Source organism: Paroedura picta, chromosome 5 (assembly GCF_049243985.1).
Source record: "Paroedura picta isolate Pp20150507F chromosome 5, Ppicta_v3.0, whole genome shotgun sequence".
In the NCBI taxonomy this organism is placed as follows: Eukaryota; Metazoa; Chordata; class Lepidosauria; order Squamata; family Gekkonidae; genus Paroedura; species Paroedura picta.
Window position 1 is genome coordinate 28,420,376 of NC_135373.1, and position 52,664 is coordinate 28,473,039.

Below are 52,664 nucleotides of genomic sequence, written 5' to 3' on the forward strand. Positions count from 1 at the left end.
TTTCTCTCTTTACAAAGTTGTGTCTCTTCTCAACAAAACAACTATTCTTTAAGTATCAGATGCTTTGCCCTTTTGCATATTTAAACTCTGTCAACATTTTTATCTAAAACATGTGTTACTTAACACCTTTGCATGGTGTAGTGGTTAGTGTCACATTAGGATCTGGGAGACCTGAGTTTGGGTCCCTGTTGTGCCATGGAAGCTTGCTGAGTGTCCCTGGCTCAGTCAAACACACACACACAAAGAGAGAGAGAGAGAGAGAGAGAGAGAGAGAGAGTCCAACTATCCCAAAATCACCTGGTTAATTTCATGACCAAGTGAAGATTTGAATCACCCAAGTCCCCCGCATCCTAATCCATCCCATTAACCACCACACCACACCGGTGTTCCTAATTAAATCAGAACGTGGGAAGAGTAGAATCCAGGACCGAATGAAATACAGGAGCTGAACTGGGCAAATCTCTTCGTCCTTAACGGTTGCCTGACAGACTGGTATAATATCGGCTGTCTGGTAACAGTAATGACTTGGTATGACAGGAGCACATGTGAGGCCCTGGCAACCATCTAGCACCAAGAATGGGCCCAGACCACAGCAAAATGGAGAGAGTGTAGAACCCCAGAGAGGCTTCTGATTGGTCCAAAGAGCCTCCTGTGAACTCAGTGCATCCTTTCCCCCAGCCAGATGCCCTCTTCGACCCAGGCAGGCGCTCCTGTGCCAATATTTGTGCATCTTTTCCTTGGCCACTGTTCCCATTATGTCCAATCTCTTCCCCAATAAAAAACCCTTTGTTCCAGACTCCAAGCAACCTTTTGACTCCGCATCAACCACTATCTCTGCCCTCCCCCCTGTTTTATAGTGTGTTCCTTATGGAATTAATAACTTCTCATAAACAGGGAAGGAGACATAAGAGAGTCACAACGTAACATCGCCTTGACTTCCTCGCACACCATACAAGAAGAATGGGAAGTGGCCACCGGGCTGTTGAGCTCTCTGACTAATGCCTTTTCTCCCACCGTGCCGGCTGATTTGTCTCCAGGTGGCAGCTGACTGGCATTTCATAGCAACCGAATGCTGGCACACAGTTGGCATTTCTTAGGGTCAGAGCTTGGATGGATGCGGACTCCCTGCAGCAAGTTTCCTAAATTCTTAAAGATGATTATTCTCCATGCAACAGATGAGGGGTGCGATCATCTTCAGTTAACCGGGTCAGAGAGGGAGATGGAGCGGGGGTCCAAAACTCCCTTGCCCCAGGGAGCTCTGGGAAAGCCTGAGACATCAGCCTCATCTTCTTCTCATGAACATCAGAGGAGCCCTGTTGGCTCAGGCTGGGGGTCCATCTAGTCCAGCATTCTGTTTGGTTCAGTGGCCATCCAGTTGCCCTGGAGAAAACCCACAGGGCATAAAGACCTTTCTCTGATGCTTCCTCCCGCTTGTGGGCCTTCAGAATTTAACTCCTTTTGAGCATAGAGGTTCCCTTTGGTCGTCATGGTGGTAGCCACATGTGGACTGCATGAATCTGTAGTGTCCTTTTAACACTGGGGTTAAACTACCCCTGGCCTGGGCCACCTTGGAGATCTCTGAAGCCTCAGAGCTATCCAAGGTGGTGCTTTGGAGCCCATTAAAATAAAGGACCATGGGGGAGAGTGACTAAAAGCAAGCCACCTGCAGTGGGAGGCCTCGGCTGTCCCTGTGGGGGTGACACGAGAAGGCAATGGAGGTGCTGCCAGAGCCGGCGTGAGGAGAGCAGGGGTGGTGGCAGCACCTGGCAGGCCAAGTGAGGATTAGAACCCGAGACTCCCAGATCTAAGACCAAGGGTCACACTCACTACACCACCTTGCTTCTGCAGCTTTCCCTTTATGAACAAAGGCCCGCCATCCGGTTCTGCCAGCAGTCATTCTTTTAAGTTTTTGCAAGGCCAGTCCACTTCTGCTATCCATCCATCTTGTTCTTTGTCTGCCTCTTCTTCTGCTCCCCTCACTGTTACCAAGCATAACCTATTTTTCTAATCCATCATTTGCATGCACTATGTGACTAAAGTATAAGAGTTGTTTATGGATCATTGCTTCAAGAGAGCAGTTTGGTTTCATTTGGTCCAGGACAGATCGATCTGTTCCTGCAGTCCAAGGTCTTTTCAGTAATCATCCCCAGGTCCATCACCCTAAGGCAGGGGTAGTCAACCTGTGGTCCTCCAGATGTCCATGGACTACAATTCCCATGAGCCCCTGCCAGCATTTGCTGGAAGGGGCTCATGGGAATTGTAGGCCATGGACATCTGGAGGACCACAGTTTGACTACTCCTGCCCTAAGGCATCTGTCTTCTTCCTGTCATGGCTCTCTAGGGCCCAACTCTCACATCCATAGCATTGCTTTGACCTCTTCTGATCTCTGTTGCCAGTGAAATAGCTTTGCCCTTCAAAATCTTTCCCAAGTGTGTAAAAGCCTTCCTTCCTATAATTAACCTTCTCTTCACTTCTTCAGCACACTGTCTGTTTTTGTTTCTTCTGGATTCCAAGAACATAAATTTTCTATTTCCAGTCCTTCTCCATCAACTGTAAAGTCCCCCAAAGGCAAATCTGACATTACTTTTGTCTTCTTAATAGTGGGCCAGATTTTGCACATTCCAATTTTAATTTCCTTTTGAGTCCCAACAAATCTTTTCCATCCTCTGCTAACAGATTTGTATCATCAGTTAATAGTCTCAGTTAATTTCTGATTATTGTTCAATCCTGACATAGTTGTTTCCTTCACTGTTTCTCCCCCCCCCCTACCCTCCCGGGGAATTGAACTCAGATAAATGATAACCGTATAAATTTAACTTGTTTCTGTGTGGCACTTGCATCTGTTAAATGTCTCAATTATGCAGTGTATTTTTGTATGGGTTGATGGAGTTGATACAGTTGATGGAGAACTTATTGATGTGAGCCACTCTGAGACCATCTGGAGCGGAGCGGCATATGAATGAATGAATGAATGTGTGTGCACACAAAAGCTTATTCCTTGAAGAAAACTTTGTTGCTCTTAAAGGTGCCACTGGACTCAAACTTTGTTGTTCTAGGCTGAATCTGCACTTACTTTATTTAGTCCTGTTGAATTCAGATCGATTTGAGCTTGGGACTTCCTGATTATTTTCCCCCGATTGGAAACAGAAAGTGCTCTGCACTTGATTCGGGGAGGGCGGAGGTTTTCTCCTCCGTTTGACTGCCAGTGGAGAATCAGCTGGGGGCTCTGTGACTATGCTGCGTGGGGGGGAGCCCGGAGCCGGCTCCTTGTGTTTTCTTTTTCATTATGCTAATACCAGCCTCCCACTCTGGGACTTAAAGGGAATTTGATCTATCTCACAGGGAAAGCTTGCAGCCGTCCTTTTGAAATAGGAGGCTTGTCTAAATTGCAGGCACTGGAAGGTAAACGCTACCCCCGAGCTTGCAATAACGTTCATTAAAAAAGAAAAACGAAAGCCAGCTAGCCAGCAGCTTCTCAGAGAAGAGGCAAATCCAGAGGGAAACAAAGAGAAACAATACATCTTGGGAGGAAAGTTTCGTAACCAGAAGCATTTGAATGGACTCCCTTACCAATTGGAGGCTCGGCAGCTTTTAGTTCGGGGAAATGCAAACAGCTGCACATTTTAGGAATACAATTTTTAATTTATCCAGGGTTAAAAGCACTCCAGGAAATCGCGAAGAAAAGGTAGGGTCACTCCGGATCAATCATTTCTGTTGCAGAGGGAATATTTAAATCGCCCCAATTCAAAACGGAAATCGCATTCCGTGTAGAAGGCAGGGACTGAATCGACCTGGAAGTGCAATAAAAGCTCCGTTCAGCATACACCCTACTCTCAGTTTCAGAAGAGAGCAGTTGGGTTCCTTTCAACATCCTTTCCCTTCCATGAGGAATTGCATATTTTGTCACTGCTCAGGAACAAAGATTCTCACTCCTTATGTAGATGTTTCACATTAGGGGTGAGAATCTTTGTCGGTAGATTATTTTTTGGCTCAACTTCTTTCTGTTCTGTTCTTTTCTTTCTTTCTTTTTTGAGAAGGTGTTCTTAGGTCACAGCTGATTTCTGGCAACCCTTGGGGTTTTCAAGGCAAGAAGAGAAGCGAGAAGAGCTGGGGGTTTATTACCCCATTTTTCACTACCCGAAGGAATCTCAAAGCGGCTTACATTCGCCTTCCCTTCCGTCACCCCACCACAGTCACCCTGTGAGGTAGGTGGGGCTTAGAGATCTCTGAGAGAACTGCTCTGCAATAACAGCCTTAAGAAAACTGTGACTAGCCTAAAGTCATGCAACCAGCTGTGTGTTGATGGAAGAGACGTGCAGAGGTCATTTGCCATGGCCTGCCTCTGTGGCACCACCCCTGTCTTTGCTGGACATCCAAACCATAAACAGGGCTGGCCGTGCTTATCTTCCACTGATGAGATCCGGCTAGCCTGGGTGAGGGTATGTGGATGGCCAAATCAGTTTTGATTGGTGAAGAATTTCTGTTAGTCCGTGAATATTCCCCTGCCAACCCAGAGAACCCTAGGCCCCTTACCCAGACAGCTGCCCTCCTTTGCCCCTCCTCTTCCACAGAACAGCCAAAGAAGAATACCTATGTAATAATAAATAGGTTACTTTATTTATGAACCTGTCGGGTAAGGCAGAGCTCACCTCAACAGGCTCAGCATTTTACAGTGCAATCCGAAATACACTTCGAACTCCTACTGAAGAACTCTGCATGGGATTCAGAGTCCATCTGTTTAGAACAGCTCACTTAGGAGGGGGAATGGCAAAATTCCCAATCTCCCAGTTGTCCTTGGTGGTCCAGTGAGGGACGGCAAGCAGGCTCTCCTTAATAGAGTCCATATATCACCAGCCCATCCCACTCATCTTAGGAAGAAGCCAGGGAGATGCACAGCCTGCAGCTTTTTAAAATAAACAGCAAAAGTAGCTAGGGGAGCGAACACACTTGGAATTCCCACCTTCCAATCTGATAATCATGGTGTTGGTGGGCAAAAGGGATAGGCATCTGAACTCTTGCAGAGATGATGCTGTGCTCCGTCCCTGGGCACTGAATGGTCATCATTGTCTGTTTGATCCTGGACTTCCTCCAGAGAATTCAAGGCTGCAAGACCTGAGGTTCATTTTTTCACTGTGTTCCTCTGCGAGGTAGATGAGGCTGAGAGCAAGTGACTACCTGCCCATAGCCACCCAGTACGTTTCCGTGGATGAATGGGGATTTGAACCTGAATCTCCCAGTCCCAATCCAGCACTCTAAATGCTACACCTCAGTGGTCCTTTTGACTGCAGGATGATTATGTGTTTAATCACAGCCCTGCAGTAATTCTGGCAACTGCATACAGAGTTGAAAACGGGACACTCGTTACGAATGGTCGTGAAGGTCTTTGGGTAATGAACAATTCCAACTTGACCCAGGAGATGGCGTTGTTGCAATAGTTTTGGACCCAATGTGGTGCATAAAGGATTCTGGGAAAGTTGCCTTCAGGCCATCCACTTATGGCTGTTTTTCACTGGGATTTTCTTTCTTAAACAGAAGACCGATCTGGGGAGACACTTTCCATATGAAGTGACCTGGCTCCCAAGCTCCTCAAGGCCAATTATGCACAGCCGCTGAAACAGTGGCATGGAGAACGCGGAGGAGGAAGAAGCGAAGCAAACCACTTACGCACGGGACGGAATGCAATGGCAGCAAAACCCAGAGCAGCCGATTATGAACGCGGCCCATCCGGAGCCACTTCTGGTTGCGCCCTGGTAGCCCGGGAAGCTTCACTTTCTTCTGCATTTTGCTAACGCAGCTTTTTAGGCGGCATACGTTGACTCTGCGCCTGGTTGCTGCCTGCAGCGTGCATAATTGGTGATTTTAGCCACTGCCATTCCACCCCAAATGTGGACCTTCGTGCATAATAGGCCCAAGTGCGTCTGTCAAAGTGGGAGCAAGTGGTGACCCTACTCTTTTCTACAAGCTATCGAATCCGGACTGCCAATTCCTGTTGGGAGTATTCTTGGAGATTTGGGGATGGATCCCTGGAAGGATGGAATTTGGGAAAGGGAGGTGAAGCCTAGAGACAGCAGGGCTCAGGAAGGGAAAGGGCTTCTGCAGGTATAATGCCACAGACCTCACATCCCAAAGCTGCCATTTTTCTCCATCGGAATTTGTCTCTGTGGTCCACAGCTCCACTGTTCAGTTCCTGTTCTTATTGTTGCGGTCCTCGACAAGTACAGGAGACACACTGCAATTCTGGGAAATCTCCAGGCTCCATCTGAAAACTGGTAATCCTATTGGTCAGAGGAGATGGAGGGGAATCCTTTGTAAACCTCACCTGGCTTTTTGCAGAGCGGTCCTCAATCATGCAATGAAGGGCAATCAAACGGTTGTTAATCTATGGAATGCTATACAATCAGTCACCTTTGACATTAAGACGACAGACAAGAATCCCTTTTTGATAGATCCAATAGGATGTTTTTTTTTTCCTTAAAAAAAATCTATAATTGTGTTAATTGATCCCAGGTTTCTATAGTCTGTATTCAGGGTAACAGCTCCTCTGTTCGTTCAGATAAGCTCCAGGTTCTCTGTCAAAAGTTATATAGGAAATCCCGCGACTGACCTTCCCTGAGGGTGCCATCAGAAAAGTCTAACCAACACCGCCAGCAAAACGGCATGATCCATAGTTGTCCAGAGTCCAGTTCCCAGAATGCTTTGTGCTGGCTTGAGAACAATGTGACAACAACAGTAACAGACAGAAGCTAAAGTGCAAGTAGTCGACCTGCAGAGGGCCGTGGCTTGATGGTGGAGCATCTGCGTGGCACGGAGGAAGTCCTAGGTTCAATCCCAAGCAGCTCCAGTTGAAAAAGACCCAGCAGTGGGTAACGTAAAAGCCTGAGATCCTGGAGAACCAAAAAGGAAGGAAAGACCCCTGGAGAAAACCACAAAAGGTCTGAAGTACCAGAGACCACAAAAAGGGGTGGGTGGGAGGGACTGATATGCTTAACTGTGTACACAACAAATATTAATATATACAGTGCAAACAGTACCGTGCAATTAACGAAGGGTCCCTGTATACAGTATGTGTTCATGAGTTATGGCTATTAATTATAACATTTCAGTATGTGATACAGTGAAATATGAGATCTGGTAAAGTACAAGTACACAGTACTTGTAAGGAGGATTCCCTCCCTTATACTTTCTCATAAAGCCCATGCCCAGTGCAACACATGGCCTAGGGCTGATCCTCAGCTCCATGCCCACTGCTGGATGACTCCTGGGCTGCACAGCTGTTGCCGGACTCAGAGCAGAGTCTCCAGTGGACACAGCATGGCTTCCCTGCACCACCACTGCTGACCACAAGGGGGAAGTACATCCCCCAGTTTGCTGACAAATCTTTTTAGCATCCATATGGCCCCCATCTGTGGATTTAAGTATCGACCGCTGGGGCAGGGCACATGTCACTGATAGTATACAGATAACAACTGATCATCTTTTAGCTCAGGGGTAGCAAACGCTGGCAGGGGCTCATGGGAATTGTAATCCATGAACATCTGGAGGACCACAGGTTGACTACCCCTGTTCTAGCTAATTAAGACACTGCTTCGGTATGTTCTTCAAAGTTGCTTCTGTTATAGTCTCATTGCAGAATGGCCTTGTACAATTGTTGGGGACTGATAAAACCCAAGAGTCAAGGTATTTTCATGTATGGTGCTGCATCTAAGTGGACTTATTTACAGCAGAAAAAAATGACACTGTTTCTATCAACCAATCATAGAGTGGGGAAGGGAGCATTCTGCAATACATAATGTATAAATGAATCAGTAGAAACAAACGTTCATTGAAGACAGGAAAGATGCAACAAAAAGAAGTTAAAGAGCTTACACTTTGAATTCTAAAAATACCAGTGTTTTGATCCCTCTTATACAGATCAGGTCATTCTTCATGGACAGCTCTGGTAACAAAGAGGGCAAGAGGAATGAAAAATCACATCAGCCCCGCTTATATCTGGGCTGAGGAGCTAAATTTTTAAAGGGACAGCCGCCATGTAATATTGTTTTACATTTTACAATGTAATGTTTTAAAATCTATAAATGGGTTAACTGCTCTAAGATTTCTGCAGCCTGTATCCGAAATCACGGCTCAGTCGTTGATTCAAATAAGTCCCTCGCTGTCTGTCAAATGTTAAACAAGAAATACGCAAGACAGAAACAAAAAGAAAGAAAGATACGTCACACAAAGGCAGTTGAACCCATTACTGAGGATATAATGTGTCTAATGTGAAAATCCCCAAAAAAGCTCCCTCTGAAACATGAGACTAATAAGGCCTTTAACTGAATGTCCTCAATAACAAAAAGTTTACACTCATGGATGCTTCTGTACTGTTTGCACTGTATATATTAACATTTGGTCTGTAGACAGTTAAGTATATCAGTCTTCCCGCCTTTCTTGTGGCCTCCAGTATTGAGACACCTCGATGGACCAATGGCGTGCTTCAGCATAAGGCAGGTTCATATGTACTAATCAAGGGTGAGATTCCCACTGCAGGCAGTAAGGTAGTTGGGGCTTGCTGAGGATTAGTTCCTAAGGAACCTGTCTTAGATCTCATTGTGGCTGCTTTATATTGTCCATCTGAAGCTGTAGGCTGGTTCCACAGCTTTAGTTGACTGTCCTTATTCTCAAGTGGTATGTTCAGCTCAGTTGATGCTCATCCCATGGTATGACCATACAAGAAGTCCCATAAGCTCTGAAGGCTTTCCTGGTGAGGTAGGTTGGAGCTTGGAGGAGGCTACAAGAAGTCTGATCTGAGAGCAATGGGGAAGCAGGCCCTTCAGTTCTCAGTCCCTTTAAGAAGGTATTTAAAGAGACTAAGAGCTCCTTAAATGTATTTGCAGTTCACAGGCAGCACTGATGCAATTTGCATAAAACATTTAAATTTTAAAGGGACCATGTTCCCTTTAAAATTAAAATGCCTTTCCCCTCTCAATTGGACCCATAGAACTGGGCCCTCTGGTCCAATCCTTTTCAAACCTGGGGGTGTTGTGAGGAGAGGCACCAGAAGCTATGCTACAAATCTAACCTGAAAAAACAGCCCCTCCCCCCAAGCTCCAGACACTCCCAGATTGACAATAACGGTCCCCACAGGCCAGAAATTCCCAACCAGGGGTCTGTGGGAACTCCAGAGGGGTACCACAGCATTTCCCCTCCTTTTTAAATAGACTTTGCCACAAGTTAGAGAACTGAGCACTTTGCTCCCCCTCCCCCATCCTGATTGAGTTCTCTTATGGTTTCTGTGCCAGGGAGGGGGCGGAGTTTGTATACCTATTCCCGCCTTAAACCATGTCCTCTTTCCCCCTCCTCAGTCCTTCTCAAAACTATCTGTTAACACAGGTGGTGATGTCACTTCCAGTGAAATGCAACTTATGGGGGCATGGTTGGGAGGCGTGGCCAGCTGACATCACTTCTGGGGCTCCTCAAAATCGGAAAGTTTATTCCAAGGGCTCCTCCATGGTCAAAAGGTTGAAAAAAGCTGCCATAGGCTATAATGGAGCAAAAAAAAAATGGCCTCCCTGAATATTTACCAAATCTGACTATCATACCAGTTTGGGGATTCAGGAATATACTGGACATATCAATATTTCTTCAGGTTCCATATATCTGAACCCCAAAACTCCCAGGTTGTTGTTGTTTTTTTTTGCACACCCTTGGCTCTGATGCACATTTAATGAATGTCCCTCAAGGGCTACCTCCTTGTGCCAATCCTTTCAGCTGCCAATTCCCCCAGATTTGAGAGGGATGATTTTTCAGTCCTGTGGTTTTCTCCCTCACTGTCACAACAGGCAAAACACAGCCGGTAGCACCGAGGCACAAGGTTCTGGAGTTTGCGGCCCATGTTGGCAAAACACTTGGCGAAAGTCTGCCGGATGGCAGTGGAGGAAAAATAGAAGATTGCTGGGTCCAGGGAGGCATTGAGGGTGCTCAGGAGCAAAGCGTACACTCTCCAAGGTGGGCTCTGATTCCGGATGAAGCCCACAATGTGTGAGATGTTGTAAGGAGCGAAGCAGATGGCAAAATTGAGCAGAGTGGCCACTGCCAGACCCACGGCCCGCTGCTTCCTGCGGGCCTGGATGTTGGGCAAGGAGGTCAGGATGCGAATCAAGTTGACGTAGCAGAAGAGGGTGATGAGGAACGGGAGGCAGAAGAGGGAGAGGCAGAGCTCCAGCCGGACTGGGAGGAGGATACGGAGCTGGCTGGAGGAAAACTTCTCGTAGCATTTTGAGATGTTGTCGGGAGCAGAACCGGTCTCGTTGAGGCCGACCACCTGGTATTGGACAATGTAGACAATGCTGCAGTGGGAGCAGGCCAAGAGCCAAAAAAAGATGCTAGCGACAACTGCGTAAGCCGGCCTGCGGTTCAGCTTGTATTTGATGGGGTAGGCCACGCCCAAGTAGCGCTCCACGCTGACCGCGGTCAGAAAGAGGGTGCTGATGTAGATGCTGCTGTAGTAGCAGAAGCCGGTGAGGGGGCAGAGGAAATCAGGGAGTGGCCAAGTCATGCCCGAGGCGGCTTCTACCATCTTGAAGGGCAGGAAAAGCAGGAGGATAATGTCAGAAATGGTCAGGTTGAGCAAGAGGATGTCGATAGGGGTCGGCTTCTGGCGGACTTTCGGCAGGAACGTGTAGATAGCCAGGAGGTTGGAAGGGAGGCCGGTCAGGAATGCAAAAATGTAGACAGTGAGGACTAGGGTATTGTTGGGCAACAGGTCCATCCTTTTGGATTCTAAAACAGAAACAAGGGATAATTACAATTTATTTTATTTTTAAAATTTATTATATTTATATACCGCCCTCCCTGGAGGCTCAGGGAGGTTTACATGGAACATATGAACAATACATGAAACAATCTGTAACATATGAATCTGTGGCAATTCAGGATGGATGGATGGATGGATGGATTAGATGGATAGATTAGATGGATAGATGGATAGATGGATGGATGGATGGATGGATGGATGGATGGATGGATGGATGGATGGATAGATGGATGGATGGATAGATGGATAGATGGATAGATGGATAGATGGATAGATGGATAGATGGATAGATGGATAGATAGATAGATAGATAGATAGATAGATAGATAGATAGATAGATAGATAGATAGATAGATAGATAGATAGATAGATAGATAGATAGATAGATAATCAAGTCACAGCTGAGGTCTCCCAAAGTGATCCTGCTTAGCTTCTAACTCAGGGCTCAACAAACTCTAAACCAGGGGTAGTCAAACTGCGGCCCTCCAGATGTCCATGGAATACAATTCCCAGAAGCCCCTGCCAGCATTCGCTGGCAGGGGCTCCTGGGAATTGCAGTCTATGGACATCTGGAGGGCCGCAGTTTGACTACCCCTGCTCTAAACCCTGACCTCATTTCTCTCTGACCTGCAAGTGAGCATTCACCGATTTGCCTCTAGGTGGTGATCTTCCCTTTCCAGTTCATACTTCTAGGTAGGTGGTTGTCTTTGTATAAGTTAAGAAGTCTCCGGATAAGGTACAAGAATAGTTGAACTCTGTAGCTAAACATACACCCTTGCAAGTTAGTCTTTGTGGTAGCAGTCCCCTAGTGAGGGCACTGAGGGTCAGGGACCATGAGACATGATGCTGGAGATCCAGGATCAATTCTGAGGTGTTTTGTTTTGTTTTTTCCAAATTGCCTTTATTTCAAAATATTTCTGGTTACATTGAATTCTATACCAATCAAGAAACAAACCGATATAAATTTTGATTACAAAATCCAATCATATACAAATATGAGTGGCAAAGAAGAAATTTATATAATGTTGAGAACCTAGTTAATACCTCCCCCTCCCAAGTCTTCAAAGTTTCACCATTGATAAACATTGTTAGTGCTTCAGTCTCTAAGAAAGAATAACAGCTCCTTAAGTCTATGCAGACTGGCATAAAAGAAGAAGAAGAAATTGTCCTGACAGTCTGACTCTCAAAGGGTTTCTGAGACACATACTTGCTCTGGAATGACGTTGTCAGGGTCCCTTCCCTCCCTCGCAAACACACACATGTACAGAGACTCCCCTCCCTTCCCCCAGTTTCTCCCTTACCAGATGGTCTCCCAACCACATCCCTGCATCCTCTCCCTTCCCTCACTCACAAAGACACACAGAGAGAGATCCTCCCCTTCCCTCCTGCCATTTCCCCCTTTTCCTATGGGCTTCTCTCCCTCCCTCCAAGCAAGCAAATACAAACACACACTTACTCCCTTCCCCCCTCCAGCTTACCTGCTCGTACGCTGCTGCCTCGACCCCCATGGGTCATGAGTACGTGTGCACAGACATGAGTATGCATACACGTAAATGCGCACATGCGCGAGTATATGCACATTCACACTCACTCACTTCCCCCTCTCCTTCCCACTTACCTGCTCCTTCTCCACTGCCTTGACCTCATGGGTTGTGCAGCAGCTGCCCATGGGCCAGGGCAGCCGTTCTGAATGCTTTGGGGGTTGGGTAGCTGTTGCCTTGGTCCCTTGCACTTCATGCAGAGACTGCTTCCACCCCCACGAATCATGGGTTCACACGTGCGCACACTCATGAGTATATACATGCACAAATGCTCGCACACATGCACACTCACTCAGTCCCTTCCTCCCTCCCACTCCCCCTCCCCCTTATCTGCTCCTCTTCCACTGCCTCGACCCCAGTGGGTTGTGCAACAGCTGCCCAGGGTCCAGTGCACCGCTGGCAGGGCTCTCCATCTTCTGGCACGATTTGTGGGTGGGATGATGAATGTCACGCCCATCTACATTTCCGTTTGACAAGGCATGCCAGAAGATGTGTCCCACATCAATAACACGGTATTCTTTCACATTTATCTTTGCCATGTCTTAACCTATAATCTAAAAGCTGCCGAGGCTGTTCCAGGCATAGCTAGTTCCATAAACTTTAGTAAAGTGTTCCAAGTCTGTAAAAAAGAGTCTGTATTTTGATCCTTCATAATATTTGACAATTTATCCAGTTCTTCCATTGAAATTACTTCTAGGAGCCAATCGTTTATAGAAGGGATATCCTGTCCTTCCATGTTTGCGCAAAAGATAACCTAGTGGCTGATATCATGCCCTATATCATGCCCGGGAGGAGGTGGGATATAAATAGTAATAATAATAATAATAATAATAATAATAATAATAATAATAATAATAATAATAATAATAATAATAATGTATAGAATCAGTTAATCTGTATTTGGGTTGTTTTTGCCATATTCGATAGAAATAATATTGGGTAAGAAGAATCTCTATTTTAGTTATGCAAAGTATCTTAGTGTGTATTTTTGGCCAAAATGATTTAAGAAACTACAGACCGATATTCATTAGTTTCAATTATTTACATCTCTTTAGGAAACTAATAGAATACTCCCATGATGCACAGGGAGGGAGCTAGTTGATCTAGGGGGAGGGGGGATAGGTTTTTGCCTCCAGGATATATAATTTTAATGAGGGGATTAATAATATTATTGTATTTTATGTGGGGTTTTATTACAGTGTAACCCACCACGAGACAGCTCTGCTGATATCAGCGGGAAATAAATATTACAATTATAATAATAAATGTGAGTTCAGTTTATTGCATAAAGCAAGGGCCATTGCAGGCCTTACTTTAAGCAACTAAAACTATACAAAGGACATAAAAGGAAGCTAATAGAAAAACAATAACCATTTTGACCTTCCACATAAACTCAGGGCAGGTAACATCAACATTCACCAATACATTCAAATAAGTTATAATAGTAACATTAATAAATTTTGATTAAGTTTTAAAATTAAATTAGGTTACAAAGCCATCACTTTATTACAGTTAAAAATATCTAAGGGAGGACTCAATGTTTGGCAAATTTCTTTAAGATGGTATTTCAGGTAGGGAGGCCAACATTTTGTTGATGTTAGTTACCTGGCCCCAGTCATAGGCCTGGCAGACAGCCCCGTCTTACAGGCTCTCTGGAATTGTTTAAAATCCCGCAGGGCCCTGATCTCATGAGGCAGAGCTTTCCACTACGCCGGGGCCAAGGTTGAAAAGTCTCTGGCCCAGATCAAAGCCAGTTTTACTTCCTTGATGCTGGGGACCCTGAGCAAATTTTGGTTGTATGATCTTAATGCCTCCGGGAATGTAATGGAAGAGGCAGTCCCATAGATACAGGGGTCCCAAATCATATAGAGCAGGGGTAGTCAACCTGTGGTCCTCCAGATGTTCATGGACTACAATTCCCACAAGCCCCTGCCAGCAAATGCTGGCAGGGGCTCGTGGGAATTGTAGTCCATGAACATCTGGAAGACCACAGGTTGACTACCCCTGATATAGAGCTTTGAATGTAAAGCCCAAAATGTTGAACTTTCGCGGTTCCACAGGGCCTGTAAGATAGAGCTCTTCCACCAAGTCTTGGGTTGAGGCCAGGGCATGGCAGATCTGGGAGCCCCTTCACACATTTTATGATAGTTACAATCTCCAACTGGTATGTCAAACACCCCTAGACCCTCCCCTGAAGCACTGGCTAGGGGGCTTGGAGTGAGGGCGGAGTGTGGGTTTTATTTTGCCGCCAGGTTACTGGTTATTGTGGGCTTTTAATTTTTTTCATCTTTATGTGGGGATTTTACGGTTGTAACCTGCCGTGAGACAGTTCTCCAACAGCAGTGAGAAATAAATCCCAATAATCAATCAATAAATAAATTGGTTGCCAGTCTGGAGCCAGGGCAGCTGAGAGAGCACTGACCCTGGAGGAAAGACTACAGCCATTGTAAGGCTTGGCCTTGGATCCCCACGTTGGCTAGGTGATGGCTTGGTAGCATTGAATGCTACTGTCCGATCTAGTAGGAACAGCAGTGTCAACCCACCTAGATCCAGCTGTCTCTGGAGGTCATCTGTGAGGGTGACCAGGCCTTTCTCCACCCCGTGGCCAGATCAGAAGCTGGACTGCAATGGATCAGGAGCCAAAGCTTCACCCAGGAAATTCTGTAGCAGTCCCGCATGCTCAACCATTTTGCCCAGAATGGCAGATGTGAGACTGGGTGGTCACCAGCTGCATAGGAAGGGTCCAGCCCCAGTTTTCTCAAAAGTGGGTCCCTGGGGGCCATCAGCTCCCACAGAGTATTCTGAAACCAATTGGATCTACAGGTCTCCTAGGGTGAGCCTAAATCTGTTCTATGCCTGTACAGGGAGGGATCAGGGTATCGATCTGAGCCTTAAGGACAAAATGCTCTGGCCACGGCACCCTAATCAACCGCACCAGACCAATATGTATCCCCATCCCAAAGAACCAGTTGAAAGGACACCAAAATAACCCAAAAGTTCATCAGCAAGATAAAAACACTCAGCAGGTTAAAAAAATGTAGCGAGATTTTGTGCCACCAAATGAAATAAATCATCTTACTAGTGTTGCCAGCTCTGGGTTGGGAAATACCTGCAGACTTGCCATAGAGTCTAGCCTCTAAAGCAGTGGTCCCCAACCTTTCTGAGGCTGGGGACCGGCAGGGCAGCGGGCCCCACTAAAGCAGTGGTCCCCAACCTTTCTGAGGCTGGGGACCAGCAGGGCCCGCACATCGTGCACGCGCATGCGCACATGCATCATGCGCAGCCAAAATCTACTTTCTTCTGTTAAGCCCTCCTGCTGGCCGGCTGATTGGCAAGGGGGAGGAAGACCCCCACTTCCACGGGGGAGGCTGGCAATGCTAGGAGGAATGGAAGACACACACACACACACAGAGAAATCTCTTGCTTTTTAAAAAAGTGTCTCAGTTTGCTATGCGCCACATGCATAGAAAGCTAGCTTTTCAGTGAAACAACTGAACCCTTCTCCTTGACTTATCCATTTTCTAGATGCAGGGTGGTTTGTGAGAAGTGTTCAATGGCGTGAGCTGCCTTCTCAGCGTAGAGGAAGGTTGAACTTTTAATCTTCTGGTCGGAGAGCCCTAGGACGTCATACTCCCTGACTTCAAGTCCTCCGTTGTGATCAAAGGGGTGGCCCTGCATTTATCTGTATTTATTTAGCTCTGCTTCCTGTTCAGATAAAGGGAGGCTGTTTGGGGGTGGGGGATAGGGTGGAACTGGAGCAGGGAAATGGGCCTAAGCTGTGAGCAAATATATTAGACAAATAGGAACCCAGGGGCCAAACCTGGCAGGGTGGAAGGGAAGGGAAAGCAGACTTCTTAGATGAAAAAATGCATAAACAAAGGGATAAGCAATTTGCAGTGAGGAGAACAAAGAGACAACATTTTGGAGTCAATAGCCAGGATCCAAAGAACAGTGAAACTACATCCGTGGGCCCAAAATGTTGAGACTTTGTTTTCTTGGAATACTAGCCCCCAAAAGTACATCATGGATGGCTTTTGAAACTGAGGCAGGGATTCGATATGAGAAGTCAGCTCTTTGAAGAAATGTCATCAAAATGTCCGTGGTGTGAGATGTTTGGATTACCCAAGAAGAGAAGAAGAATATCGGGGGGGGGGGGGGTTGTACACCACTTTTTACTACCAAAAGGAATCCCAAAAGCATAATCCCAAAAGCATTGTTGTTGTGGTTAAGAGCAGCAGCTTCTAATCTGGCAAGATGGGTTTGATTCCCTGCTCCTCCACATGCAGCCAGTTGGGTGACCTTGGATTCACCACAGCACTGATCAAGCTGTTGTGACCAAGCAGGAATATCAGGGCTCTCTCAGCCTCACCTCCCTCACAGGGTGTCTGTTGTGGGGAGAGGAACGGGAAGGTGATTAGAAGCCACTGAGACTCCTTCAGGTAAAGAAAAGCGGCATATAAGAACCAACTCTTCTTCTTCCAATCGTCTACCCATCCTTCTCCCCACCACGGACATCCTGTGAGGAAGTTGGGGCTGAGAGAGCTCTAAGAGAACTGCTCTGTGAGAACAGTTGTAAGAGAACTATGACTAGCCCACTCTTAACCACTATGCCTTGGTGGCTCTCGAATACATGAATACATGAACCTGCCTTATACACAAACACATGACCCTGGCTAATACTTTGTTGGACTCTTAATCTATCAGGGTCACCAGCATTCTCACTGATGGTCATGGCTTTACAAGATCTCGGGCCTTTTGCATCACTTACAGCCGGATCTTTTGAACTGCACCTTCCAGGGACTGGTCATGGGACCCTGTGGATGCTATGGAAATGCTCTCCCATTGGGTAGGCTTCTTATTTGACCACCCGTGCTGGTTAAACCCCTGCCCTTAGCTTCAATCCCCTGCTCTTGAGCCATGGGGGGGTGTGGGGGGTAGGGAAAAATGGAGGTCTCCCTAGTGACCGGTTATTGGTTGCCTTACACATGCTTACTGCTGCCAGGTTGGCCTAAATTTCAAGACTGGTTATTGGAAAGAAAAGAAAACTATCACGTCATGAAATTAGCAGCATGCCAGAACAGCAGAGACATGCTCAGGTTAGTCCTCCTCTGGTCACAGACATCTGTTATGTGCATAGAGCAATGATGGTATTAATTCAGTCCATTCTGTTGTTGGGTCTGACTATACAAAGGATGGACGTGACAATAGAATGGACTGAATTAATATCGCCATTGCCCTGTGCTGATAAAAGACGTCCGTGACCATAGCTGTAAAGTAGAAAGGGATGGATATGTATTCAATGTGTCTTTGTCTTTAATCTTTCCTTTTGTTGCCCGTTTGCTGAAAATATGAATTATTCAATTTCCCTGGGTTCTTCCCAGATAGATTAGGGGAATTTCCAAAAGCGTCACCTGGAAGTGACATCACCTTCTCCCCAAATTCTGCATCGGTCAGCATCACTGAGTTTAGCTGCATCGGTCTCCATTGAGCTGTTTTCAGGAAATCGATTGGAATAGTCCCCAGAGAAGAACTGAATTCTGTGCTTCATTACTTGATTGCACCAGTTAACATTTTGAGCTGGATTCTCTGGACGGCTTTGGTAAATCAATAGTTCCTGCTTCGAACACCTAGGTAGCTTGTGTTGCATATGCTATATCTACAATGCAACAGAAGGTGACCAAAGATACCTTCCTCACAGGGTATATATAATACTTGTGGATTTTGCCCATTAATCTGTAACATTGTCAATGATTATTGTCCCCTAGGCAAACATTTTTTTAAAGGGGGAGGGTTTTCTAGGAGGAATAACATTGGGAGGCTCTGAGAACTTATCTTCTTGCCAATACATGCAAATAACGTGACTCATGCTACTTTTGCATTAGTTACACGGAACAGATTAGAAATACATTTGCCGCGCAAATTCTGGGAACGGTCGGATCTAATGGTTTGTGTAGCCCAGCCTATCGTCTGTTGATTCTATTATTAACTCGTTTGCATTGTATTGTAACACTTTTAGCTGGTTTTATCTTACCATCTAGACCTTGTATTTATTTGAGTTGCAAGGGTCAGCTTTGGTTCCGTGTTTTGTGGTTTAAGTTATTCTAGCAGGATTTTTTTCTCGAGCATCTTTCGACCATAGCTGATCCCCAAGACCATTTTAACATGAAATCCAAAACCTTAAAAATGGTACATCGTATATGAGAATGAAGCCAATTTCCCCTAGAACTGTGCTGCTTTTAATGTTTTATGGTTTTACTAGGGCCAAGCCTGTTGCATTCAGGAATACAACAGGGTGCTAGATTGGGGTGTTGGTGGTGGAAGAACTCTGTGGACAGCTTACCTCTCCCCCCAGGACCTGGAAAGGCTGTACGCAGCTGTTATGGAACTTACGGGCAGGGGCAGCTCTCACGCGGCAGGGATCTGCAGCCTCCAAGCCTCGGAGGGAAGTGGAAGGAGGAGGGGGTGGTCAGGGGTGGCGGATGGAAGGTGATCGGTTGGCCACTGGACACACAGGTAAGCCGGTTGGAGGAGGAGGCACTCAGGGGAGGGGCATCCACCCTGAGTGAGAGTTAAGCGCTGAGTAGCACTTAAGCCATGAGACCATGCTCCTCCTCCAAGTCCTTGCCAGAAATATATTATGTGGAACAGATATAGTAAACTGTTTTAAGGGGCCTTTTATTTTTTTATCATATATATATCTTGTAAAGGTGTTGTTTATATTGTTGTTTTGTAAAGGCCTCTGGACTTATCCAAACGAATTCCTTCCTTCCTTCCTTCCTTCCTTCCTTCCTTCCTTCCTTCCTTCCTTCCTTCCTTCCTTCCTTCCTTCCTTCCTTCCTTCCTTCCTTCCTTCCCCTAGAACTATTATTTAATTTAATAAGCCATTTCACCAGGTCTTGTCCATTTCTCCTTCCGTTCCACATGGCTTTTGTCCATGCCGATGCCATGATCCTCAGCATATTCTTTTTGCTTGGTCCAAGCGGTCCCGTCTTGCCTTTCTTGCCAGCTGCACAGCTAGTTGGATGCAACCCAATACAACCAACCTTAGCAAGTCCTCAGTCTAACCTGAAGGTCTTCCAGAACAAATCAGATAGTCCTTGCACCAGTCCAGAAGGCCCATCACCTTTTATAACTATTTATTATTATTATTATTATTATTATTATTATTATTATTATTATTATTATTATATTTATGTATATATGCATGCATGTAGGGAGGTATGTTTCGGTTTATAGGCCGCCTCTCTCCTCACTGTCTCGAGGCAGCTGACACAATGAATTAAAACCAAGACAAAAATTTAGGATTCAAAATGCATTAAAACAAACTATATACATCGCTCACATGCACTCTGTGTGCCGGAAATAAATCATTGTTCTATCAGGCACAAACGGAGGATAACGAGGGGTTCGGCTGAGGAACTCAACTTTGTGGTGATGCCTGGTAGAGGAGTGCCGTCTCTCAAGCCCTCCGGAACTTGGAGAGTTCTGTAAGGGCTTGCACTTCTGCTGACAACTCATTCCACCAGGCTGCAGGCAAGGCTGAAAAGGTTCTGGCTCTGGTCAAAGCCAAGCATAACTCTCTGAGGCTGGGGACTGTCAACAGGTTGGTGTTTGCTGAATGTTCTCCAGTGGCCATATTCAAAGAGGCGGTACCTCAGATAGGCAGGTCTCAGACCGCACAGGACCTTAAAGGTTAAAACCCTTAAAAATTGGTTGAATCTGTGCTCTCCAGGGTTTTTTTGATAGGACCCATGCACTGAATTCTGGACCAACTGTAGCTTCTGGGTCAGGGATAAGGGAAGGCTTGCGTACAGCAAGATACAGCAATCCAGCCCGCAGGTGAGCATTTGCAAGGGAAAGAGCTACAGGCATATGGTTAAAAATAAAGAATGCTGGGAATTCAGAGTTTCTGACAATATATCATTCGAATGTTAGTGTGCACTTCTGCAATGACCATTGCTAGTTTTCTTTTTATTGCAGGGCATCGGGCCGTGCCCACGCGGACCGCGCCCGTGCGGGCCACGCCCGCGGATCGGGCCGCGCCCGCGGGCCGCGCCCACGCTGCATCCGCGGATCTGGCCGCACCTGAGCCGCGCCCGCGAGCCGCGCCCACGGATCGGGCCGCGCCCACAGGCCGCGCCCGCGGATCGGGCCGAGCGGGCATGGCCCGCACAGGCGCGGCCCGGCCCTGATTCCCTCTCCCCGCCTCCCGCAGTAAGAAGCTTCCCGGGCCGCAAGCTTGCGGCCTGGGAAGTGTTTTACTGCGGGGGCGGGGCGGGGAGAGGGAGCCGCGGCCCGGTGCCATGGCCTTTGCGGCCCGGCACCGGGCCGCAGCCCGCAGGTTGGGGACCACTGCTCTAAAAGCTCTCCACTTGATCAGCTAGCAAAATGTCAGCGACAAGAAAAGCCCATTTCACTGTGTTGCACAGTTAGGAAGGAATGCAGTGAAATGACCCATCAGATGGGTCAACGAAGAGTCGAACTGATCGTCAAAAGACTGGCTCCCTATTTGCAACTGGCGGACAAGACATCAGTCAAACTGGCAGGAGTTTGAGCATCCCTACTTCGAAAGGATAAAAAGTATTTACTGTGATGCTTACAGTTTAATCCCTCCTAAGTATGTCTTTCTCTGCTCTTTCCAAGGAACTCCTTAGGGGGCCGCTTTCAGTCTTGCAGTATTGCTCACTGACCAGGCAAAGGCTACCAAGTTAAGCAAATGGATTTAAGGGACATTGGAAAAGCAAGACCTAAAATGAACCAGGTGGAAATGAATGTTTTTGGTTTGGGGAGATCTATATTTTGCCCTGGCTCTTCCACATACTTTTGTAAATCCCTAGTTAAGCACAAGAGTGGCTTCCTTTTGACCCCAAAGCCAAGCGATGTTTAGATGTGAAGCTTGCAGGAAAAGTATGATTCATAAAGAACCCAGTGGAAATAACTGTTTTGTTATTTGAAAGCATCGCAGCCTGTTTTGCCTTGGATCTTCCAAATGTTTATATAAATCAATAGGTCTTTATTAAGCACTCACTGGTCTGTTTGTTTACGTTGCTCTCCCCAACGCAGCGATATTGCATAGGAATAACCACAGCGCCATGTGAGGAAGAGTATATCTTCCATGTCGATCACCTGGGTTGGTCACTGTTGTCAGGTGCTTTTCAGGTGACGTGGGGGGAGGGAATCACAAGCATTCACCTCCCTCCATGTTCTGCCAGGTTTGAAAACCACAGGGTTTCATAATCAGCACCAGTGGGCTCAGCTTGTAAGAGAAGGTAGAAGGTTGAACCACAGAGATAAGAAGAAACCCATCAAGATGTGTTAAGAAATTAGTTTTTTTCTGTGGAGGTTGAAATGAGCAAAACCTTCACTTTGTATTTTTAAATCTCTCTCTCTCTCTCAGCAAAGAACAACTGGGGAGGAGGAAGTCAATCAATGGCTTTCCAAGCTCACCTCAGCTACCTCTTAGGAAAGGCTAAGTATAAAGGTAAAGGTATCCCCTGTGCAAGCACGTCCGACCCCTTGGGGTGACACCCTCTAGCGTTTTCATGGCAGACTCAATACGGGGTGGTTTGCCAGTGCCTTCCCCAGTCATTACCGTTTACCCCCCAGCAGTAAGCTGGGTACTCATTTTACCGACCTCAGAAGGATGGAAGGCTGAGTCAACCTTGAGCCGGCTGCTGGGATCGAACTCCCAACCTCATGGGCAAAGCTTCAGACTGCATGTCTGCTGCCTTACCACTCTGCACCACAAGAGGCTCTAAGGCTAAGTATAGCTAGAGACAATAGGAGGATCCAGTCTCCCCACCACCACCACCTTTCAAGCAGGAAATAGGTTTTGAGGTGTTAAATACTAGAAAGAAGGAACTCCTGAAGATCTCCAGGAAAAGTCTGATCTGGTCAATTCTTAGAAACAGAGAAGTGATAAACCTCAGTGGAGCAAAGAGGAAGTTCTTTTTTGTGCTGAATTGATCAAAGCAGACAGACCTCTTAACTGAGATCTGGAGGAAGTGGTCATTACTGTGTACTGGCCTAGACAGCTGGAGGGAGTTTCAAGGTAAGGGAAACTCTGTAGAGATCTATAACCTTATAAGGTAAGGAGCCTGTCCTATATTTTAACATCTGATAGGGCATGTATGGAGAGAAGGACAGAGGAATTGTGTTTTAGCCCCTTTTTTCAATCCCTTGCTCAATGTGGTGCTGCAGTAAAAGTATGCTTGTGAACATTTTCTTTTAATAAATGCTTTAATAATTTTAATGCTGGTATTGGTTCCCTGTACTAGCAATTCCCAGCCTGTGGGCCCCGAACCACATGTGGTCCGTCGACTAACTGGAGGTGGGCCGCGAAGGATACCTTCTCCCCCCCCCCCCGGCCCTTTGCTTCATCCACGATCCAGCAGGCGCACATGGGACTATCTCGTTGCAGAGAAACAAGCTCAGGGTTCCCATTGATTTGTCATTGTCATGAGTTAAAATTTCCATGAAAATAAAATGTTCCTTATGTTCATTGTTGTGGCGTGTCTGTATCTTATTTTGAAGGGATGTTTAAACATTACCATAGCAACCAGAATCAGAGAGCATTAGAGTGTGGGCCTCAGTAAAACTGTCAAGCATTGAGTGGTCCCCGGTGATAAAAAGGTTGGGGACCACTGCCCTGTACCACATGTACCAAGAGCCTCTTGTGGCGCAGAGTGGTAAGGCAGCAGACATGCAGTCTGAAAGCTCTGCTCATGATATCAGGGCTTTCTCAGCATCACCCACCCCACAGGGTATCTGTTGTTGGGAGAGGAATGGGAAGGCGATTGTAAGCCGCTTTGAGCCTCCTTTGGGTAGGAAAAAGGGGCATATAAGAACCAAATCTTCTTCTTCTTCTTTCTGAGCCTGCAGGCATTTTTGAATTTTGAAAGGGGGTGAAAAGCACCACCCCAAGATGGCTTCCACAAGAGGAGGGGCCAAAATAAAAATGGCTATCTCAGGAGGCAGGGCCAATTGGAATACCTCCCTCTTCATACCTCCTGGGAACAAGGAAATCCTGAAGGACAGACGGAGCCATGCACTAACTAAGGAAAGCACATATGCCTACTAGTCTTCCTCATTTTCCAGTGGAAAACCGTTTCATTTGAATGAGGGAAGCCAATGACAACGCCTCTTTTATAATGGACCCACCCACTTTGTGCTCAGCAGACACAGAAGATGGATATCCATTGTTCCTCTTAATATTTGTGAAAGAGCCCTGGGGGTGGAGAGTGTTCTGGCTGTCCGAGTGGGAATAGAGCCAATAAGGATGCAGCCAGCAAAGCTGGCCACATCTTGATTGGCCCTGCACCTACAGCTCCCGCCCTCCCTCATTGGCTACTAGCCACTTTGCCCTCAGACACTGCAGGAGCCAGCCATGAGAGAGAGACACAGAGACACAGAGAGCCCTGCCAAACCGCAAACAAGCCTGATTACAAACAGCCCTGATTACCTCCTATAGCTCCTGCTGAGAGAGAGAGAGAGAGGGAGAGAGAGAGAGAGAGAGAGAGAGATCTGCACCTGCCGGTGACCCCTGGATCCTAGCGCCCATTTCATTCCTGGTTGCAATGGGCTTTCTTGCTAGTATATATTAAATAATCCCTCTCCCTCAGAGACTATGCCCCTGCCCCAAAAATCAGGTTGAAACTGGTCCCATGTGTCTGTGAGAAGACAGGTGTCACCGACAGGGATACCAACAGCCCTTTATTGCTAGCTAGGAGGGCTCATGGCTCAGTGGCAGAGTACTGACTGCAGAAAGTCCCGGATTCAGTCCCTTGCATCTCCACTTAAAACGGTCAGGTCATGGGTGGTGGGAAAGACCTCAGCCTGAGGCCCTGCCAGTCTGAGCAGACAATACTTCACTTTGATGGACCAAAGGTCTGATTCAGTAGGAGGCAGCTTCCTAGGTACCTATATGCAAAAGCCTGCAAGGTGAAAGGGAGGGAATGATGAAGTCCTTCCAGCCACTGCACTGTACTCAGGAGATGATTTCCCTCCCTTGCTGTCTGCAAATGAACTGGGTCTTGAGGTTGCCAGACTCCAGGTGGGAAGAAAATGCCGAACTCCTAGCTATACCAAACATTAGTCACTGTTCCTTCAATTGATCTTTTTCTTTTTCAGTGACAGAATTCACAGAGACACCTTGCCACAACATGCCCTGGTTGAACGTGTTCTCCTTGAAACTATTTAATTAATTAATTGATTAATTAATTAATTAATTAATATTTATTAGATATATTACCTGCCGCTCTTGTGAGATGTCTTGCAGAATAAAAACCTCACGTCACATTAAAACATTAACATTACAAAATAAGAGCTCTGGCAGCGAGAAGAAAAATCAAACTCATCTTGGGTTTCCTCCAGCCCAACACATTTAACATATTAATCAGGCCGACTAGGCATGCTTGAATGGTTATCAAGCCCATCTTGGTTAATGCTGAAATCTATGAGGAGTATAGATAAGGTTCCCAGACTTGTGGGCGTAGCTGGAGATCTCCCACTATTACAATGGATCTCCAGCTGACAGAGATCAGTTCTCCTGGGGAAAATGGCCATTTTGGAAGGTGGACTTTATAGCATTTTGCCCCATTACATGCCCGTAGAAGCCCTGCCCCTCCCTAAACACTGCTATCCTCAGGCTCCACCCCCAAAATCTCCAGGTATTTGCCAACCTTTCTGGACACTACTGAAATAGGGTTGCCAGCTCCTTGTTGGGAGATACCTGGAGCACCTGGGAGCGGAGTCAGAAGGGGGTAGGATTTGGTGTACGAAAGGATCTCAGTGGAGTATTATTATTATTATTATTATTAGTATTATTATTATTATTATTATTATTATTATTATTATTATTATTATTATATTTTTAGACCGCCCTTCTCCCAATAGGTCTCAGGGCGGTTTACAACATAAATAGTTAAAACACAATAAAATCCCCATAAAAACCCCAATTAAAAGTTACATATAACATATCACATAACATATAGCGGCGGTGGTCACAATTCTGATCTTAGTTCAGCCTGGTGGAGAGAATAATGTTCAGAAGAGGGTGGCACCAATACAATACATCTAACCATGATCTCGGTGTTAGAGATCTCAATAATGCTATGGAGTCCCCCCTCCAAACCAGCCATTTTCTCCAGGGGAACTGATCTCTGTTCCTTGGATATGAGCTGAAAAACCAGGGGATCTCCAGGTCCCACCTGGGGACTGGCATCCAAGAGCAAATTTTTGCACTGGTCAGTTGGCACCAAACCATCCTGGCCCAACCTTGCACATGACTAGAGTGGGTTTTCAATGACTCTGGTCCCAGGCCTGCGTTTCCCCTGACCTTTCTTTTCTGCCTCTGGGAGCCTTTTGCTATTAATGTCTTTTTCTGCTACTTGCTTGTCTTCACTGTAAACAGCGTGTGGGCGAAAAAGGCAGGGCTGCCACCCAAGAGGGAGGATTATTTATCCATTAGTGTCTCAGAGGGATAAATCACAAGACGGGAACAATACAGGCCCTTGGGGGGAAATGAAGGCTCGGGAGCCTGAAAGTAAACAGAGCTGTACTCGAGCCTCCACCCCGCCCCTCCTCATCCCAATAAAAAGCCTTGCTTATAAAAACTGTTCACGGGGACGTGGCCTCTTGCTGTTTTTAGATCCCTGGCAAAGTCAGTCTCTTAATGGCCAGCCTTCATCTGAGGGTTGCCAAAGTAAGGAGAACTGGAGAAAAAATGTAACCCCAAAGATTTTGAATCAAGAAACCACAAGAGGTTAAAGAAATATGACTACGAGGCCTGATATAGTACATACAATTTTTTAAAAATGCAATATACAAAAATGCATGCATTTATTTGTAATAAAAGTAGAAAACAGTATACATCCCCCAAATTAGCCTCAGTACAAAATCAAGTCTAAATTATAAAACTTACAAGCACGGACCAAATGGCCTAGACCAGAGATCCTTATGAGACCAATCCAGGGGCTCCCCGACTTTTCTCCTATTTCCTGCTTCAATGGACCCAGCCACAATCTATGCCCGAAATTTTAGTGAAAGCAGGAACCGTCCGCTTCCATTGGGCTGGGGATGACATTCGCACATGGTTACTGTGCCAGGGAAACATGGCGGAGCCTGGACCCTTACTTCAATCTCAAACCACCTAATTTCTCTTCCCCACCTCCCTTGGTCCTCCTTGGGTGTGTCAGGGAGGTGTGGCCCATTGACATGAGTCCCAGTCCCTTCCAAGGCTCCTCAAAGCCTGAAACATATTTCAGGGGCATCTCAGTAGTCAAAAGGTTGAAAAAGGCTGATTGAGATCAGATGCTTATATATGCCTGACCACTAAGGAAGGATGCGCATTGAAAGGTGTTTTGCCTAGAATATGAAGCTCATGTTTGTGAATTTCAGAATTTAGTACTGAGGCTATTATTAGGGCTGTGTACCATTGTTAAATATGAACAACCTCAGATATGCAGATGATACCACTCTAATGGCAGAAAGTGAAGACGAACTAAAGAGCCTGTTGATGCGGGTGAAGGAGGAGAGTGCAAAAGTTGGCTTGAAACTCAACATCAAGAAAATGAAGATCATGGCATCCGGCCCTCTCAATTCCTGGCAAATAGATGGGGAAGAAATGGAGGTAGCGACATGTTTTATTTTCCTGGGCTCCAAGATCACTGCAGATGGGGACTGTAGCAAAGAAATTAAAAGAAGCTTGCTCCTGGGGAGGAAAGCTATGGCAAATCTAGACAGCATCCTAAAAAGCAGAGACATCACCCTGCCAACAAAAGTGCATTTAGTCAAGGCTATGGTATTCCCAGTTGCAATGTATGGCTGTGAAAGTTGGACCATAAGGAAGGATGAGCTCAAAGAATTGAGACTTTTGAACTCTGGTGCTGGAGAAGACTCTTGCAAGTCCCTCGGACTGCAAGGCGAACAAACCGGTCAGTCCTACAGGAGATCAGCCCTGACTGCTCCTTAGAAGGCCAGATCCTGAAGATGAAACTCAAATACTTTGGCCACCTCATGAGAAGGAAGGACTCCCTGGAGAAGAGCCTAATGCTGGGAGCGATCGAGGGCAAAAGAAGAAGGGGATGACAGAGAATGAGGTGGCTGGATGGAGACACTGAAGCAGTTGGTGCAAACTTAAATGGACCTTGAGGAATGGTAAGGGACAGGAAGGCCTGGAGGATCATTGTCCATGGGGTCGCGATGGGTCGGACATGACTTTGCACCTAACAACAACAATAACAATACCATTGTTAACACCCATTATAACTAAATGCATGTATTTCCGTGTTCTTTTGTTTTTTATGTATTATACTTATAATGTCAGATCTACCATTTTTCTTCATCTTAGCCCCGCCCTGCCCCCGGCCACCGGAGAGCGGTGGGGGTAGGGCTCTAGCTTTGGAAACTCCTGGAGGTTTAGCGATGGAGGCTTATGAGGAACAAGGACCTCAATGGGGTACACTGCCAGGGAGTCCACCTTACCTTGCAAAGCTACCATTTTCTCCACAAGGATGGATCTTTGTTGCCTAGAGATGAAGTGTAATGCTGAAGAATCCCCAGGTCCCACATGGAGGCTAGCATCCCTACTGCACCTGCACTAGATTGGGTGAAAAAGAGATGCTGTGATGACTCGCAGAGGCATCTAGGAATTTTAGGGTTGCCAAGTGGGGTCTGGAAATCTCCTGGAATTGCAACTGGTCTCTAGACAACAGGGATTAGTTCTTCTGATCTCCAGTTGGAGGGGGGATGACTCTGGAGTTATACTCCACTGAAATATCTCCCCTCTCTAAATCTGATGCTCCCCAGGTCTCTTCCCCAGATCTTCAGGCATTTCTCCACCCATGTTGGCAATCTTAGATAGCTAGGGCTTGAAGATCCAGGTGGGGCTTGAAGATCAAAAGGCAATTAAAATGGATCTCCACGACCCATTATGCACGGGCCAGAATTCCGCACTGGTGGTGGCAGGGCTTTGGGGAAAATCCATGAAAATGCTCACCACCACCAGTGCAGGCGTGTCTTGGCCCAGGTCTACAGAAGGCCTGTGTTAATCAAATGTGGGAACTTCTGCAGCTTTCTGGTTAGGCCAGGTGGCAGCAGGGGCTAGGGCGGGCCAGGGCTGCACATAATTGATGGTGCTGGGCCTTTCAGCCCGCCAGGTCATGACCTATGGTAACCCTATAGGGACACCGCATGCCCCTGCGGACTTCACGGAGCCATGGAGATGATGGGGGCAACCCCCTGCCCCAAGAGAACATGTGGAGGGGGCCTGGGCCCCTCCCCACTTCCCCCCCCCACCGGCCGCTAACACTTACCTTGGCTGGGAGCGTTCCAGGCCTCCTGGCCCCAGCTCAAAACGCGTGTGTGCTATGCCAAGACAGTCCTGCATGCCCCGCCCCTGTGAATATACGGGGAACGGCCTGGCAGCAGCGCGGAGTAGCTGCCGCCAAGCATAAAGGATCCAGGTGACAGAAATGAGCTCCCCTGGAGAAAATGAGTGGACTCTATGATATTGTACCCAGTGTAGGGTGTAGGGTGGACTCTACGGTATTGTACCCAGTGATGTTCTGATTGTCCCCCAAAAACTCCAGGTATCTCCCAATCCAAAGCTGGCAACCCTCCTCATGGAGCTCTGTGAGACATTCTTCCTCTTGAATTCGGCTATACTCCCATATCCTAGCAAAGCAGTCACGTCCAGAACCGACAGAAAACAGATCAATGAAGTCTTCACTGATTAGCAACATTATACCTGTGAACCTTTTCCACTTGCCTTCTTTCTGAGCCAGGAAAAGGTTCACCTGTCTAATTTGTGCACGTTGGGTCAGAATTTAGGGTGCAGAAGCAAAACTGGGGGAAATAATAATAATAATAAGTCCCGCTAGAAGTAACCCCACAATGCATATGCCCGTCGCATGTCCGCTTTGCATAATAGGTCATCAGATTTGGAAAATATGAAAATCTTCGCTCCCTGATCCCTGGAGGCTATTGCAATACCAACCCGTCCTTTGGGTGCTGAGAAAGTGCAGCCCCACCCTAAAAACATCTCTTAATAAGGATATATCTGAGTATGCAAAGTTATACGCAATAGTATTGGTGTTGTTCCTGTTTTGATGGGTGATCTGTTTTCCCTAAGCCTGGGGAGAGAGGAAGATGCCTTCCATGCAATCGGATCCCATCAAAGTCAGTGTGGTTGCCTCCGACTTGCAGTGGCTCTCCAGGGCCTTTTCTGCACACAATAGATAATGCACTTTCAATGCACTTTAGAAGTAGATTTTCCTGTTCTGCACAGGAAAATCCAGCTGCCAAAGCACATTGAAAGTGCATTATCCTGTATGTGCAGACTAGGCCCAGGCTCCCAGGCAGTGAGTCATTTGCATCACCTACCAATTGATGCTTTTAACTGGAGATGCTTGGTATTGGACCTGGGACCGTCGGCAGGCCAAGACGATGATCTGCCACTGACCCACAGCTGATCCCCGTGGGTTCGCTCATTGCCCGAGGGCTTGAGGAGTAGGGATATCAGTCATGGCTGAGGGACTGAGAGAGAAAGGGCAGGTGGCATCCCATGAAGCCTTTAGGGTGCTTCCAAAAATTCTAAACACCCATTCTGAATGAAAAACAGTGTTTCAAGTTTCTTAATCTCATTGCCGAAATGGAACTCAGGGATTCACCACTTTTTCTTTCCAAGTGTTGTACAGAACAGGAGTGAGGCTGGGATTCCATGGAAGAATGCCTACTTTGCTTCCCAGGTTCAAGCCCCATCATCTATAATTAAAAGGGTCAGGGTTAGGCAAAGGATCCACTTCTGCGGTCCCAGAATGGCCCTGAAAGTCAGACTTAGAAAGGAGAAGGAAAAGGAGAAGGAGGAAGAGAAGAACAATCATTTTTTGGTACCCCACTTTTTACTACTTGAAGGAATTTCAAAACAGATTGCAATTGCCTTCCTCTTCCCACAACAGAGACCCCATGAGTAGGTGGGGCTGAGAGAGCTCTAAGAGAACTTTGACCGGCCCAAGGTCACCCAGCTGGCTGCAGGTGGAGGAGGACTCCAGATTGGAGTCCACTGCACTTAACCGCTACACCACACCAGAGTTAACGCTCTGCTCATCTTTTAAAGGGGCTGGAAATACAATCCCATGCATAGTTACTATATTCCAAGTCCACTGAATCAAACAAGAAGAAAGCTGGTGTGAAACGGTCATTAAATTTTGGTTTGGTGTTAGAACAAGTTTGGTGTAGTGGTTAGGAGTGTGGACTTCTAATCTGGCGAGCCAGGTTTGATTCCACGCTCTCCCACATGCAGCCAGCTGGGTGTCCTTGGGCTGACCACAGCACTAATCAACCTATTCTGACCAAGCAGTAATATAGGGGCTCTCTCAGCCTCACCTCCCTCACAGGGTGTCTGTTGTGGGGAGAGGAAAGGGAAGGCGAATGTAAGCCACTTTGAGACACCTTCATGTAGAGAAAAGTGGCATATAATTCTCCCTCTTCCTCTTCCTCTTCTTTATGTCCATCCAAAAGAATTTCAGGAAGAAAACGAGCTCCATTAATTCTTCATCTGTAACTCTGTGTCAATACATTCAATTCTTTCTATTATCTCTTTACAGCAAACTTCAATAGTCGTTATGAGGAATCTAATAATATCAAATTGCCTCAGTAGGTCACAGAGTAACTCATTAGCACAAAGGGATCCTACAGCTGGTGGGTCTTCTGCAGTGCACCACTAAGCCCATTGGAGCCCGATCAGTGGCCAACTTCCAGGTGGGGGGTGGAGATCTCCAAGAATTACAACTGACCTCAAGACTTGATAACTCACTTGTTTATTTATTTAAAACATTGATTCCACTTCTCCCAGAGAAAATGGCTGCTTTGGAGGAGGAGGAGGAGGAAGAGGAGGAGGAAGAAGAGCTGTTTTTTGGACCCTGCTTTCTACTATCTAAAGCAGCTTACAATCGTCTACCTTTCCTCTCCTGAGGTGAGGCTGAGAGAGCTTTGAGATAACTGTGACTGGCTCAAGGTCACCCAGCTGACTGCATGTGGAAGAGGAGGGGGGGGGGAAATAAAATCCTGTTCTCTCTCTTAACTATGACACCCAGCTGGCTCTGATTCAGCAATGGTCTGACTCAGGATAAGGCAATTTCAGGTATTCTGTGAAGGGGAAGTGAGTGGGCCAGGGGTAGAGCATCTGCTTGGCATAGAGCAAGGCCCAGGTTCAGTCACTGTCCTCTTCAGTTAAAAGGTTGTCAGCAAAGGCAAAGATCTCTAGAGACTCTGGAGCATCACTGCCAACCTGAGAAGGGAATTAGGGACCTTCATAGACAAATGACATGACTCAGAAGAAAATATCTTCTCTTCAGAGCCACTATCTCTCCCATTAAGTGTCATCAAATTGCAACTGACATATGATGACCCCTGCAAGGGACTGTCAAGGCAAGTGAGAAGCAGAACTAGTTGGTCAACAGAGCTCTGGAGAGCCTTCCTGGCTGGTCTGTCATCCAAGGACTCACAACACTTGACTTCCGAGATCTGATAATATCAAGCTAGACCATGCTGCCTTCTTCCTTCTGCCTGCGTTTCCATCAACAAAACACAGTAGGGCCATAATTTTGATGTGATCAGCTGCATCAAACATCTTTCTCTGTGGTTTCTTTAACCGTGCACAGTATACCAAATGATATCATCACGGTTGCTTTTAGCAAAGTCAATATTGCTATTGGTAGCAAGGGAGGTGGGGAGGGATGCATATTTACTCATGGAACTGAATGATGTGGCAAGACGTCGATGGTCCTACACTGAAATTCATTTTAGAAATGCTTCTAGTTCAACCAGGATTCAGGACTAATCAACTGCAGTACACAGTTATAGAACACCAATCAAACCACATGGGGTGGGAGAACCTGCTTGTTCTTATAGTTGGAGACAGACAATAACAGGTTCCAGCAGATTCAAGAGTCAAGAAGCACTGGGCTTGGCCATGCATATATCACAATTTCTGATTGAATGATCTACAATGAAATGTGTGAATAGGCTCCAAGTGGTTTATAACAATAAGATAAAACAAGCAGTAAAACAACTTAAAAAGCATAAAATACAAACATTAACAGTTAACTATCAGCAACTAACAAACTCCCTCTCCCTCAGCTATCTTCCATCTGATATGAAGGGTTGGTAGTATGTGCCAGAAGAGGAAGGACAGGAGAGAGGCTCTTATGATGTTAAACCATCCTGGCCACAACTGTAGGCCTGGTGGAAGAGTGCTGTCTGATAGGCCCGGCGGAACTGTGGCCCATAATACACAGCGGCAGCCACACCGGGCCACTGCCCTTGTATTGCTATGGAGCTACATGCACCACAGAAGTCTGTGTCTACCCAAGGGACACATTTTAGTACCAGATCTGCTCCAGTGCTGAAATGCGCCCCTCAGGGAAACAAAGCACAGGTGGAATAGTTCCGCTGCCCAGAGAGGCCCACTGGGGCAGCGGTTATTTTGCAGGAAAGTGGGATTGCAAAATGAAAACAGAATCACAAAATCACAGAATCATAGAGTTGGAAGGGGCCATAGAGGCCATCTAGTCCAACTCCCTGCTCAACGCAGGATCAGCCCTAAGCATCCTAAAGCATCCAAGAAAAGTGTGTATCCAACTTATGCCCCAGTCCACCCCACAGCAGTGCTGCAAACCCAACTGGAGCATTTTTTGCTCCCTCTGGGCCACCTGGAAGGCTCGGTTCTTCCCTGTCTACATGGCCCTGTCATAGGATAGGCCCTGTTGGCCCCCGCAGTGGACTAAGGGAACTCAGAACAATCCATATTCCCTTAGTCAAGGGCTTCTGGGGCCTGATCCACACCAGGCCTTGGAGGGCGACGGCCTGGCAACAATGTCATGTGGAAGCAGACATTAGCCCTGCTTCCACATGACTCCCCTTTTGGCCTTTTCTGCCCATGCAGAATTGGCCTGTGACAACTCCATCAGGCCCCTGGTATTGGATGGCAACTCAATCTGCCAGGCTGGGTCCTGGACCAGAAACGACTGGCCCTGGTCAAAGCTAGGTGTATATCTTTGAGGCCAGGGATTACCCACAGCTTGGCACTTGAAGAGCGATGTACTATCCGAGAGACGGTCCCTCAGATGTGCAGGACCTGGACAGCATAGTATCAAAACCTTGCACCTGATCCAGAATTCAACTAGCACCCAATGTAGCAGTTGGAGGGCAGGTCATATATATTCCTTCCAAGGGACCATTGTGAGGACCCAACCTGCCACATTTGGCAACAGCTGCAATTTCCAGTTCAAGGCCAAGAGTAGCTCTGCATAGAGCGAGTGACAGCGCTGGAATCTTGAGACAACCCCTGCATGGATCACTGCAGCAAGATCTTCTGGGGCCAGATACGGCACTAGTCGCTTCGCTTGGCACAGATGATAAAACACCAAACGAGCTACCTTTGTAATCTGAACTTCCATGTGAAGGGAGGCATCAAAGATTACCCCCAAATTCCTGGTGGAATCAGGACCACCAGTCCATTTAACTCCGGACATTTCACTTTGAAAGACAGCAGCTCTCCCAACGTTCAAGCATAGGAAGACCTCTCTTAACACTTTTGGTTAAGAGCACTTTGCACATCTAAGATGCACTCCACTACTTTGAAGGGATGCTTGAACACCAACCACCTCAGCTAAGGTCCCGTTTGCCGGTTGGGAACCGGGAGCCAGTTTTTCAACCGGTAGCTGATTTTTTGCCAACCCGTTTGCAGCTCTTGGGCAGGTTGCTTCACCACATTCCTTCTTAACAGTGCAGTAAAGCACAAAATACCTTTTGTGCTGGCCAGTTCTCACATTGCCCAATGGAAAGCCGCTGTCGTTCCCCCCTCCCCCCCATCTTCCACACCACGCCACTGCTTGGCAGGCAGTTGTTTAAATAGACAGTAAAATCAGTCCCAAATTGTATAAATCAGTCACAAATAAATGCTCTGTTTTTAGAAGATGCTACCGTTCGGTGTTCGTCCAAGCCGTTCTTACTGATGTGAATGGCTGCCAATCTGTTTCGAGAGGCAGCATGTTCATAGATGCACAATTTGGGGGCAAGCTGTCTGTGCCCACAAAGAAAGAAGAGTCGTGCTGGATCAGACCGGTGATTCATCTAGTCCAGGGGTAGTCGACCTGTGGTCCTCCAGATGATCATGGAATACAATTCCCATGAGCCCCTACCAGCAAACGCTGGCAGGGGCTCATGGGAATTGTAGTCCATGAACATCTGGAGGACCACAGGTTGACTACCCCTGATCTAGTGGTCCACCATGTCTGACACAGCAGCCAACCGGTTACTCTGGAAGGTTGAGATCAAGCCACAGAGATTGCCTCCTGGCACAGAGATGCAGAGGTTGACTGTCTCTGAATTCAGAGTTCCCATTTAATCACCGCAAATGGAGTTTCCTTGTACGAATCTGTGCAGAATCGATTCATTTGGACCAACAAAGATTTATTCAAGGTTTGAGCTTTCAAGCACAGGCACTCTTCCTCAGACTAAATGAACAACCTTCATAACTGTGGTGACATAAGGCAAAAGCAAATTGTGGCAAATTAGAAAACCGTCCTAATATCCGAATTAAGCTGTATGAAATAATATGGAATAATAAATAAAATAAATAAAGGTTGATTTCTCCCACGTTTTTGCGAACCACAACTTAACTCAACAGGACTGATTTCGCTGTTTTAGCAAAGAATTATCGTATGGCATCGTACGGTTTCTAATTAGGATATTAGGACACAGAGTACCAATATGCCACAATTTGCTTTTGCCTTATACCTCCACAGTTATGATGGTTGTTCATTTAGTCTGAGGAAGAGGGCATGCACTCGAAAGCTCACGCCTTGAATAAACCTTTGTTGGTCTTAAAGGGGCTATTGAACTCTTGCACTTGTTGCATATTAAAAAAGAAAAACAATGGAACGCATGAGTAAAGCTAACAGCAGATAGCTGAAATTGTGTGGGTGGTGCCATGGCTACAAAAAGAAGCAAAACAAAGAACGTTTCTTGCAAGATACATTTCATCCCAATTCACAACTGGCTCTTTCAAGGTGATTTTTAACCTTAAAAGGAGTTCCCAGTGCCAATATCCAGTGGGACACCTGATCACAGCTTCCTCAACATAAAATATTGGGAATCTTGGTAAATTATAAAAGGGGTCTCTTTAAGCAAAAGCACTCAAAGCAAGGAACACATAAACTGAGGAGAGGGGATACTACAATAATGCTCCATAATAACAGGGTTTCTAATCCATACTGCCATAGCTAGAATTCCAGTGATGCTTAAACTATCCCTCCTCCCTTTGGACAAATGAATTTCTTCGGCATCATTGTGAACATTCACAGAGACGCTTCCCTGAGTCAGAATACCCCAAAAATCATAATTTTTGCAGAACAACTAGAGTTTTCAAATGCATTCAGGACTGTCAGCATTTCCAATGAATATCAGTTTTGTATTCTTTAACACTTTTTTTTAAATTCCCCCCTTTAAATTGCCCGATGCTTCATCATTTGGAAGATGGGGCAGGGGAAAAGGGAGAAGAAAACCCACAGAACTAGGTGGAGTAAATACATTGGACTGAATTGCTTTTCCAGCAGGAAGAATTTGGGCTAGTCCCTCCCTTTCCCTTCCCCAGTCTCTTTCATCTAAGCTCCAATGTAGAGGCAATCAGGCACAGGGTTATAGCTTGGAGTCGCAGCCATTCCCTGTGTGATATTTTTACTCACCGAGGAGCCTTTGTGAAGAACCAGCGTGTTGCCAGGGACCCAGTATCGATCTGGACTTGGCAAACTTGGACGTAGTCCTGGCTTTGGGTTGGGCAAGACACAGTGGAGGGGGGGGGAATCCTGATAACAATCCTCTGTTGTTTTTTTTTCAAAGGTCATTAATTAGCTGCCCAGATGGCTGCGTTGAAGATCAGGAAAGGGTCTCTGGGAAAGGTTTGTTCTGCTGCTGCAGACAAATACGGGTTTCCATGTGAATACATCTTCCATCGGTCCATCAAGCTTTCCAAAACTGCAATTAACTCTGGAGCGGGGTGGAGGGAGCCTGGTCCAAGCACTTAAAATTATACAGATGCCTTGACCTGGAGGGCCCAGGCTATAAGAAGAAGAAGAGTTGGTTCTTATATGTCACTTTTCTCTACCCGAAGGGGTCTCAAAGCGGCTTACAATCTGTTTCCCTTTCCTCTCTCCAAAACAGAAACCCTGTGAGGGCGATAAGGCTGAGGGAGCTCTGATATTACGGAAGAAGAAGAGTTTGTTCTTATATGCCGCTTTTCTCTACCCAAAGAAGTCTCAAAGTCTCTACCCAAAGAAGTCCCCACAACAGACACCCTGTGAGGGAGGGGAGGCTGAGAGAGCCCTGATATTACTGAAGAAGAAGAAGGTTCTTATATGCGCTTTTCTCTACACAAAGTGGCTTACAGTTGCCTTCCCTTTCCTCTCCCCACAACAGACATGCTATGAGGTAGGTGAGGCTGAAAGAGCCCTGATATTCTGCTTGGTTGGAGCAGCTTGATCAGTGCTGTGGTGAGCCCGAGGTCACCCAGCTGGCTGCATGTGGGGGAGGAATGGGGAATCAAACCCATCTTGCCAGATTAGAAGTCTGCACTCCTAACCAGTACACCAAGCTGGCTAGCCCAATCTTGTCAGAACTCAAAGCTAAGCAGAGTCAGCCGTGGTTAGTACTTGGAGGAGAGACCTTCAAGGAACTGAAGGGTTGCTCTGCAGAGACAGGAGGTGGCAAATCCACTCTATTTGCCTGGAAAAACCTCTGCTAAGTCAGCTGAGACACGGTGGCATTTTACATACTCCATCCACCCTCTGCTTAATGGAGGACATCGAAAGCTAAGGCATCCCCAACAGTGTTTCCCACCCTATGCATGAATACTTGTGCCAAGGTAACTGGTTCCATTCTTGACCTACGCTTACCATTAGAATCATAGAATCAACCCCCTGCTCAACGCAGGATCAGCCCAAAGCATCCTAAAGCATCCTTAGCAAGCTCCTCCTTATGCTTAATTGGTATCTACCATCCTGTAACTTTAGATAGCCTTTCTGGAGCAGCAGAGGACAAATCTTTGCCCTTTGCCATGTGACGGCTATTCTCCTATCAGAAGATCATAATCCTGTCTCTGTGAGGACCAAGCCAGATGCTACATCTGCCCCAAAGTAGGTCAAGGTACCCCAAGCTGTTTTACAGAAGAGATGTGATGTTGGGGCAGTAATGTTCCCAGTCAATTCAAGGGCTGTTTTACATGGGAGCAAGGCATGGGTCAAGAAGCGGGGAGGGAGCCTGGTTGCCACCAAGGGAGGGGGTTAATTCAGGTTTTAATGGGACTTAAGATTTTTATGCTTTTCTGGGGTTTGTAAGATGATTGTGACCCACCACAAACCACTATGTGGGAGTGGCGGGGTATAAAATGAATTACAAAGAAAATAAAATAAAAAAGGAGCTCCAACCTCCCCCCCCCATTCACACACACACACACACACACAAACAAACAAACACACAAACACACATTGTTTTCTTGCACCAAAGCAGCAACAGAAATACTTATCAGTGCAGTGGTTAAGAATATTGGCCTCTAATCCGGAGAACTGGGTTTGATTCCCCCCTCTTCCTCCCCATGCTGGGTAAGCTTGGCCAGTCACAATTCTCTCAGCGCTCTCTCAGTCTCACCTACCTCACTGGGTGTCTGCTGCGGGGAGAGGAAGGGAAGGGGATTGCAAGTTCACTTTGAGACTCCTTCAGGTAGTAAAAAGCAGAGCACAAGACTTGGTTCTTCTTCTAATAATTCAGTATTGCCTTCTCTGACTTGGGGCTATCGTGGATCCTTGCCTAACCCACTCCTGATCCTTTTAACTGTATATAATGGGGCTTGATCCCAGGACCTCCTGGAAGCAAAGCACTGTCCCAGCCTCACTCCTGTTCTACACTCCTGTTCTGATCCTGCATTGAGCAGGGGGGTGGACTAGATGGCCTGTATGGCCCTTTCCAACTCTAGGATTCTATCATCTATATGCAACATTTGAAAAGAGAAAGTTCTGAATTCACTAGTTCCGCTTCAGCAATGAGATTAAGAAACTTGGAACACTGTATTTCATTCAGAATGGGTGTTGAGAATTTTTGGAAGGACCCTTAAGACTTCATGGGATACCATCTGCCCCTCTCAATAATATATTGTGAGGAAAAGAAGGTGATTGTAAGGTGCTTGGAGACTCCGTTGGGTAATAAAATGCAGGGTACGAAAAACCCAGCTCTTCCTCTTCCAGTTATTTGTTTGCTTCCTTAATTCATTCCTACCCTGTCTTTCTTCCCAACGCAACTAATCATCCCAACAACCTTATGGGGTAGGTTAGGCAAAGAGACTGTGCCTGGCCCAAGCTTCCATGGCATGAGGGAGGGATTCGAACCCAGGTCGCCCAAATACTAACCCAACACTCTTAACAACCACACCACCCTGGCTGTCATGGTTTTGCCTCACCATACGGCTCCACAATGCCAAAATATTGGTCCAAGTTCACCACCTGGTGCCTTTTAGAACAGAAAAAAGATGTAGGACAGAAGCTGTTAGCACAATCTGAAAAGCCTCCAGGTACAACTTGCCATGGGCACACTGAGAGATCTACGAATCAACACCCCTGATGTTTTTAAGAGAAAGTGCAGCAACCTGGGAATCCCAGTTTTTGGGGGGAGACAGGGTTTACCTTTTTCTGACTAACCAGTTTCAGCAATCAAAATTCCTCCCCCTGGGCTACAAAACGGGGGGGGGAGGAGGGGGAAATCTTGGGATGTGGCAGGGTACAATACAGCCTGTTCACGATGATTTTGGAAGCTAAGCAGGGTCGGTGCTTGGCCTGAGAGACTGCCAACGGAGACTCTGCAGAGGAAGAAGAAAAGCTGGGGGTTTGGACCCTACATTGTACTGCCCAAAGGAGTCTCAAGGCAATCTTCCCTTCCTCTCCACACAACAAAAACCCTGTCAGGCAGGTGAGGTTGAGAGAACAGTGACTGGCCCAAGGTCTCCCAGCTGGCTGCATATGGAGGAGGAAGGGGGAATCAAACCCAGTTCTCCAAATTAAAGCCCGCTGCCCTTAACCACCACATCACACTGGCTCTCCAGGAAAGAAGGTAACGGCAGCCCACCTCAGCTTCACCCTTGCTCCTTGCTAGGGGTGCTGTGAGTTGGTTGCCCATTGAAGGCACATCCATACGCTTTCTTTGCCTGTCCTTTCCCCTCCCCACTGTGAACAACAGAGTGCAGGGGAGAAGGGACCAGCAGCTTCCCTCATTGCTTCAGTCTTAATCCACGGCCACAGCCATGACTGCTTCCCCCTAGAAGTGCCCCAAGATGCATTCACAGAACTTGTAGGTTCCTACTGGCCGAGTCCGGCTTCCAGCCCACCACTCTCTCAAGGTGTCCTTAGAATAAGCCGGTGGCATTTCAGCAGCAGCGCCAGCAGCGCCCTCCACTCTGGCTATCCGTGAATCTATCCCAACACAGACTGTTTGTATAGGATTGTCCTATCAGAAGGATGACAGTGACAACGTACCGAATGTTCTCTGAACGCTCAGAAACAGCACGGAGCTCAAGCACAACGACAGAAGATCCCGAAAGCATCATGAAGAAATGAAGGCTTCTCACCTCTCCCGTGAGTGCAGCCTTCCAGCTCCCAGTGCGGGCAGCCCCTCCTACAGAGGGAGAAAGAGGGGACCGGATCCCTGAGAAGTCCAGCCCCTGCCGGACTCAGTCGAGGCTCGGCTTTGGGCTCCCACAGGATGGAGGAGAAGTGGCAGTCCCTGTTTCCAGAACTGAAAGCACTGGTGGCCGTTGGACAGCAGGAAACCAACCGGCCTCCTTGAGTAGTAAAGGGTTTTTGTGTGTGTGTTTTTAATGGGAAAACAAACTCGTAGAAGGAGGAGGAGGAGGAGGAAGCATCCGATTTCAGAGCCACCCCAAGGGTGCTCCCTGCCCACAGACTTTCAAACTGGGTTTTTCGAGCTGGAAATGTTCCTAGCTCTCCCACGGGGTGGGAAGGGGGGAGGCGAGCTCTTTTCTTTTTCCATTGTTAACAGCTTTATGGAAGTTATAAAATGAAATGAGAGAAGGCTGGTGCATGAGAACTCCACCCCCCCACCCCCCGGTTATAAATGAGCCATTAATGACAGAGGCATCAGACAAGATGCAAACATTGCAGGCTTCAGGGGGTGGGATAGCCCGTCTGCTCCCCAGGGAATTCTGGGAACAGTACGGCCGGGGCTCATTAGTGGAGAATTCTCAGCACTGTCACCCAACCAATGGTCATTTGAACTTATTGCTCCTAATCCGTGTCTCTAAAGCTGCAGTAAACAAGTTGGCTTCCTCTTCAACAGGTCTACCTTTTACATTATTGAACCCAATGATCATATTACCCCTTCCCCTCTTCTTCTCCAAGCTACACATGCCCAACTCTCAACCTTTCCCCATAAGGCATGGATTACAAACCCACAGCCAGCCTAGTCATCCTTGTCTGAATATGTTCTAACTTGTCGATATCCTTCAGGAACTGTGGAACCCGGGCCACAATATTCTGAGAATCCCCCGTTCCCCACGCAGGGTGGGGAAGCAGCCACGTCCGTGGCTGGCATGTTGGCTGATTGGGAACCAGGTTGGCAGGTGGCTAAGAGGGCTATGGCAGATCCAACCCCACACAGGATTAGGAAGGCACAGTGAAGGGGCCAGCCGGGAATGCAGCTGCTCTGAGCGTGCGGCTGGGAGGCGGCCTCGGCCCATGCGGAGGCAAAGGGCAGGCAACAGTGAGGGTTCAGGGCATGTTTTTTGTGGGGCCCTTCCCTCCCCATGCGATGGCAAGGCTGAAGCTGACTGGCATTGCAGGCCCTCCCACCCATCCTGCCCTCCCAGCTTCCAGAGGCTGGCCAGCTGACCTCCTGGAGGCAGGGCAGGGTCCGGGTGGTCTGTGCAGATGCTCTGAAGCTGCAGCTGGAAGGTGGCCTATGGCCACATGTAGGCAAACAGGCAAGCAGTAGCGTGGGGAGGCTTTGGGCCACACCTCCCTCCCACAGGAAGCACTGTGGCAGGGACCAACCGGCGTCCCAGGCCCTCCCTCCCTGCTCCTGCTCGCTGGCTGGCTCACCTTCTGGAGTCAGTTCATTAGAGTGGGGTGGGACTTCTTCCTGCTGGAAGAAGTTGGAGGGAGAGGCAGCCAGGGGTGGGAGAGGCTACCTGATTGGCCATTCGTTGGATGGATGGCCAATTCTGGTACACAATGAGTACCAACTCCTCCCACCACCCTAATCTCATTTTATTTACGTTAATTACAGATTACCTTCAGTGAAAGGCTCTTGTTGCACTGGTGAGTTAACTGGGCATTGTGTGAAAACTGCTGCAAAACCAGATGGACCTGTGTTTCGATCCAGCAGAGTTACCAACCTCACAGGGTGTCTGTTGTGGGGAGAGGAAAGGGAAGGCAAATGTAAGCTGCGTCGAGACTCCTTCAGGTAGAGATAAGCAGCATATAAGAACCAACTCTTCTTCAGTAATATCAGGGCTCTCTGAGCCTCACCTGCTTCACAGGGTGTCTGTTGTAGGGAGAGGAAAGGGAAGGAGATTGTAAGCTGCTTTGAGATTCCTTTGGGTAGAGGAAAGCAGCATATAAGAACAACTCTTCTTCTTCTTCCAATAGATGCTTATGCCAGTCCACCAGGAAGCACATTCCTTGCAGGGGAACTCCATTGCATATGCAAATTGAAACAGGTATATCAGCAGGGCCATGCAGTTTTGGCCCTCCCAGATGCGATACATGTTCACTGAGCTGTTTCTTCCTGCAAACACGAATCTGTTCCTAGTTGCAAAGCCAGCGAGCTGTAGCCGTTGAGTGCTATGCTCCACTTACCTCACCTGTTATGGGGAGAGGAAGGGAAGGCGATTGAAAGTCGCTTTGAGATTCCTTCTTCTAGAGAAAAGTGGGGCATAAACACCAACTCTTCTTCTTTATGCTATGATCTGGGAGAGCCAGGTTTAAATGCCCACACTGCCGTGGAAGCTTGTTGGGTGACCTTGGGCCAGTCACACAGTCTTAAGTAAACCTACCCCACAGGGTTGTTGTGAGAGGAAACTGGAAGAAAGGAGAATGATATAAGATGATTGCAGTCCCCCTTAGGGGAAGAGTTAGGGTATAATTGAAACACTTCAAAATAAAATAATCGGACTATTTGTTTATTGTGTATTATACTGCTGATTATATGCTCATTCTGTTTGCTGTGCGTTTTGAACATAAAATATCAGCCTGTTCTCCCAAGGGCAGACTTAATGTGATGTATACTATTATATGACTCTAATACAACTAGTTTTGTTTCACATTACTGGAATAGAAAAAAATGATCATGCCTGGGATTCTACCCTGAATACATAAGATTTTTCAGTCCGTTTATCATAACTTTCTGACTCCTGAGCCAGCATGGTGGAGTGGTTAAAGAGTGTTGGACTATAATCTAGAGAACCATGTTTGATTCCACATTCCCCCACATGCAGTTGGGTGACTTTGAGCTAGTCACAGTTCTCTTGGAGCTGGTTCCGCTGAGCAGTTCGGTTCGTGCTCTCTCCAACCCCATCTGCTTCACAGGATCCCTGTTGCAGGGAGAGGACAACACAAACGGACAGCAAGCAGCGTTCAGGCTTTCAGACTGGGGTCAGTGTCATTCGCTTCCCATCCCTCCCCACCAATCTCCTTTGAACTTAGCTGTCCCACTCTGATTGATTTTCCTGGCTTCTGCAGTAGCAACCCCAGCCAACTCCAGTGGCCGTATATGCAAAACCTCTGCAGTGTTTACATGTTGTCGAGAGACAGCTTCTTGCTTCAGGCCAACTTTGGGACGAACAGCTTGCAGCTTCCAGCTTCCAGCTTCCAGTAGAGGGTGCTTTCGGTTCAAAGTGAGAGCTCTGGCCAAGCATGTTTGCAATGTATGAGCGTTGTCCATCTGTCTCTTTTTTTCTTTGTTCTAAACTGGGCCTTAGTGCCTGGACAACTGTGTTACTGAAGCCAGTCTCTCCTCTTCTTCCTCCACTTCAACTATTGATAGCGAATATGCTCCCAAAGGAGAGAGGGGCTGTGGTTCATGGGTAGAGCCTCTGCTTGGCATCCAGAAGTTCTCCGGTTCAATCCCCAGCATCTCCAGTTCAAGGATCTTACAGGAAGGGGTATAAAGGACTTCTGTCTGAGACACTGGGGAGCTGAGTGGATTAGACTGACTTTGGTAGACAAAGCGTAAGATAGCTTCATGTGTCCAGTGCTCTTGTGGCATGCAAATATTTAGGAGAGACATCAGAAACCAAACATACCGAAAAAATTGGCAATTAGCTCGCAATGAGCTCAGTTTCTTTTCTTTTTTGGCTGAAAGCCATTAATTAATTCCAAAGAAAGAAAGAAAGAAAGAAAGAAAGAAAGAAAGAAAGAAAGAAAGAAAGAAAGAAAGAAAGAAAGAAAGAAGAAAGAAGGAAAGAAGGAAAGAAGGAAAGAAGGAGAGAGAGAGAGAGAGAGAGAGAGAGAGAGAGAGAAGAAAGAAAGAAAGAAAGAAAGAAAGAAAGAAAGAAAGAAAGAAAGAAAGAAAGAAAGAAAGAAAGAAAGAAAGAAAGAAAGAAAAGTCATGTTGGACATGCTGCAGTGTCCTCTAGGCCTTGCTCTTGGGGGGGGGGGAGTCCTCCCCCACCAGCCAACTGATTGTCAGTGGAGTGGGGGGGGTGCTGGCAGTTGGGGGCTCCGACCTCTATTGGGGGCCTGGCAACTTGAGCTGTCTGTAATCAGGAGATAAGTCATAATTCTGGGAGATCTTCAGGACACCCCTGGGGGCTCGCGACCCTGGCACATGCTGACCAAGGGACTGTGTTGAAGGTCATTTTCTCTCAGAACAATCTGGTGTGCAGGGCTACAATGAGTGGGGGACATCAAAGTTACCAGTTGGAGCCAGGGTGGGGCACCTCAAATAATGACAAACCCTTTCAGCAGGCTCTGAGGGAACCTGTCCTAAAGAAAGACAAATGACTAAAGTACTAGCAGTTCGAAGCTGAGTAAACCCTTACCTAATCCATATGTGTTGCCTGGCACCATTCATTTGAGCTGTGGGGGCAACGTACTGTTATGTGTTTTGGATGTGTGGCATTACAGAGTGCAGGAATGCAGAAGAGGTCTTTTTGATGAGGAAATACATTGGGGGTTACTTGCCTTATGGTGCTCGGCCTTAGCCGCCTTGGTTACACGTCCCACCTGTTTAGGCTGTTGTGCCAGAGACTGCCGTATATTGAGAGAGAAACTATGTCCTCATTAGCTAACAGGACATGTTCCCAAGCTGTGTATGGTATAGACTAGGGGGTCCTAATGTGGGCAGTACCCCGCTGGGGCTGATCAAGGGATCCAAGGGAGTTATGAGGAATTTGGAGACAATAAAGTGATAGTGAAGAGCCTCTTGTGGCGCAGGGTGGTAAGGCAGCTGGCATGCTGTCTGAAGCTCTGACCATGAGGCTGGGAGTTCGATCCCAGCAGCCGGCTCAAGGTTGACTCAGCCTTCCATCCTTCCGAGGTCGGTAAAATGAGTACCCAGCTTGCTGCTGGGGGTAAACGGTAATGACTGGGGAAGGGAATGGCAAACCACCCCGTATTGAGTCTGCCATGAAAACTCTAGAGGGCATCACCCCAAGGGTCAGACATTACTTGGTACTTGCACAGGGGATTGCCAAGGTGGGTTGCCATGGCCTGCCTCCGGGCACAATTGAGGAAGTGACCCCTTTACTGAAGAGCTATTGCCTATGTAATATGCTTTACTTTTGCAATGGAAATGGATGGTGATTATTAAGATATTAAGACAAAAATGTGCAACCACTGAGTAAGAATTAGAAAACGGGACTGGACACCCGGGACGCCATTCTGATTGCTTATTCATTCAATAATCAGGATCAGATTCAATAAATTTGAAGAAGATAGTGCTTCTTGCCAGTTAATTTATTTATTTTATTTATTTATTATATTTAGTTTATGTTTGGATGTTATTGCTCGTGAAATCAAAGGTGTTTTGTTTGCATGGACTGCCTCTGGGTAGTAGCAGCCCAGGACTTCCTTGATGGTCTCCCATCCTTGTGCTGATTTGGGCCTATTCTGCACACAATTCTGCACACAATGGGCCTGTTCTGCACAGGAAAATCCAGCTGCCAAAGCACATTGAAAGTGAATTATCTGATGTGTGTGGAATGGGCCAAGGGCCAACCCTGCTTAACTTCTTTGGGGGGGGGCCGGAAACAGTTTCAGAAGGTGGGCTGGATGGGATCATATTCCTCCTGAGCGCCTTCCCAGGCTCCACCTCAGATCTCCTTCAGGAGTTTCTTAACCCAGGGTTGGCAACCCTTTCCCCTGAAGTCTCCATCTTTGGAAGGCTGGAGAACCCTTCTCCTGCTTGCTCCTGGCCCTGGGGTTTTCTACTGCATGTTTCTCTCTCTCTCTCTCTCTCTCTCTCTCTCTCTCTCTCTCTCTCATTCTTTCCCCATCTGTCTTTCTCCACAATGAGGACCCAATGTGACTTTTACAAATGACTTTTACGAAGAACTTATATATATTTTTTCTAGACTAAAATATGGCCAAAAAAAGTATAGGCCCCACATCCCCAGGCTCAGCCAAGGGCTCCCACTTTGAGGCACCCACAGGCACCTGTGGAAAGCTGCTAGCTGGTTTGCCAAACATGTTCAATTTTGCAAGCGTGTGAACAGAGCATCTGGCCAACCAAATGCACTGTACACAGCAGCCAGCATGAGAGAGAAAAGTTCAGTGCTCACATGAGGGGTGAGACATGTGCAGGACACAAAGGGTTGTGGACGGAGGAGGCCTGCTGACTTGGGTCAGCCAGAACCTGCTATCCTGCTGGCCCAAATATGCATGGTTCCTTCCTGCTTCCATCCCTTAGCAGTGTGGGGAGGATTAAACATCTAGCATAAAGGTCTAGCAGCCTAAATCTGCTTAGGGTTCCCAGCCCCAAGGAGATAAAACTGGCTTATACCAGGCCCAGGCCCTTTTTGGCTCTGGCCCGACTTAGTGGAACATGCTACCCGAAGAGATTGGGGCCCTCTGGGATTTCAAACAATTCCGGAAGGCCTGTAATGGAGCTACTCTTCCAGACCTCTGGCTGAGGCCAGAAAAAATAACATCTGGGCTTCCCTGCCAAAAAGACACCGCAGGAGGGCAGATTCGCACTGAAGGAGGATACATATAACCTTTGTTGGCCTAACAAAAGGCCACAGCTTTAATTAACACTTTGTTAGGAGTGTTGGCATGACAGGCACTTAAGAACCTACCAGTAGTCTGCCAACTACCCTACCCCTCCCACCCCAGCAGCCCCTTCGCTGTTGACCCAGCTCCCTGCTGGGAACACATACCTCTACTACTTGGTTTCCTACCCAGGGAGGTGTCCACCTGGGATGCCAGAGAGGGCGTAAACTTCCTCCTGTCCCATCCCAAGCCACCCAGCACTGCGAGCCCTAGCCACCCCTCTGGATTGGCCCCGCTCGCAAGCCTGAAGTCTCTTTAAGGAGGCCCCTAAATCCAGGCGAGTTCGCCGCTAAAGACAAATCCCCACCATAAACCCAGCTCTGTTCCCTGTCAACCCGCAAGCTGTGGCAAATTTAGCAAGCTTAACGCAACATCCAAAAAAATACAAAAACCCAACCAAAACACCTCGATCCCCAATGGTGGCCTGCAACCCAAAATCAGTCAACTTAAACCAAAGTTGATAAACTAGGAGGGGAGAGAAGCTGCTCCCGGGTATCACCCGGGGAAAGAGGCAGAGCCCGAGCATGTGGCACCTTATAAGCACCTCCACTCACGCCTCCTTCTCTTAAGCAGGAGTGTGTCGTAGTGCAGCATCTCCGCCATGTGACCCTCCCTGGTGCATCCTCCTCCAGCCTAGTGCCTCTGCTGGGTCAAATGGCAGCTTCCGAGTGAGTCTGCTATCAGTTTAATATCTTCTATCTGACTGGAATCCTCGTATCACTAGGTATTCGGGCTGCCATGAAGCTCAAGGAATTTACTGTTAAATGTTGTATTTAGGTGCGAAGTCATGTCCGACCCATTGCGACCCCAAGGGCAATGATCCTCCAGCCTTCCTGTCCTCTACCATTCCTCAAAGTCCATTTAAGTTTGAGTTTACTGTTAATAAAAGAGCCTCTTGTGGCGCAGAGTGGTAAGGCAGCAGACATGCTGTCTGAAAGCTCTGCCCATGAGGCTGGGAGTTTGATCCCAGCAGCCGGCTCAAGGTTGACTCAGCCTTCCATCCTTCCAAGGTGGGTAAAATGAGTACCCAGCTTGCTGGGGGGTAAACGGTAATGACTGGGGAAGGCACTGGCAAACCACCCCGTATTGAGTCTGCCATGAAAATGCTAGAGGGCGTCACCCCAAGGGTCAGACATGACTTGGTGCTTGCACAGGGGATACCTTTACCTTACTATTAATAATGATATATAATTTCTTTCCTCCTTCCTATAACAACAACAACAACTTTTATTTTTAACCCGCCCTTCCCTATTATTATTATTTACGCAACAGAGTTAGATGGGATTCCAGAGGCAACTGGGTCTGGATGCTATGCTGTTCAAAGCTTCCGTTCCTGATATAGCATTCCTGCAAGAACCATATGATGATCTCTCCCATAAGCCTCTTAGCATCTTGCATGAGATGGGGAGATTCCCATACTATGGGAGATTCCCATAGTATTTCAGAAATGCCAGGTCAGAGACAAAGACTCTTAACCACTGGATTGCCGCTGCAATGTCAATCACCCCATAGCAGGGCATAATACGCTAATCCACTCTGGAACCAATCCAGGTTCAGGTTTTTGTTTGGCTGAGGATCTAATCTGGTGAATTCCAGAGCAGGTTTGGCTTTGTCCTCTCCTTGAGGTGAAACTGAGTGACAGAAAAGGAAGAGAGAAACAAAATCCAAAAATAGCAGGTAGGTTACTTTGCGGTATAGAGAGAGCCAGTTTGGTGTAGTGGTTAGGAGTGCGGACTTCTAATCTGGCATGCCAGGTTCGATTCTGCACTCCTCCACATGCAACCAGCTGGGTGACCCTGGGCTCGCCACAGCACTGATAAAATTGTTCTGACCGAGCAGTGATATCAGCGCTCTCTCAGCCTCACCCACCTCACCGGGTGTTTGTTGTGGGGAGAGGAATGGGAAGGCTAATGTAAGCCGCTTTGAGGCTCCTTCAGGTAGGGAAAAGCAGCATATAAGAACCAACTCTTCTTCTTCTTCTTCTTCTTCTTCTTCTTCTTCTTCTAGACATTCCCTCTGTGAGGCAAATGAGTTCACCACATTGGTGGGAGAGCTTCTGAGACATGATGTCACCATGATACCTCAGAAAGGAGTTGGCAACATTTCCAGCTAATCCTTTGAATGGTTGCTAAACCCCGCCAAGAGCACTGCCTGGCACCTTCTCTTTGTCCTCAGTGTGGCTTTTTCTTTGGGACTCCCCACTCTTTCAGCACTCTCATGGATTGCCTGGGCGGTGCCAGCATGACAAAAGTGAAAGGAATATTAAATGAAGGGATGTGGAAACTGGCTTGGTTACTGCATTTGACCTCTGTGAGGTGGTGTCTCGTGTCCATTCTAGCCAACCCAAGAGGAAAGATGTCGTATAAATATCTTAATGAATTAATAAACCCAAGGAAAGAAGGGGAATTTTGGGGTGTGGGTACTTAGGCATGCCCATCTATGAGGATATGAAACTGCCTTGTACAACCATTCTAAGTATTGTCTCCTCTTCTTGCTGGTGACTTTTCACAGTCCCACGTTCTTTCCCAACATCTGAGATTTTTCAACAGAAGATGTTGCGACTGACCCTGGGACCTTCTGCTTGTAGGGTTTGTGGTATTCTACTGAGTCACCAGGAACCTTCCCTAGATGCCTGAAAATGAACAAACATTATTTTTTAAAGTTATGTTTTATTATACACATAAACAAAACTACAACATCACACAATCATATGATCTCCCTGTTTATTTCCCCTGAGACACAGGTTTAAAAGTGTTTAAAGAGCTAGCTTGGTGTAGTTGTTAGGAGTGTGGACTTCTAATCTGGTGAGCTGGGTTTGAGTCTGCTCTCCACCCACATGCAGCCAGCTGGGTGACTTTGGGCTCACTATAGCACCGATAAAGCTGTTTTGACTGAGCAGTACTATCAGGGCTCTTTCAGCCTCACCTCCCCCACAGGGTGTCTGTTGTGGGGAAAGGGAAGGCAAATATAAGTCATGTTGTGAGTCCTTCAGGTACAGAAAAGCAGCATATAAGAACCAACTCTTCTTCTTCTTCTTCTTCTTCGGGTCCAGGAATGGTTTAAGAGTGCGTTTGGGGATGGGATTGCTGCCATTGTTTTGCATGCTCTGTATTTTAAGGGTTGGGGCTGTTGTTTTTATTGTGGGGATATCTTATTGTAACCCGCCATGAGCCAGCTGTCCAGGAGTGGTGGCTAATAAATCATCATCATCATCATCATCATCATTATCATCATCATCAAACCCGCACCATCCAATAGACATAGCAATAAATCATCACAAAAATATTATGCCAGAAAATGAACGAACATTCCAACTGGAAGAAATCAATTCTAAGTTCTGTCTCCCCTGCTTAGTGGTGGCTCTCCGTGTTCCCACGTTCTTCCCCAACATCTTAGATCATTCAACGGAAGATGCTGAGACTGACTATGGGGCCTTCTTCTTGAAGGGTTTGTGGTTTTCTACTGAGTAACCAGGATCCTTCCTTGGTTGCCTGACAGTGAACAAACATTCAAACTGGAAGAAGTCATTAAGTAAAAGTACCAAAATAATGGAAGAAACAATGAATGAATGCTCACCATTTGTAAATTATTCCCTCCAGCCTTGGTGTCTGCCCGGTTCAATGATATGCCAAGTTACTGACAGGGGCTCATGGGAATTGTAGTCCATGGACATCTGGAGGACCACGGGTTGACTACCCTGATTACCCTAGAGCCACAGCAGAGAGTGTGACTGATTTTAAAAAATCATTTAAAAGATATATTTCATGAAAATACAGATCAAGAGGCGTGGAGGGGAAATGTTTAGAACAGCAACCAGCTCCTCAGCGTGTTGAGAAAATTCCAAGGCATGACTCAGCCTGATTCAGAGGAGCCAAAAAAAAAAAATGAAACCGTGTGAAAGGTGATAGGATTTCTTCCCCAGGGGAATATGCAATGCAGGGCAAGTTCATAAGTCATGGTAGCCTTCACTGCTGTTTTATGATAAAATCAGACTCCAGTGGCACCTTTAAGACCAACAAAGATTTATTCAAGGCGTGAACTTTCGAGTGCAAGCACTCTTCGTCGGACTGTGAACTGACCATCATGACAGTGGGAATATAAAGCAAAAGTTAATCCTGTTACATTAGGAAACTGTGTCACAGGATCCAAATACAGCCATATGACAATTCTTTGCTAAGCCAGTCAATCAGACTCCTCGAATTCAGTTGCAGTTCACAAATACATAGCAGAAATAAAACTGTCTATGCCAGTGATCAACGGCTTCCACCCCACCATTGACCGCTGGCCCCATCTGTCTCCATAGTAGTGTGAAACATTCCTACAAGTAGAAGTTTTTCTTCTGCTTCAGAAAGAATGTGAGGAGGATGAATCTAGTACAGAAGATGAGCTGACGGTATTAAAAAAAAAACGCAGTCTAGTCCGAGACATTCAGCTCTGAGTTATTTACTCATGGATGTTGAGTGCATCCGTTCTCTTTTGCACCAGGTGAAGTGTCTGAACAGTCTTCAACAATTGATCCAGATGACTGCCTGCATCTGCAGCCATTGATTATATTTTTGAAGCAATGATGTACTCAAGCCTGGATGTTCCCAAGACATGTGTGGCAATGGACAAGTCTGGGCACTAAGGAGCATGAGCACAAATTAGTGATTCAGTCTAAGAGGGTAAAATACTTTCCTAGGCCTAGTCTGCACACAATAGATAATGCACTTTCAATGCACTTTAGAAGTAGATTTTCCTGTTCTGCACAGGAAAATCCAGCTGCCAAAGCACATTGAAAGTGCTTTATCCTATGTGTACAGACTAGGCCCTAGAGACATTTAGAACCTGCTTCTTCTGTGAGATCCCTGATGTAGCCTTAGTACTGTGGCTTTACAGGAAGCCTGTGGCACTTCCACTTTGTCATTCATTTGTATCCCACCTTTTCCCCCAGTGGAGACCCAAAGCAGCTTCCATCATTCTCCTGTCCTCTATTTTACCCTCACCACAACCCTCTGAGGTAGGTTAGGCTGAAAGACCATGACTGGCTCAAAGTCATCTAGTGAGCTTCCATAGCACGTGGGGATGTATAGGAGAGGGGCTGTCGCACAGTGGTAGAGCATCTGCCTGGCATGCAGGATGTCCAAAGTTCAATCCCCAGCATTGCCACAGAGTATTTAGTACTTCCAAGCTTGAGATATATTCGTCTCAGCTGAACACCTCTCTTACCTGGAAATAAAAAATCACAGAAGGGCATCTACATTGGCAAGATGTTTGGCTCTCCCTTCTGTGATTTTAAAGGGTCGATATGAGAAAATCCCCAGATCTGAAAGAGTCTGCCTCTGTAGTTCCGGAGAGCTGGACATAGTAGGACACCGTTATTTAGGTGTCCATTTTACGTGCCAGCCAGAGCTTGTCTTATCTCCTCTTTACTCAGTACGATTGTTGCTATTTGTGAAAAGGGAAAACTTAAGATCCTCCCGTGGCAAGGGAAAGAGGCCACTTCTAAGCAGGTTGCTAAATCTTGTGCCATTTGCATGGAAAGCACCCTCAGAGATAATTAGTGGCCAAAGGTGGGATTTCATTTTTTAAAACTAACTTCAATGTATCAGTATTGCGTTTCACCATGCAGGCTTCATCAAGGGGGATCAAAACATTCACCTAGGGCCGGAACTGTCCAGCAAAACAACTCACTGTGGACAGTTCTGTCACTAGTGGACGCATTGGATAATGCTCTCACAATGCAGTTTAGAAATAGATGTCCCTGTTCCGCACAGGAGAATCCATCTGCAAAAGCACATTGAAAGTGTGTCATCCAACATATGTAGAATGCGGATGCTCTGATTCCCACCACCAACCCGTCCGATGAAGCCTGTGAAGCAAACGATTAAAACTGAGGAAGAGAAGAATGTGGGAAAGACATGTGACAATTGCCTGGCTAGAGATTGAATGGGACAGGATGTCTGTCTATCTATCTATCTATCTATCTATCTATCTATCTATCTATCTATCTATCT

At 46.9% G+C, this 52,664-nt stretch overlaps 1 protein-coding gene across 1 annotated transcript; it reads right to left on the minus strand.

The window, feature by feature from the left end:
* Positions 1 to 4,615: 4,615 nt before the first annotated feature.
* Positions 4,616 to 40,165, minus strand: LOC143837289 (free fatty acid receptor 2-like). The gene is made up of 2 exons (XM_077336920.1): positions 40,008 to 40,165; positions 4,616 to 10,762 (listed from the first exon to the last, which is right to left on the minus strand). Exon 2 carries the CDS (start codon positions 10,749 to 10,751, stop codon positions 9,726 to 9,728), a length of 1,026 nt encoding a protein of 341 aa, XP_077193035.1. The 5' UTR covers positions 10,752 to 10,762; positions 40,008 to 40,165; the 3' UTR covers positions 4,616 to 9,725.
* Positions 40,166 to 52,664: the final 12,499 nt, after the last annotated feature.

Excerpts from the sequence above, each read along its gene's own strand:
- LOC143837289 (XM_077336920.1), bottom strand. The coding sequence starts at position 10,751 with ATGGACCTGTTGCCCAACAATACCCTAGTCCTCACTGTCTACATTTTT.